General features: G+C 37.4%; 1 long non-coding RNA gene across 2 annotated transcripts; it reads left to right on the plus strand.

Annotated features, from left to right (window-relative positions):
• Positions 1–7,309: 7,309 nt before the first annotated feature.
• Positions 7,310–46,507, plus strand: LOC140697716 (uncharacterized). 2 transcript variants are annotated; one of them, XR_012074974.1, is made up of 4 exons: positions 7,310–7,413; positions 15,223–15,320; positions 19,896–19,983; positions 46,282–46,507. It is a non-coding gene; the product is annotated as an uncharacterized lncRNA (long non-coding RNA). The 2 variants fall into 2 exon arrangements; XR_012074975.1 differs by lacking the exon at positions 7,310–7,413 and adding an exon at positions 9,852–9,940.
• Positions 46,508–72,089: the final 25,582 nt, after the last annotated feature.

A 72,089-nucleotide genomic window follows, 5' to 3' on the forward strand; every position in this document is an offset into this window, starting at 1 on the left:
GTGACTGCAGATCACACCATGTTAACCCTATGTTGTGAAGAGAGAAGCTGCAAGAAAGAAAGGGAGGGAAGGAAACCCACGAGAACGTGACATGTGCTTCCATGGATACCTCGTGGCATGTGGGCAGTGTTGATGGAAGGAGGCCAGGAAGCACTCACGATCTCCCATACTGACCCCAAATCAGAGATTTCATTTAGTGTTTCTTGAAGGCATTGTGGCTTGTACTAGTCACAAACTAAAATACACACGCCTGTGGGGAGGGGAGGGGAGCGCCCCTTGGGTGGAGTCTTCATGACCATGGAAAATGAGACTGCAAGAGGGAGACAGAAAGGAGGCTCCTGGATTGATGCAGAGGGGGAGAAAGAAGTGTGAGAACTCCATAAGATACCATTTTCTGATTTTTGCCCAGGAAAGCTATGTCCAGATGTAGCAGAGCAGCAAGCTGTCAATAGGCTACAAGGGGTTGAGCTATCCACCTTCCAGACCAGGTTTCACTCACTCAAGTGAAAGACAGAATGAGTCATATGGGAAACATTGCACTGAAACTGGAAGGAAGCAAAACAAAACAAAATGCTGCACTGAGAGAGGGTATAATATTTCACATTTTCATTAACTTGGAACTATGGAGGCTAATAATGTTACTTTATGGTCTAGAAATAAAAGAGCTCTGAAAAACACTTCAACAGAGATTTCTGTTTAAACAGTCAACGTGATAGATCTAAATATCAACTGTGAGAGAGCTGATGGAGTCAGATTGCTCTTTTTTTGGTTGTTTTTTTTTTCTTTTTGAAAATAATTTCAGTTTTTTTGAATTGTGATTGATTTACAGTGTTAATTTCAGGTGAACAAGCAAAGCAATTCAGCTATGCATATATATACATATATATATTTTTTTTTTTCAGATTCTTTTCCATTACAGCTTATTACAAGGTCAGATTGCTCTGAATAGCACCTGCTGGTAGGAGGAAGCAGGCTGATTCACTACAAAACCAGGGACACATCCTTTACTTAATCCTATAGTAGACACTTGACCCCTTCTGTTTCTATGTGAATTATAATGTGAAAATAATGCAAATAGGAACTTTAATCCTGTATATAAAGGCCAGGTCCAGGACTTCCTCATCCTTCATGCTGCCGCCTACGTTCTCACCTGGGCTGAGTAACTGCCACCTCTGCACTTCCCGGCCCTCGGCTGTGCCTCCGTTGTAGCACTTGCTGAATCTGTCTTCCAGTCAGATGCTTGTATATTGCCTTTCTCCATCAGACCACAAGCTCTCTGAGGGCAGAGAACTTATTTTATTCCTCTCTCTCTATTCTCATTGTCCTCAACCTTATGCTTTGCACCCAATAAGTGCTCTATAAGTAGTTGTCAAGTTGAATTTGCATGTTGAATTTCATTACCTAAATTTGATAGCATTTTAAATCATCTAAAATATTTCTTAAATTATAATCTCTTGGGTTTATACAGTATGTCTTCCCTAATTCCTAACTTGGATTATCTCATCTAATTTCATTGCATCTCCATAAGAAAAAATAGACTTTGTTCTTCTCAAGCTTGGCTATAGAAACTAAGATAGAAAGGGAAAAACAAGTCTTTTAGAGTGGGTTAGTGACAGAAGGGTCAAATATATTTCAGAAACAGCACCCTGAATTCCTTCTCAATGCTGTGCACAAAAGCCCAAGAACTGAGATTTACCAAATGCCTTTAAACGTCCCAGATCTCACGTTCTCTAAATTGTGAAGTAGTAACTATGCTACTTGAGTAATATCTCACTGATAATAGGTGTTCAACACATGTAATAGTAGAATAAAAAGGTATACAAGTGCCACCTGCCTCTGACTCCTCAAAGGGGCTGTAGGTTACAACCATTAGATCTTAATGGCTAAAGTTCAAGGAGTTACTAGCAAATTTGCGCTCAATTAAATAGGAAGAAGAGATGGCCAAAAGGAAGGTGATTAATGGACAACTTTCCTCATTTTTTTCTTCTAATTCTGTTTTCTGAAAATCTTTTATTGCTTTCCTGAATAATTCTTGTTTTTGAAAAGTAGATGAAAAAGGATAATATAAAATGCAACACACTGAACGTGACTATCAAAACAGTAATTGAATACTGCCAATGCTGGTGCACAACAGCTTTAGTTTTTGAGAAAGAAGAAACTTTATAAGAGGTCTAAGGACTGCTTATTTTTGTGGAATCAACTCCATTCCTCACCTTTTCCTGGTCTCATACACTGCTGCTTTATTCCTGGGGTTAGGGTTTTATTTATTTTACTTTGTTTAACTATAGTGCTCCATATGAGTGTCAGGTGCTGTTCTAAACACTTTACAAAATGAATTCAATGTCTGTAACAGACCTCCAAGATGGATGGTATTTTATCTCAGTTTCAGAAAGAATCGAGGCATAGAGGGATTACATAATTTACCCAAGGTTACACATCTCAAGAATAGAGCTAGGAAATGCGGCATTATTAGTAACTGTGTTTTGTCCTATGAGGCCTCAACGCCTTCGAGAAGTGTGCTTAACAGGAGCTGATGATTTCTCTAATTCATCCTGCTGTCTCTCCACTTAAACACTTAGCGTTTTCAGCAACCCACGAAAATATATTTGCTATTAATACTTCTAACTTTCAGTCCAACTGCTTAGTTCTTTGTCCTTTTTGATACATATCAACTGAATTGGATGGATACTTCCTAGAAGAAAAGGACTATTTCTGTGTAACTTTCACTCCATCCTGTTGACAAAAATAACTTTTCCATCAACTCATCTGGAGATAAAAAAACAACTCAGTAAGCACTTATCAAGCACCTATTAGCTGTGATGCAGTAGGAGAAGCAGGGAAAGGATGGCAGAGTCCCTGCCCTTCCGGTGAGCACAGGTTAATAGACATGAACACAAGCCAACAAAACAGATTGCTGCATCTTTGCTGTGAAGCCTGCGAGCACTCCCCTTCTCTAGCCCAGCATGAGCACTCACTCCTGCCAGGAGCCAGCCGATGAATGAATGATGGTGTTTCAGGCTTGCGAGGCCTGGAACATGTTGCTTAGTGGGAGGCAGGCTTCTTGTCTTCTGCTCCCATTTGGCAAGGACACCTCATTATGTAAGGCCGCCACTGTTTATTTGCACCATATTTATGGTTTCTACAAGGGTTATTCTAAGGTTTGGCAGATATGAAGGAATATTTTATAAAGCCAGGCTTGCAGTGGGCAAGACCTCAAATGAAATTTCTGGAGTATATCTAAAGTACCTTTGAATTGTTCATTCTCACCCATCCTTCCCACAGTAGGTCATATTTATCTGATTTAGATGAGAAGTAAACTCTTTAGTCCAGGGCACTTTTAACACATTGTCATTCCTAAGTTAAAAAAAATCCAAGTACATTTAGTTGCCCCGTGAAACCTAAACAGCCTAAAAAACATTCAAGTTGATCTCATCTTTAGCAGGTATTTCTCAAACATTGGAGTCACAGCAGCACCCAGTCTTTGGAAGTCCTCTCTTCACTGCCCAGCCTGAATCCTATAAGATTGTTTTTAATGGCTTGCAGTTAACACCCTGATGCTTATGAATGGGAGATTGCATCAGGGTACATTTGGGGAGACGCAGTGAAGTGCCAAGTGTCTACTAAGAATTAGTTCTTTATTCAAACATTATTATTTTATTGTTCGCTTCATTGGACATTTATATCCAACAGTCGCTACATAAACCAGGAAATTAATAAAACAGAACCTCAGCATGAAAGAGTGATCACTTTATTTGCCTTTATTCTAAGGCTGATTTAACGTCCCTGGATGTATAAGGACCATTTTATGAGCAGACAACTTCTTCTATGGTCTATTTCCAGTGCCACCTAGTGTATTTTGTACTTTAACCTACATCTGATTTAGATTGTCTCCACCTGATTAAACAGCTTAAAAAAAAAAAGTGCAGTTTGGAATTGCTTTTCAGTCCCAGTCTAGAAAAGCAAGTATTTCCATTTAAAAGAATTGTAGCATGTGAAAATAAGTAAGTTTTAGAAGTACAATCAATTTTGTGGGACTCTCTGCAAGCTTGTCATTAAAAATAGGTCAGTCTTTCAGAATTTATTAGAAATTGCCAAGCCCTTTAAATCTGTGATAAAATATTAGAGATAAAAAAGCTGACTTTACTATACACATATGTGTTCCTGGAAACTGTACAATAAATCTTACACTTTATAACTAAAATCACAATTTAAATATTTCCAAAAAGCTTCCCTATTTGGCAGAACAATGAGGTCAATACCATGTAAAGAATCAGCTTTTGAAGTATCTGCTTTATAAGATTATTTTTTCGCAAAGCAGATTAAACTTGTAGTGCACAGTTTTATTAATTTTCAATCACTTAAAACTAAGCAATAAGCAATAAATGATATGAGATAACAACACAAGTTATTACTACAAACTGAATTATTTTCCCTGATGAAAGAAATAGGGGAAAATAGGGCCTGGTGAACATTTACTATTGAGTCTTCAAGGCACAGTTATCAATCAGCTGCGAAGGCTTGAAGAGTGTTTTAAGTGGTGTAAGCAGAATCTTGGTTCAGGAGATTGCTTTAGTCTGCTAATACTATGGGCTTGAAATACTGACAGTTTTTGTCTCCCCATATAAAATTATAAATGCACTTCTCATGTGTGGTATCTCATGAAAACACTTTCCAACACTTAATGGAATTGAAACCTCTTATCACCATGATTTCCTTTTCTTTAAAAAATTGTTCCTTTCCGCTCTCAATTTTTCCTCTTATTACATTTGTGGTTTTCTTTTTGTAGGTAAATAAATGTGAGACATACATAGTATCTTAAAATAAAAGCAATTCTCAAGAACTAATGAGCTAGACTAACCTAATTGTAGATGGAACAAAATCTAGTGTTTGATTTTTTTGTTCTTGCAAAATGTACACTATTTATACCATAATACATCTAACTACCTTTCTATCTATATCTGCTTTCTAAAAGAATTGCTTTGTCAGTGATTTTTTTTTTCACAAACAATCTTAAGTCTGATGCAATTCTGTCAAATTCTAAGGTCCCAGCCCAACAAGATGTAGAACCATTTATTCAACTGATAAACATCCGTGTTGCATTATATATACTTTATTTTCTCTTGCCAAGCATTGTACTTATGACTGGAGATACCAAATCAATATGACATGGTTTTCACACCTGTGGAGCTCAATCTAATGGGATGTAAAAGTAGGGGTAAGAATGAAAATTATAAATAAACAACTATATCACAACATAGGAATTACACACACAAACATTAATAAAAGGCATTATTGGGGACATAAGTCAAAATGACAACATACAGATGTACAACTAATTGAGACATAATAATTAATATTACATTGTCAAGATGGAAGGAGAGGAATTGTGTCTTATGAAAACCCAAAAGCTATAGTGTGTTACAAAGCAAGCATGAGATAACAATATAGCATAATGGTAAAAAAGAATTATGGTTCAGGAATATAAATGGAAATAGAACAGTTAGAAACCATGAGGTAATCCTTCCATGAGATAAATTTTTTATCATACAGTTGGCTCTTTTGTCCATTTCTGTGGTTGGTTAAACACACAGATATGGAAAGCAGACTGTATTCGTTGTATGACTTTGTATATAAGGAACTTGAACATCTGCGGATTTTGGTAACTGCAGGAGTCCTGGAACCAACCCCCTCACAGACACAGAAGGACGACTGTATTCAGTGTAGGTGAGGCCCTCATTATGCAGTTCAGGGTCTAACACCTTAGTGAGATTTAGAGAAGTTGAATGAGACAAAGAGAAAACAAGTATAGGTACGTTCAAATATGAGAGAAGCCATTTGGTCAGAAATGCTGATATAAATTGCAATTATTGTACCAGAGAAAGGACTAGTGGAATGAATATATGTAACTTAAAAATACATGAAAACTCACATTGTAGAAAATAGCAGTTAGTTCTTTTTAATACAATTGGAACAGAGAAGAGAAGAGACCTTTTCAGATGCATGCAGAGGAAGTTAATGCTAGTCATTGGGAGCACTGTTACCGGGTGTGAGAGTTGAGGGTGACTGGAGAAGCCCAATTAGAATAATTAAAGGTGAGAAATTGTCCTGGGAGAAAAGGCTAAAATAACAACACTGTTTCCGCTGGAGGAAGCTCTGGTTCACAGGACTAAAGAGACCAGAGGACTCTGCTGCCCTGTCCCTTTCTCCCAGCCAATTTCAACATTACAATAATATAAATATAATGAAGAATTTCATACTGGGTCCAGATGTATCCCATTTAGACAGAATGACTTAAGGACTCCAGGTTCCATATTTTCCCCAATGACAGAAAAGTCGGAGTTGGGGGTGAGAAGAGCAGTTTCATTTTAGCTTTAGTAAGACATTCAACATGTCTCAGTGATGGTGAAGTTATAGTTCTGTCCATATGGTTTCTCTTTTTATGTCAGACCTGGGAGGGATGGGACAGACTGGGGAGGCCTGACAGTGGTTGAACAGGAGAGGGGGTTAGTCCTGATATTGCTGAATTCTTTCTGTTCCTCATTGGCCCTTTTCCCAGCAGGAAGGGGTTAGCAGGTCTCAAAAGATGTGTCCTTGAAACTGACTCAATACAAGTTTTCTGGACTTAACAAAAAAATGAAATATTTTGGTAAGGGGTAGTTGTTTTCCACATATCAAGAGACAGAAAATACCAAGTCTATGGAAAAAAGTTATGGAACATCTGATGAGGACTTTCTATGTCTAAGGACTGTGAGAAAACAGGAATGATTTTATGAGATACTGTAAAAATCTATTTTTCAAGAAACGTTAATGATTTAAAAAAAGAAAAATCGACAAGATGCTTTAAACTTGTCTTCATACAAATTACTTACAAATGACTGGCGCTTGCTGAGTAGTGGCAGTGTTCTGTGTGGGGCTGGGTCCAAGATTGCAGCTGACTGGAGCCCTTCTGCCCCATCATACAGAGTCAGATGGAGAACCCCCAGCATCAGAGTTTAGGCCCTGAAGGAATGCTGGCTTAGGAAACTGAAGCCTGAAACCTGGAAATCTGAGTTCTGATTTGAAATTTGGATTAAGAAATTAAAATTAAAATAAAATCCCAATGTAGGCCAAACTAAAGATGTTTGCTGGGGTAAAGTCTGGTTCATGAGAGTACCCATTTGTGATTTCTGGTGAAAATTGAGTACACAGTCCCTCACAGGCTTTGGCATCAGATGTGTTTGCACAATCAACAACTCTCTAAAGTTGTCGATAGCTTTACAAGTCATCAGCACCAGGTTTCTTCCCCCCTCGCATGACAGCTCTGCTGGGAGAGAAAGGGCAGAGAAGTTCGAGATCGGCTTTCTTGGAGCTGGACCAGTTCCCCTTCACAAGTGCATCAGGCCGTGGCATCAGAGCAGAAATCCTGGGGGCAAGGTGAGTAGCTGGGGTCCTAACACCAGAGAATGAATTGGGTGCATCTTTAGAAAAATGCTTGGAGAAAGTCCTGTCTGCAGTCAGGAGGTTGGAGTAAATGGCTCCTGGGGTCTCCTTCCAGGCTATGATCTTATGGCTCTGGGTCATTTCTGGTGATATGCCTTATTTGCCCTCAAAAAATATTCTCTCCTACCTTTAAAAAAGCTACTCCTCTGTCTCAAAAAAAAAAAAAGAAAAGAAAACAGAAAGGAGAATTACTCCTTCCACTCCTCAAAGTCTTAAAATGTGAATACAATGAAACTTTACAACTCTTCCTAAACACACAATGAACCTGGAGTGTTTTGTCTACAGATTTTTAAAATCATTGGATTGACTAACATTCCCGAATGATGCAAGTCTCCACCACTAAAGGTTTAATTTATTCCTAAAATGTGGCCATTATTTGGGGTAATGACATATAATTAAGCCTGCCGACTGTGTTCTCATGCTTTTCTATCAGTGATTCATGGCTGTTGTCAAAAAGCAGCTGCATATCAGTGCTCTTTTTGGGCTAAAGCCCCTGTTTGAAATACCCAACAAACAGGATTTTCTTGATTCATCAGATTATCCAGGTAGTTTATGTGCTTTTATAAAAACTTGAGTCGATGCCAGGTTCCATTTATATCTACCACAACTTTTTTTTTTTGCTAGAAATGCTTATGATGTTACCACAAAATATATGTAATAAGAAGGTAAGGCTGGTTTACACGAAACACATTCATTACTGTATGTTCCACAGTGCAACACTGCAGAAGAATACAGGTTATAAATCTAAGGGCTCTCTCCCCCGCAGATTCCTGTGGGTACCCTGATAGGCGCTCTCTTTTTTTGAAGAGGATGGTTTGCAGGTAGAGTGACTTGCTCCAGAGGAGCTGATCTTCCCAGCACTTTTGTTGCTGGAGATTCTGATAGCACATGTCCGTTTTTCCTCACGTAAACAGCTAGAGTAACAATGTCTATTGCTTGGGTAGCAAGCCAACGCATTACGTTAGCAGAAGACAAAAAACCAAAGCCGAACTCTGGTGTCGTTTCCTTTCTGTGGCAGCAGCTGGACTCCTAGAGAGGACAGGAAACTAGAAGACGTGTTCTTTAGAGAAAGGGTTAACTAGCTTCGATCCTCAGTGTTCAGTGGAAAAAAGAAAACAACAAAAAAAACCTAGTGAGAGTTCAGGTAACATAAACACTTTGAAAAGAGTAATTTGACTCTTCACAATTTAATGTAATGGCATACAGAAAAAAAGAAAAAGAAAATAACTTCGCTCTCTTCAAAAGGAATTTTTCGACTTCTTTCTGACTGTTCAATATGTATTTCACAAAACACAGCTGCTTTCAAAATTACTGTCAGGCGCAAGGCAGAGGTGTTTGTTTTCCTAGATCTGAAAGTAGAAAGTAAAAAGGGAAAAAGTAGGGACTCACGTGGTTTTCCACTTGAGGAGGGGAAAAAAGAGAGTTTGATCATGAAAGAGAGATCTGTTTTCCCTAGACCCTGGATAATTTCTCTCAGCTTTGGCTTGATTTTTATAATGAATAGTTTAAACTCAAATTACAAGTTTAAATTGAGAGCTCTTAATCTAAAATCCTTTTAGTCGCAGCAAGAAATAATTTCAGGGATTCATGGACTGTTGAAATTACTAGTCATATATTTTATTATGGTTAATCATAGCCACTTTTGAAAGAGAGGTAATAATATATGTTTTCTCTGCTAAGATCAGCTGGTGAAACTGTAGTTCTCACACAGTTGCAATGTTCCCGCTAATTATCTAATCATCAGGACAGAGATGTGCAGAACCAGGCAGGTTGAGACGGCTCCTGCTGCCAGGTTCCCAGTCAAAGTAAGAGTTTTGTAGACAGCGTGGCCTATTTATGATTAAATATGCTGAGTTATTCTAACTGCTGCCAGTTTTGAGAGTCAGTGCTATTATTTCTCTGTTTGAATAACTGCTGTTAATTGAAATACAGGCAACAGCATTCTTGGGGATGGGAAATGATGCTTATGAGCTTTCCTCCCATAATCCTTTCTTTTATTACCCTCTAGTTGCATATATCAACACATTTATTACTGTCACCGAGTTAATCCTCGCATTTCGTGAACACTCAAGTGTTATTTTCCTTTTATAGATAAATAAAACAAGATGGTACTAAATCATGTGAACATGCGAACACATTCATTCAGTGGCAAAAACTAACTCCTTTGTTTCTAATTGACCTCATTTTAGGAATGAGTAGTTCACATTGCATCCTAGTAGTGAATGTATCTCTGAACAGGTCTCTGAATCGCTCATAGTCTTGGTGTTACTTTAATAGCTTCTTTTTTGTCTCACGGGAGCGAAACGTGGTCAGTGAAGTGATTCTCAAACAGCAGTGTACATATGGATAGTCTAAGAAGTGTGTCAACGTGCAGATTCCAAGGCCCTATGCTGATTCCACAGATTTCTGTCTTGGGACTCAGGAACAGGTCATTTTCACACACATCCCAGGGAATGCTGATGTAAGTAGCTCACAGACAGTCTGTTGATTAACCTTGATCTAGTGTCAGTCCTAGGTAAAGAATTATTGGGCTTATTTCTTTACTATTTGGTTTCCTGGAGTTTATTACACCATTTTAAGATGTGACTTATTTTTTGCCCTATAAGAAAGGAATTAAATGAAACTCCTGTCTCAGAAGAGACTTCTGAATTTACTGCTTATAAAATACTTAAAGATCCTGAATTTGAATAGATTGTGAAATTTTTCTTAGTGCTGCAGATTTACACTGTGGTCAGTATCTGTTTTGTACCCTTGAAAACTTTTAGTTTGATTGTCATTTATGGAAGATAGTTTCCTCCTGATGAGAGCAACATGGTATCAGGAAGAACACTGGAACAGGAATTGGAAGATCTGGCTGTGTTTCTATTGTGACTTTAGCTATAGCTAGCTTGTTATTGCATTTAGAAATAAGGAAAATATAAATCTACTCTGACTAAGGGATCCTTGAAAATACGAAGAAGATTTTGTACATGCATGTAATTTATAAACTCAAACTTGCTATATGGTTATAATAACAACACATGAATTCTGAACACAGGCAGAACCATCTCCTTAAAGACTTTATTGAGAGAAGTCTATACTTTTCAAGGTCCTGTTGAACAGAGAGAATTCTTACAGGGAACATGTGGGAACTCTTGGTTTGGAAAAAGCTTCTTATAAACAATCAGAAAGTAATTGAATGTGTGGGAGATTGGGGAGTGTATTCCTCCAAGTATTTCCAGGAATAAACTCATATAGTGTTTATACACTTAGTGGGAGTGTGTTATTGGGTAGCTGGACTGTGATATGTGATCGTGACCTTCAGTTAGGAGAAACAAGCAGTAAGTTGAAATCTATGATTTTCCTTTTCCTTTCCTGGGCCTCAGCACGATGTAACTCCAGTTGCACCCTTCTTCTCCTTCTTTTCTTCTTCCTCTCCTTATTCATCTTCTCTCTAGTCTACCTAGTTTGTGTACCCCCAAATTCACATATTTAAACCTAACCCTCAGTGTGATGGAATTGGGAGGTGGGGCCCCTGGGAGGTGATCAGGTCACTAGGGTAGAGCCATCATGAATGGGACATGGGCCCTTAGAAGAGAGCCCAGAGAGCTCCCTTCCCTCACTTCTGTCCTTGAGGACATAGCAAAAGGACAGCTGCCTATGAACCAGGAGGGGAGTCCTCACCAGACACTGAATCTGTTGGTGACTCGATCTTGGACTGCCCAGAGTCCAGAACTATGAGAAATAAATGTGTTGTTTATAAGCCAGTCAATCTGTGGTATTCTGTTCTAGCAGTCAGAACAGACTAGGACAACCTTCCTGATAGTGATGTATGTTCCTGACGAGAATGGTTTCTGGAACAGCACATAATTCATATATCACTGTGAATTGCCAGCCATACCACAATTTTGACATATAGAACCTTTTGGCAGAAGTATCAGTAGCCGTGACTGTGATTGAGTACACATGGAAACAGCATCTTTCGATAATTTCAAGTTACTCAAATAAGCCTTGAAAGTAATAACCAGAAATGTAAAACCTGTTGAGGATAAATTTTCATTCCTGGAAAGAAGAGAAATAAAAATATGAGGGGTAAATCTTTATCAATTTTGCTTTTGCCTTCAAGAACTAAAACTTGTGGTACTTTGTACTGTTATGATGGTTTTTTAATCATCCAAAACCTTGAAGTCTTTGCTTTTGGTGAACATTTTGAAAAGGGATGTTGATTCTACTTCAATATTTTGGTGTAGACTGATGTTATATTAACTAAAATGCTAAATTTTAGTTGAATTCAAGTGTAGCAGGTATACACACCAAGTGATGAGCTTGCACAAGGAATTCACTTGGATTTTTCTTTTAAGAAATAAACATGGCAGTTAGCCAAAAGACATGCAGAACTATCAAATAAGACAGAGGGCCTCTGATGCAGTTTTCTCTGGATGAGACCTAACCACCATGACAGCCAGTAGTGTGTGATGAGACAGTCTGGGATGTGCGGTCCAACCACATGTGGAAATAAGGACTGACATCACAGACACAGAGATTCTTTTTGTTTTTTTAACTGAAATACTCTCTGTCCTGTAGAGCTGCTGCCTAAATCTTGCCATCTTGTCTTTATTAGCTTGAAAATAACTTGAGGTTTAATTTTCAACCGATCTTTGATTACTCCTCAGTATTCCATTTCTGGACTAGGCTAGAAGGTGTATCATGGGGCGGGGCCGGTATAGCTCCAGCAGTAGAGCACATGCTTAACATGCATGACGCCCTAGGTTCAATCCTCAGTATCTCCTCTAGAAATAAATAAACCTGTCTACCTACCCATGCCAAGAAAAAAAAATGTGTATCATGGGATGAAAGTGCTCCATTATTGTAAATCGAGCTACTAGCTTCCTAAAACTGCCTGACTTTATTTTTCTGCACTTAATTTTTAAAGAGAAAAGGCAGATAATGACAATGCAATCTCAGGTGGTGAGGATTCTTAAAAAAGTAATTTCCAAGGCGTATTCTTGGCTCACTTGCAGATCCAACCCACCAACTCACCTCCTTCAACTAAGAAAGCTGCGTTAAAATTACTGCAAGAGATTATCGTCAGAGTTGTTGAGAAAAGTTTGTGTTTAATTGTTAGACCTTTGAAAGCAAGGACCTTGTCTCCCATATTCTCCTGTCTTTCCTAAAGGCTTTCAGGGTGCTGTACATAAAAGGGAACACCCTGATTATCTGGCAACCAGGCTTTTGATCTTCAGGAGTTTCAATCAGAGAAGTAGGACCACTAGGAAATTAAACACATCAAATACAAGATTTATTGCAAGTATTTGATCTTAGAAAATAATTACGGGAGCTGCTGTTTCTGTGTCTCGTGCTGGAGTCTGAAGTTCATATGGCAGGCAGTAGGGAAGACTGGATGGACATAAAGTGGGAAAAGCCAGGAGATGTCAGATCTTGTGAAGCTGAGCCAGAAACCACAAGGAAGGTCTGGAATGCCTGTCAGTCTGTCCTGGCCTCCAAACTTACAACTTCTAAGATGGGGCCATTTTGCAAGAGAAACCGGAGACCTTCTCCTGGGAGCTAAACATGCACTTGGCTCAGAAATGAGAGAAGCTGAATCAGAAGATCTAGCAGGAGCTAAAAGTGTTGATGGTCCAGCTGCTGCCTCCTGCCAATGGTGCAAGTCAGCAGATAAGCAGTGATGCATGTGAGATGCAACAGACAGTGGTGATGGTGTTCCCTGCACCAACTTCTCGAGGAGCGTGCTTGCTCTTTCATTTCCACCTTGCAGATCTTGTGCAAGGTGTTCCTGGTGGCCCGTGTTAACCATGAACTATGCAGGGAAGGAACTTCTAAGTGCTGAAGTTCCAGCTTAATTAAACTGGCATAATACAAGTCCACCATAGTTTAATGTTGGTTAACTCAGTATACAGATAAACCCTTTGAGCCATACTTAACTTCCAAATAAAGACAATAGGAGAATCTGAGTGACAGCTAACATAAAACAACTATCCCTTATGCAACTGGTAATATACTAACACTCTCCCCTAATAAAGATATAAAATCCTTTAACTCTGGGTGATTTTCATTCCTCTTCTAACTGAATCACATTTCCTCTTTGATATAAAGTATCGTAAATATTGAGCTATAATGTTAACGACTATTTATTCCCAAAGGTTCTTGGCCCTAAGCAGTCCTGCTCGTATCAGACAATTGTTTCTTTATCTCCTTAGTATCTCTAAGAGACCTCTCAGGAGATCTACATTCCAGACATGCTACTCCCTCCCCTCATTGCGTAAGAGGAACTCATTTTCCCCTGGATTTTAGGATCAGTCATCTTACCTCTTACCTGTTGATTCTTTGATTTAAGAAGTATAAAGAGGCCTGGCGAAAGTCTCATTTTCCAGTTTAATGGAACCATTGCCAGTCCCACTGGTAGAAGCCTCCTCCCTTGGCAACTTCCTCTGGACTAACGGCTCAGAGTCAAGGACAGGAAGCGACCCTTGTGTTAGTGGGTCACTAGTGGTAATCATTAGAACCCCACTCCCTTGTATGCTGCTTGATTCCCAGGGCCCCAGATCCCGGCTAGGGGAGAAACGGTGTCATACACTTGTCTCTGAGTGAAGGTATATACTCCGTTCCAGAGGCCACTGCAGTCCTACAGGATGTTGCCCCCACTATTGCGCCACAATCGGGTCATCAAAAGTCCATTCCACTACTTGCTCAGCCAACCATTTCAGGATGACAGGGAAGATGGTAAAACCAGTGAATTCCCTGAGCATGAGCCCATCTGTACATTTCATAGGTTGTAAAATGAGTTTCTCAGTTAGAACAATGCTGAGAATGAGGTAGTTCATATGTTTAAAGGTGATAGTAATGGCAGAAGAATTGTGGGAAAGGAAAGTAAATTTATACACAGTGTAAGTGTTTATTCCAGTGAGAACAAAGCACTGTCCTTTCCATGACAGAAGTGGTTTGAGGCAATTATTCTGCCACTGGGTGGCTAGCTGATTTCCCCTCTTCTCCATCCTGCCAGTGAATGATGCCATGTTGGAGACTCTGTGTGAGTCCCTGCTGTTGTCAAATTGAACACTCAGCAGTGGCTGGAGTCAGATCAGCATTCTTGAGGGGAAATTCACGTTGCTGCAGCTATGTGTACCTCCATCCTTGTTGCCTTCATACTTTTTCATGAGCTTATTGGTCAAGTGCAGGGATGACTGGGGAAAGAGGCTGACTATTGTACACATGATGGGTCATCTTATCCACTACTTACTAAGATTCTCCTCCACTAAACTTTCTCGTTGGTGAGCACACAGATACATATTTTCACATCCTGTGCACATCCGGAGAGGTCTAAACATATATCTCTTCCCCAAGCTTCCATATTGCCAATTTTTCAGTTATGTTCTCTCCAGCTGCCTGACCATTGAGCCCAAGCCTTAGCTGCTGCAGATGGGGTGGTACAGATCCATATTTCTGGCCATCTCCTTTTCCAGGTAAGATGAACAACCAGCTGTATTACTCAAAGTTCTGCCCACTGAGAGGATTTTTGTTCCCCACTGTCTTTCAAAGGACCTCAGATTGGAGCTGTTGAGGTTGCCCACTTGCCAGTCAGCCTATCACATAGAACCATCTGCAACCCAGGCCCCGATACTTTCTTCCCCAGTTAGCTAATCATAGGAAACTCTCCTTAAGGTGGAGAGGGAAGAGGCTCTGTGGCAGAAATATGGGTCATGAGTGTCTCTTCCACTTACTCATGTACCTTCTTTGTGTTTTCAGGACCTGATCAAGTCGGATCTTGCACACTGCTTTCATGTAATGATGGAGTGCTGCTGTGCATGCCCAGCTTTATGGCTTAGTAGGACAGGAAAGCCAGGGTAAGCACTCAGGTCACGCGGCAACTTGGTGGCTCATGTTCAAGGGTTCAGCCTCTATTAAGGTTCAGTGGCAAGTGAGAATCTGGTTTTCTAAAGCACAATAGTAGTAGTTTTCTACTGAAGAAGCCATAGCTTTTTACCCCCTAAAATCTGAATGGTTTGTGCTGTAATTCACCTATAGGGGACTGTCAAAAGCCCCATACGACATCCCTGTCTACCACTGATGCTTTAAGCACCTTCAGATCTGTAGGTCCTTATGGTCCAAGTGGCACTGTGACTTACATGGAAGCCTGGGCCTGCTGCAAAGCCTTCTTCTGTTCTGAGCTCCCACTAAAACTGGCAGCTTTTCAGGTTGCTCTGTAAATGGGTTGGAGTGGCACTTTCAAGTGACAAGTATGTATGTTACCTTCAAAATTCCAAGAGGTCTAGTGGCATTATGTGTCTTTCTTAATGGTGGGGGATCAAGACATGGCAACTTGTAATTCATTTTGGAAGACTGACTTCCAGAAATTTCACCGAATTCCTGTAGGATTTATTTCTCACTTGCTGGCACACAGTTGTCTCATCTGTGTGTCTGGCGTCATCACTATTTCCTGCTCACTTAAACCAATCAGTATGACATCATCACTGTAATGGACTGGAGGAAAATGGGAGGTGATCGAGTTTCTTGACATCTGGCTGAGAAGTTGCTACATCTCCGAGCTGGGACACTGAAGGTGCATGGCTGATCCTGTCATGACCTCCAAGATTCCAACTTCCATTAACAGAGCGACCTGCAGGAGAAACTAGCGCCCTTCCATGCCCCTGGCCCAGGATTCAGAGATGCTTTAGCAGGAGATCTAGGGGGAGCTGCAAATGCTCTCAGCCTGGTTGCTGCCCCTGCCAACCCACAAACCAGCAGATAAGGCAACAGTGCCTGAGGCCCTGCACTGACCTTCTAGTGTAAAAGGATAAGGTTAGTCTTCTGGCTTCCTGTGCAAATGCTTCCTGTGGCCCAGGCTAACCAGGAATAGGCAGGAAAGGAAATTCCAGGAAATGTAGTTCCAGGTAAGCCAGGTTGCTACAACTCAAACTCATCATATCAGAATAGCTTTGATCTCAAATGAAGATATCACAAAAACCTCTGAGAGCAGGACGCTTCCCCTAAATCCCTAAAGCAATGAAAATGTCGGCAAAGGGCAGAAACCTCAAACGAGGATTACTTCTTTCATCACTGGAAAAGAGATTTACTATGGTGAGCTGGGGAAGTTCACAAAATATTACATTTGTGGGTTGAAAGCCAAGAAGGACAGAGGAAAAAGGAAAAGAGAGAAAGTATGTGATGAAGATCAGAAGCAGGGGGCAGTGCTGGGCAGAAGTGAGCAAGGGCAGGGACAACAAACAACAAGGAACACCTGCTGACAGAGAAAAGCAGCAGTGACCAGAGCAGCCTCCCTCTCCGAGTGGGAAATGTGTATCTGGGCCTCACTTGGTTACTGCTGAAGGAACAGGCATATGGACGCTCCACTCTTACAGTTATAACCGACAGAAGTCAGACGACAAGTGGCTCCCAAGGAGCAGTATGTAGGATCTTTTGAAAACACTTGGCATCACTTAAAATAGCTAATCTAAACTTACAAAATTTACTTATATAAAACAGTTCCTTCCTCAATAATTTCAGTTTAAATGTACTTATTAAATTTTGTCTAATTTCAATCTTTTTTTCATATTTGCTATTTATAATAGCTACCATTAGTTTTTTATCATTATCGGAAATTAGGACATAATTATACATGAAACATTATAAATGATATTTTAAGTGATGGACAGAAGGGCTTTTACTTAATCTTTTGGCCCCATTAAAGCCAAATTGTCTCAGAAACTTAAGTAGATTTGCATATCATGCAACAAACTTAGAGTATCTCCTTCAAAGAATCCAAGGAACTCAATGAAACTTAAAAAAAAATTACGTGATATATGGGTAGTAGTTCTTACTACTTTGCTTTATTAGATGTAGGATAATTTAAAGATGATTCTGAAGTCCTTTCATTCGAAGGAAAATCTTGCCAAAACTGTCAACAACATCATCATCTGTTTATAGAAAATTATCACTATATTTTCCTTAGAAACTGGATTTGGTTTAGGCTCAGAGAAAAGAATGATTTTTAACTGAAAAAGCATGAGTCAGCTAGATCACAGTTCTGATTCCAGGTACCTAGGAGCCGTGGGACTTTTGGAAACTTAACTTCTCTTAAGCTTACTTTCTTTATCTGTTAAATAAAGAATCCTAATACTTATAGGGTTGTTATGAGGATTAAATTAAGTATGTATCTAGCCCATAGATATGCAATAAATATACACGATTGTTATTTGCAACAGATAATTGAGAAAATCTATAAAGCATAATGAATTAATGTTGATAATAATTTTTACTCCAGTGTGCAATACTTAAATGAGAGGAGATATTTGAAGTTTTTTTTTGCCTTAGGATAGCTAATGATTTAAAACCATTTTTCATTTCAATTTGAGCCCTTTTCAAATATTATTAAAATATGTTTTATTGTATGTGGTTGAGAGTTTTAATTCTCCTGTTTTGTTAATAAACAAAACATGATTGGCCATTACTTTCAGGCAGAAGAGAGTATAAACATAATTAAAAGAAAAAAAGTTCTAATAATTTTAACTGAGGTTTTTGATACCGTGTAGAAATTGCTTTCTTCTTTGCTAAATTTATAAGGAGCCTCCAACAATATAGTTTGGAGCTAGAAGAAGATTTAGGAAAGAATAATAGAAGGTTGAGGGTGGAGAGGAAGCTAGATATGAACAGTTGTATTTTTTTTTTTATGTCATTGATGACTAATCTTCTTAATAATGCTGTTTTTGTTATTAGTCCTTCACAGGCCCCTGGACTCATATAAATTATTCCAAAGTTTATTAATCACCATAGAGATTCAGTTATATTTATTTTATTAAAAATTCATACCATTTTCAAAAGAAAATGATTACCCAACATTTTAAAATGTGTTTTAAAAATCTTAAAAATAAATAAATAAATAAAAAATAAAAATGTTCACTCATTGAGCAACCAAAGTAACATAACTGTATTTACCAATAGATATTTGTTCTTTGGCAATAATTTTTCATGAAACAAAAATAAACTGTTATACAAGTAAAAATCTTATCTCTATAGTATTCCCTTAACTCAAATTTTCTTCTAATTCCTAAGTAGGTACGGATCAGGGGCAGTTCAAGGGTGTATTCCTAGCAATTAATAAATTCACAAAAACAACAGATTGTGTTCTGCAGAATGCTGATGTTTTTGACCCTGAACCAGACCTCCATGTTTAATTCTGATTAAGCACAGTTTATCATGACCTTGTTTATAACGTGTACCATGAATAGTTTCATAAAAATGATATTTTCTTTGCCCTTGTTTCTACATTAATGTTGTTACTGCCACAGATCTGGGGAATTTATGAAAAAGTTATCTATCTGGTGTGTTCTTGGGGCCCCTGCCAGAATCAGTCACATTTATACTTATTTCAAGGGTATCTGGGAGAATTTATGCAGCTTAATCCAAGGTCCGGATGTGTCACTGATCCTGCCCTGCGTTTCTTCTAGTCGTACAAGTGAGAGAAAGAAGAAATCTTTTGATAAATTCTTGTTACCCACGACAATGGAGATTTTTTTGTACTTATTTGACTTTTTGTTCATTTCTTTCTGATTTAATACATTTATGTTGAGAGAATTAAAAATTCATGAAAAATCAGTATCAAGGGAATGATGTAATGCATTTCAGTGAGATAAGATTATTGGAATAGATTATGAATGAGGGTGTGGCCCTTGAACAAAACCCAAAGTGCTTCTAAGTTAAAAAAAAGAAAAGAAAAGAAAAGAAAAGAAAAGAAAAGAAAAGAAAAGAAACAACTGATTAACTCAAGGCTTAGATACACAAGTCCACAAATCGCCTGGTTTTCAGTTGGACTTCCCTACATGTACAATAAACCTGCAGTCATCTGGTAAAATGGGGTATTCTATTTTTGTGGGTAGCTGTTTCTTCTGGATATCTCAGAGTTAGCTGTTAGAAGATTTTTGTTTCAAAAAGTCATCATTCTACAATATATTTTAATTGCATCTGCTTTGGTTAACAGAGTATACTGAAGGTAATTTAATTTTTTATTAAAGATATGGGATAATTATTCTATGTGTAGGAGAGACATTATCTTAATAATTTTCTACTATAGGAGAACCCCACCTGATTGCTAATGAGTGAGGATGAAAAAAAAATCAGTTGAGAAAAGAAAGACTCAACTTATTGTAAGGCTGATTGAATGATGGTGGGGGGCCTGTGCAGTTGTCTGGCTGGGAAATGGGAGCCTGGAATATGATTTCCAACTGCATTTTACGTGCAGTTTTGCACGACTGTGGGAGAGTGTAATCATGCAGTTTTATTCTACCTGCTTGATTTTTTGTTGCTGGGTTAATCATTTAGATTTTTTAAAAAGGAGTGTGGAAGATGTTATGATATTCAAAGCAGTAAAAAACAGAATTCTATATGCAAAATCTCATATAAACATTATCTTATATGATCCTCAGGACTAGATTATGGACTACAGGTGATCATCACACTTCTGAAGCTGGAAATGGGCCCAGAGAGCTAATTATTTTGCCCAAGGCCACATAGGTAAATCCAGATCTATCTGACCATGAAGTCGGTATTATGGCCACTACACCATGTTACTGCACAGGCAAAGCAGTTGTCTTCTACGCTGTCTGCTGTGCTCACATCAGATCAGTCTTAACAACTCCCTCTTTTTGTTTTCTATTATAAAATTAGCATTATTAATTACTATGTTTTATGCATCACCTTTTATCTATTTCTAGCTCATAGTTTTTGTGTGTGTGTGTGTGTGTTGTTCTCTGTTTTTGTTGCTCTAGGAAGAAAAATGTTGTATTTGCTGTGCATGCTCTCTACTTTTTCACTTACACACCTCCCTAGTGTTGATGTGTGTGCCTTTACTTGTAAACACATAGATTACCTTTAAAAGAATATACACAAAAAAGTAATAGACCTACCATATGTTCCAGCAATCCCACTCTTGGGCATATATCCAGAGGGAACTTTAATTCAAAAAGATACATGCACTGCAATATTCATAGCAGCACTATTTACAATAGCCAAGACATGGAAGCAACCTAAATGCCCACTGACAGATGACTGGATAAAGAAGTTGTGATATATTTATACAACGGAATACTATTCAGCCATAAAAAAGAATAAAATAATGCCATTTGCAGCAACATGGATGGATCTGGAGATTGTCACTCTAAGTGAAGCCAGAAAGATAAAGAAAAATAACATATGATATCATTAATATGTGGAATTTTTAAAAAGATTAATGAACTTACTTACAAAACAGAAACAGACTCATAGAAATAAAAAACAAACTTATGGTTACCAAGGGGTGAGAAGGGATAAATTGGGAGTTGGAGATTTTCAGATACTAACTACTATATAAAATAGATAAGCAACAACTTTATACTGTATAGCACAAGGAACTATATTCAATCTCTTGTAGCAACTTATAATGAAAAAGAATATGAAAAGGAATATATGTATGCATATGCATGACTGAGCTATTTCTGTATACCAGAAATTGACACACATTGTAAACTGACCATACTTCAATACAAAAAAATATATATACACAAAATACTGGTTAAAATGACTTGTGTTTTGGGAGGCAAGCTGAGTGGCAGTGTGAGAAAGAGAACTATTTTTCTTTATATAACTTTTTGTTCCTTTTTAAACTTTGTTTATTTATATATTTATTATACAATATCATATTTACAAAATTGAAGTATAATTGATATACATGTTGCTTTTTAATATTGTACTGTATATATATGTTCTACCAATGAAAAAACGTAAAAATATCTCTTTATTGTGGACATTTGGGGTATGGTTGCTAAAGATCATGAGACTCTGCTTATGTTTTTATAAATCCAAAACAAGAACTGAAATATTTTAAATTGTGGCTATGTTTGCTTTTCATGGGTTCACTGGTGATACTAGATTTCAGAAAGTGACAGTTTAATCTAAAGGCCTTTGGTACTTGGAGCTTAGAGAGTATAAGAAGCCATGGGCAACAGTGTTTTCTGAATAAGAATGTGTATTATAGATCACTTAGTTCAATGCTCTTGTTTATTTATGAAGAAACTTCTAGTTGTTAGTGGCAAAGCCGGGGGGAAAAACCATGTCTTTGGACAGCAAATTCAACATGGCCTCTAATATGCCTTTATGCTAAGATTGACATGGTTAATTCATAGGAAAAAAGGTACCCAGGAAAATGTCTATTACAATATACTCTGACGATAAGATATCTTTTCTTGTCCACATCTTTAGGAAAAACATTTAAGTGAAGGAGGATTTGTATCAAGAAAATAATTTGCTTTATTTTTCTGAAGGTTTTGACTCTGGGAGTGCTGTGTGTAACTGTCATGACACTTAAAGGGAAGATATTAGTAGCAACAGTTTTTTATGTGATTATCATCACCATCCAGTTAAAAGTGTATATATATATGTATATTATAGAAGTTTATTATTTCACATATTGCAGCCACAGTAAGTACTACCATCAGCATAATAAATGGACAGCCTACAGCAATATTCTTGATAGCTCAGTGCACGATCTAGCAAAGCCAGTTGAATATTCATTGTTTTTAAAAGGTGCATAGAGTCAAAGAACCAGCGAGTGGAAATGATTCACTCAGATAATAATCCAGTCTCTCCATTTTACTTAGTTTAGGTATTTTCTGGTCATTTAAAAATAAAAGAAGGAAACAAAGACAACCCTGGTAAACTTCTTTGGCATGAAATTCAAAGGCGTCAAATATATGGAATAAAATATATGCAACCTTATTTCTATGTGTTCGCAATATTTCACTCTGGCCATTTTCCCCGTGGTCATCTTTAATGAATGAGGACTACTAGTGTAATAGGAATAAGCAAGAAAATCATTGATGGATTCTGATGAATAGGCCGATTCACTGACAAGGAAAAGAAAAATGGATGGGTACTATGATGATCACATTTGTAGACACACATATGAGCACCAGCAGCTTTTGTCCTCCAATAGTTTCCTATTTTTAAAATCACATATCCCTTTTCCACGCTGAAGAATACTCGTCTTTGCCCACTGTTTTCCGTTACTATGTTATATCACATCCTGGGCTGAGTCATGCCCTGGCTAAATTTTCAATCTGGTTTCTTTCTTTTTCTCCTCTCTCACTAGGGTACACGCTGACAGTTTTAACAAGGATATCGCTGAAACAATCCTCAATTCTTCTAAAACCATTTCTATGCAACTCAAGTTAACTGACTCTAGAAATTTAGAGACAAAGAGATTTCAGGAGAAATGAACAACTTTGTATTTTGCTCACTATTTCTAACGAGTAGGTTTTCATTCAGTCCAGCTCACATTTGATACTTCGAATTTTCTCTTAGGATAGCTGGGATTATAGCATATTTAGCAGACTGTTATGTTACTTTATCTACTAACATAACCTTGAGAAAATTCGCTTTGTAAGAACAAGATAACAGGACCTTAAATTCAAATAGAATTTAGATACATGCAGTTAAATCTTTTTAGCACCTAGAGTTTTCTTTTAACATTGTGGCACTTTCAACTGACTTTATCAGTTCAAAAAAGAAAGCTAATTTTGAGACGATAGCTTTGACACATCTGTGGTTTATTAAATAATGATTAATTAATGTCCAAAAGGAAAAAAAAAACACATAAACAAAATCTGGGGTTAAGTCATGATGATATTGGTTGTTTTTATTAGCCTAGGTTTTCATGTTTGTGACTGTCCTCATCAGTAGAATATTCTCATTAGCCTGGTATGTTATTACACTATCCTCAGTGGTGTCTCGGGTGGGCCTCCAGTAGGTGATGTAACTTCTCAGTTAAAGAGCTGAAATGGTCCTGGAGTTATATTACAATCTCATCTTAGAAAGTTCTTTTTCTAAGAAATTTTTCAAAAGAGTTACTGAGATTTCGTCACCTGGATCATGGCATGCCTTTTAATCTTCTTTAAGCCATAATGTTTGAAGAATTAACTAAGCCATGAATCTTTTGTGTTATGGATTAAAGCTTTATTGCAAATATTTTCCTCTATAATTTAAACTTGTTTTTGATGGTACTTACGATAATTTTAGCAACTAAAGAATCTTAGTTGATGTTTGGGCATGAATTTTTTAAAACATTAAAACTCAGTGATGGATTAATAGTACTATCCATTTCAGAATGAATTTATACCATCAAATCTAAATTATCTGCTAATTAGGAAGTTTATAGTTAGACTTTAATTGACTAGAAAATTGGCTTAATTTACCTCTTCATTTTTACAGAGCAAAATAGTACTAGAGTCTTCATTAAAAGAAGAAACTATGTATATGAATCCATATTTGTACATATATATTTGTCTATCTGTGTTCTTAGCTGTGATTTCATAAGCACCGACCATGTCCCAGGTACCTGGTGTTGGTAGCACAAATATAAAGAAAAGCTAGGTCTGCCCTCAGGGGACCCTCACTATCAGGAGGAAGGGGAGACAAAGATACAACTTTATGGTAACAGCCTTTGTTAAATTCCACAGGAGTGGTGAGAATAAGGTGCTACAGGAATATAGACGGGAACTGAGAAGGAGGGTAGCAGGGATTTACAAAGAGAATAAAACTGCTGTGAGAGTCTAAGGGCTGAATAAAAGTATCAAAAAGAGCATTTCAGGCTGGAAGGGATGCCTTGGCGGAGGGCAGAAGGTATGAAGGGAATTTCAAATGGTTCAAGATAGTGACAGCATAGAGAAAATAGGGTGATACAGCCAAAGATTCATGAAAAATGGATGGAGACCCATTATAGGTAATACAGCGTCGTACTAAAGAATCCAAACCTCATGCAGTAGAAAATGGGACCCTACAGGTCTTTGGGAAGGTTTGCTTCTTTGTTTTAGAATGGTAACTTGAAAATTGCTTCTGAACTTAAAGGAGCACTAATCCTACAAATTAGGATTTGTGATAAAACAAAAATGGGGTCCGCTGTAGTCCCCAATTCCTTCTTAGAGATTCACTGTGCTCATCAACAGATTGAAGGTATGGAAATATTTTGCATGAAATCAGCCTGTTAATATACTTAGCCTACTGTGTCCTAAGTGCATATCTGATCATGGAACTCCCTTTTCTGCCTTTTTTCCATCTCTCTTCTGTAGCATACTTTAGGAAATTTTATTTTATAAGGGAAATTCTTATAGTTATGTGGTATATGGATAAAATGGAGAAATATTTGAGGCTGAGGGCCAATATGGAGAGATATAGATGAGACATGATTGCACTACTGACAAACAACATGGATTTTGAAATTCATGTTATTTTGAAATTATGGAATTTTTGATGCTCTTGTTTCAAACTTTTATACAAATTTTAATTTTTATCTGAATTGAACCAGCAAATTCAGCTTCTGTGAAACTTTCTTAGAATACCCATTATAAGACCATCATGAAAGATTGTTTAAATGATGTATAACTGATTTTCTTTAAGAACGTGCGCTTTAAAAGAAATTGCAATCCCTTTTTAAAAAATCCTGGCAAAATATAGCTATGTTGGTTTCTACTGTCAGTTTTTTAAACAGTCATAGCTGGGAATAACATCAGTGAACAAAATCCATTTGCTGTCTGTGGCTGGAAATTCTACAGTTTCTGAAAGCTGAAATTACTTGGGAGTGGCCATTCAATGTGTCATAGAGGAGGTAAAAATCTCACTGTTTCCCCTTAAAATCTGGCCCATACAAAATGCTAAAACACTTATGCTCAAAAGAAGTCTGATTTTGTAACTGTTTCTAAAATTGGAAAAGTAACGGCATATTGTAAAATTTACACAAAACTTCTTCTCAATTAGATGAAACATTTGTAGTAAATACTAAAAACTCCATCACTTTCTTCATGAATTCTGGAGTAACATACTGTAGGCATAGAGATTTCTTTTCCTTTAGCTTAAGGAAATACCATTTTCCCTTGTTTCTCAAAACTGTCAGTTTGCAAGTGACTGCAATATCAGGCCCAATTTCTCTCCAAAACACAGAAAATATTTTCATGTTTCCACATGCTAAAAATAGGAAGATTTTTTTTGGCTTATAACCACTGAAAATTATAACATTTAAAGAAAGGAGTGAGTTAAATTGCTATGTTAGTTAAAATTTTACCTTGCCTCTATAAATCTGTTATATTTAACCTATAAGGATCTGTTTTTAATCTTTCTTTAAATGAATTAAAAAGAAAGTGCTATTTTTTCTAACCCTTTGCATCATTTAGCATTAATATTTCTTTCTTACGTTATTTAAGACAGATTTTCCTATGACTTAGTTATGATGCATCTTCGATTTCAGTTCTTACTTTCTCAAGAGTCTTTTTGTTATTTACGTGTCCTCGAGTTTTTGACGTGTAGTTCATTCATGCTTTCTTTTTATACACTTTTTATTGCTTATATTTTGATCATACAAGGTTGTGATGAGAAATTTGCTTGTTGTAACTCTGGGCATATTTCTCTCTCTTGTCTTCATTCCTAGTCCATTAGGAAGATTTCCTTGATTTACAAGAATAACTACTTGCAAAATGTCAAAACGGACGTCCAGTAGTCTTAGAAATAATGCACACCTATAAGTTCTGTCTTTAATGGGGACCACTTTTCACACCCCATAAGTATACTTAGGAGGTAATCGTCAGACTGGCAACCTGACATACTTGCATATAATATAATTTTGGAAATCCTTAGCCCAAGAAGCAGCTCAGTGAGAGTTCTTTACAGGGGGCCTTCTCCTTATGCAGGGGACAGAGATCCTCTAAAATAGAACAGCCTTGGAAAAATACACATTTGTCCCTTGGGGCCATTTAAAAAGATCTGTAGATGAATGTCAAATTGGGATGTGAGAAAATAAGTTGACTAAAATTGTTGATACTGGAATTCAGAACAACACACATTATTTGGCTCAGAATCTCAGATAAATGCTAGACTGAGGAAAAGCCCTAGCTCCTATCTATTTAGTATCTATGTGGGAAGAGAAATTTGGACACAACAAAAAACAAGTTGAACAAGATTTAAGGAGCCAAAGATGTAACTATTGTGTGACTCACTTGCTCTGAGGAACTCCAATTTGAACGTGTCGTGTCCTGAAGCACACATCAGCTAAGTCCCTAGTGGGTCAGCTTGCTGCAGACAAAACTGACACAGAGGAGCATATGGAATAGTGTTGAGATAGATTCTAACTTATTTGTTTTATGTACACTAGGGACTAGTACAATGTATTAGTGAGGAAATTAACAGCTGCAATAAAACAAAGAAGTAAATGGTCAATGTGTCGACAATTTAAACAGTTCCTCATTTGTCAATATTTTCAAACAGAACCAAAGGGCCGTTTTATGAAAATGTGCTTCAGGATTTTTATTAGATTCTGTTTTGATACAAAACAATCTTTGATGCTTATTAAAACTTAAGCCATTTTGGAAGCCATTAAAATGAAATGGAAAACATTTAATGAAAAACATTCTTTTCAACAATTTCATGCAAAATCAATGATTCTATGATTTTTTAATGCAGACCTCTTTTTATGTGAGATTGCCTAAGAACCAGACCTGATATGTTTGAGAAACTTCATGTATAGAAAAATAGCAACATGCCACATGTCTAATAATCCCTAACAGTTTTAAGTTTATATCCACGAAGAGTTAAAATATTCCTGTATTTTTGGCATCCCCAACAGGTAGCAGTCTGGCAAAATCCAGATGAGAGATTTGTTAGAATTCCTGTACCTCTAATTATTATAGAAGCAGTTGAATTATCTTTGAATTTTCTTCCCCATTCTCCTATTCTCACCATGTTTTAAAAAGCAGATGTGGTACATCTATGTTGTTAGCACATGTAAGCCATTACTAAGTGTATTCCTTCCTTTTTACCCCTTATTTATTCTTTGTGTCCAGTCATTTGGTTGCCTGGAACATATTCTCTAGTAGATTCCCCAGGACAAGCTCATGGGAACACTATTCTCTGAGATCTTGTCTGTTAACAATAGCTACCATCGGTCTTTCAAACATCCAGGTCAGTTTTGCAAGATATAAAATCCTTGACTGACATTTGTTTTCCATGAGTATTTAAAATACTTGCTCTGTTTTCTCCCAGCATTAAAGTCTGATGAGCATCTAATTTTCTTTCTCTTACAAATCATTAATTACTATTGCTTGGATACCCAAAAGTCCAGTAACTTTACTGAATTTTGTCTTAGTGTGAGTTATTCTAGGTAGATAGTCTTAGTATAAAATATGCCCTTTAAATTTAATGTTCCATTTTTTTCCAGGAAAGTTTTCTTGTATTAGTTTCATATATACATGTATATATATATTTTTTCTTTTTTCTAATTTTGGTTTTCTTATCTAGGGACTCCTGTTATTTATATGTCAGATGTTCTTTATCTTCAATATTTGTCACTTAAGTCCATTTTATTTAGTTTATTTTTTATTTTCAATATTGTCTACCTTTTAAACTTCTGTTTCTTTTATTCACTTGCTTTTATTCAGTTGCTTTGATGTTGTTTTAGTTTAGGCTGTATTTTTGAAATTATTTTTATTTTTAATTCTGTCCTTAGTTTTATCATACCATTTTTGAGTTTTACAAACAAATCAGAACGTTATTCTTTTGCGTCTTATATTATTTGCTTAATGTCTTTTAGTTTGTTTTGAAATAGAAAGTTATAATTTTGATACACTTTGTACGCATGTCTTTTTTGGGGGTGCTTTTGTTTCCTGTAGACATATTATTTTGCTCTTTATTATCTTTTTTCTTTTATTAGTTTTCTGTGGCATTTCATTTTGACGATCATGTTGGGTTGAATAGTGTCTCCTCTGAATTCATAACTATATGGAAACTCAGGATATGACTTTGCTTAAAAATAAGATCTCTGAAGATGTAACTAGTTTGTAATTAGCTAAGGATCTCAAGAGGAAATCATCCTGGATTTAGAGTTAGTCCTAAATCCAGTGATTGACATTCTTATAAGAGGAGAGGACAAAGAGAGACACACAGGAAGAAGAAAGCAATGCAAAGATGGAGGCAGAGATTGGAGTGATGCGTTTGCAAGCTGAGGAACACAAAAGACTGCTAGCAACCACCGCACGCTGGGAGAAGGGCGTGGGATGCTTTCTCCTTCAGAGCCTCCAGAAATGAACCAACCCTGCTGACATTTTGATTTCAGATTTGTGGTCTCCTGAGCTGTGAGAGAACACACTTCTGCTTTCAGTCACCAAGTTTGTGATAACTTCTCATGGGAGTCCTAGGAAGAGACTACAATCCTTTCCCATTGTTTCTTTTTATGTGAAATCTGTGTTCCTGAAATTTTAGAAGTAACTGTGATTCAGAATGGCTTTTCTAACTTCACAGAACTCCTGCTTCTGCTGTGTGTGTGTGTGTGTGTGTGTGTGTGTGTGTGTGTGTGTGTGTGTTCCAAAAGGTGGCAGCTTAATTTCTGAGATTTCCTGGCCTTTACTTTGCTCTGTCCTTCCCATCATACTCTATTCCATTTTGACTGACCCCTAGCTGCTCAGTTTTGAGAGTTCATGGAACTAGCCTGTTCTGCTCTCACTCTGGGTCTCTAGGACTCACTCGCTTTTGGATTGGGCAAAATTACCAGTTTTAGCAACTGCACTTTAAGGGGCATGTGACATTTTCCAATGAATACATTTTGGCTATGTCGGCAACTTAATTTCTCCTTTACAGATCCCAATAGTGTGCAGATCTTGTGGCTGTTGGCTTTTTGTCCCCACCCTCATGTTCTGGAGTTTGTGGGGATACCTTGTCACATGGTTTTATATCAAATTCTGTCTGTGAGTTTTTGTTTTGAAGCCAAGATTCTGTCAAGTTGTCAGATGTGTTCAGATTCATCAGCTAGTTCATCTGTAATCTCATCCCCTTGGGGACCTCTGACCTGAAGCTCTCTGGGCTTCTCCACTTGGCATTAGTGGCCCTATATCTTAGTCCATTTGTGCTGCAATAAGCAAACACCATAGACTGGGTGGCTTATGAAGAGCAGACATTTATTGCTCACAGTTCTGGAGGCTGGAAGTCCAAGATCACAGTGTCAGCATGGTCAAGTTCGAATAAGGGTCCTTTTTCAGGTTTCAGTGTTTTATTATGTAAATGTTCAAAGTTTTTCTCTCTATCCTCGGTCTTTTGGGCCATCACCTTCCCTCCCTTCTAAACTAGTGGCTCTAACCAAGGCTGTTTTAACCCTGGGGACCTCTGGCAATGGCTGAAGACACTTTTGGTACACGTTGAGTTGTCATAACTGGGAGTGCTACTGACATCTATTGGGTAGAGACCAAGGACACTGATAAATATTCCAAAGTGTACAATGCAACTTCCCACAGCAAAGAATTATCTGTGAATAAGGCTGAGGTTGATAAATTCCCCCCTAAAATATGCATTTTCAACAAGGGTGATATTGCTTCCAAGAAGGCAAAAATTAGTTCTTGAGAATTGGGGCAGGGATGGGCTGGGGGGAAGGGGAATGGCTCAGCTATTACAATCGTTCATCATCCTTCAAAGGGCCACAATATAAAAACAGGTATGTAGTATATCTGTGGTATTAAAATTCCATGGAAGGGGTAATTGGGGTAAGGGGAAGACTAAAAAAATTCTTAAGGGGGAATTAGTGAAAAAACATTGAGAAGTACTACTGCAGACTGAAGAAGGTTTTGTTATGTCCAACCAAATTTGATGGAACTGCATGTGTGATTCAGATTCAGCAGGTAGGAAGGAAAAGCAGAAAAACAATACAGTATAGACTTAGGACTGTTGGGAGTTTTCCATATGAGGTAGAAAAGAGGGGTTACTGAAGGGACTGCAAGGGGGTGAATGGAACAGAAAAGAGCATAACATGAATTATTCTAAAATAAACTATGTGATCCTTTCATAGTATTTGGGAATAGAAAGTATGGTTCCTAGTCTTTTAATAGAAATAATCTTGCCCATTATTTCTTTAATTGACTCCATCATCATCTCCTCGTCTCCTCGTTTCTACCACAGCCAGGTAGATTTGGAAAAAACCTTCTGTAGCAGTTACCAGCTGTGTGGCCTTGGAGATATCACTTGCTATTTCTGAGCTTAAATTTATTCATTTGAGAAGAAAGGGGATAAGAATCCTATCCTGTAGGGCTGTTGAGGGGATTAGAGGTATGTACATAATGCTTAACTCAAAAAGATGAGAGCTATAATGATACTATTCTAAAATAACAATTTAAATAAAATGTTCTTTACCAAAATTATGTATAAATCTAGTAAATTCATCGGGGCCAACTCATCAATGTACCCCAGTCACCCTTGGTCAACCCACATTGCACAATACACTCTTGTTAATTATTGGAAAATTCAATCTTACCACTGGGAAATTTACATACTTTGGTGAGTTGTGCGTACCTGGCAGCAGGTGGGTGTGGCAGTGAGGTGAGCACTGGGGTGTGGTCTACAGCAATCTGTAATTGGGGTGGGTATATTTGTTGATACATATACAGATAATAATATGACAACTCCATGGCTCTGTGTGAATCTGATCTATCTCCAAGGGTAGATGTATTGTTTCCAGCTCACTTCCTCAGGAGAATTAACTCTTTTTTTTTTTTTTTTTGATGCCCTGTTGAAGGAGCTCAGATCGAAGGACACTTGTGTAAATTTCTGTTTCACTAAAAGGACAGAAACAGTGGAAATCAAACATCACAATGTATACTGTGCAACTATTTGCAAATGCTGATCTCAAGCCCTTGAAGCTGAGGTGCAGATGGATATGACCTTGATAACGTGAGCAGTTTGATTACAGCAAACCCAAGGACATTTGGGTTTTCGTCTCTTGAGAAGTTGTTAGTACAAAATGTTCTACCACATTCCGTATGTCGGTGTTAAAAGCCTAATACAGTTGCTAGCTAATTAGTGAGATTTTATGCATTGGAATGACAAAAATCATGCACAGCAGAAGCCTTATGGGACCTCTTTGTTCAGTGGTTTGGTTTGTTTTAGAAGTCACGGGATGAGTCAGCATATTTTATGACAAATTATGGAAGATATAGTGTTAGTCTCTTTGAGTGGGTATTCTGCTAAACACATCAATTTGCACTGATGGCTTAGTCAGATTTTAGTGTTTATGTAGCAGGTAAAAGAGAACGTAATTAAGGCAGAATTCTTGTTTAGTGAATAATTGTCTAGCTTACAATGTTCAGTCTTGCCAGTTTCATTTCAAAGTGTAAGAAAATACCTGTCACATGTGGTGTGGATTTATTTGTACTGAGGAGACCCCGCTTGTGCTATAGGGAAAAAAATCAGGATTTTGTATACATAACAAAGAAATACCTCGATTTTCATGACACACTTTTGCTGCAACATTATGTACTTGCCACCTGAAACTGCCTAGGAAGCAGAAGGGTGTTTACTGCAGTGAGTGTAGTAAACTTCATCAGAAACGATGCTTTAAACCATTGCCTCTTCCTCGCTTTTGGTAAACAGTAATAATGAGAATGCTGTCTGTCTTCTCCTTTGAGGTAAATCAAGCATCCATTTAATTCAATTAATATTTATTGAGTGCTAAGACATGAGAAGCATTGGGAATGCAACAATGAAACAGAGAAAATCCGGTCTTCATGAAAACTGCATTCTGGCAACAGGAGATTAACAATAAACGATATAAAATAAGGAGTCAGCTGGCTAGAATAAATGGAGGAAGGTGGGTAAACAGTGTTGGGCAATGGTGTTTGTAATTTTGGACCAAGTGGCAGGTGCTGCTTTCACTGAGAAAATGACTTTTGAGTAAAAAAGTGAAGAAGTGAAAGAGCTAGTATATGTCTGTGGAAAAAGGAACTGTTCTAAGCAGAGGTCACAGCAAATGCAAAGGCCTTGAATGAGACTGCTTGGCAATTCTAAGATAAAGGAAGAAAGCAGTGTGGCTCCAGGGTAAGGGAGTAGGTGGGCAGAGTAATAGGAGATGAGGTCAAAGACAATAGGAAATATAAATCACGGAAAGCCCTCAGGCCATAAAAGGGACTTTGGCTTTTATTATGCATATGAAACTATTCAATTTTTCCTTTTCTTTTGGACTTTTTTTTTCCTGATAGCAAAATTGTATATGTAGCAGCAGAAAGAATTCAAATTGTTACAGTAGAAATGCCAGCAAGAAGGAGACCATTTTGAGGGGGGTGGGGGGGTGGGGGGGATGTGATGTTCCAAGCTAGCAATATAGTAGGATTGCAAAGAGGAAGAAAGTTAATATGCAGGTTTTTTTCACTTTCAGAGAGACTCTAGAGTATCCAAAGGAAAGCCCCTGAGACTTATGCAACACCATGCCCCACCCCAGAAGGACAGGGTGACGCCGGGAAGAAGAGAGGGTGATTGGGTGTGTGACGGGAGGAGGGAGTGGAGGGGAAGCTGGTGCTTGTGGCGAAGTGGGAGGTGGCAGTGGAGGCAGCGGGCAGAGAGGCTGCGCACCTTTGGTGGCCGTTGCCAGGGAACACGGGAAAGCCAGTGTTTCTGGGACTCCTGGATGACAAACCTACATCCAATCTGCTGAGTCCCTGGTGGATTGTTCAGCAAAAGGGCACTCTTGTGTGACCTGAGACTTTGCTGAATAGCCCCTCCTCCCTACTGCCATGAGTATTTCTTTGCAAGGACCTATGTAATAGCTCCTCTTTATGCCCTGGACTCTCTCATAATCCTGAAAACAAAGAGATGGGGTCAGGTTGAGGCATTGGAAAGAAAGGGTGTGGCCTGATGCTCAGGAGTCGCTGGACAGTGGGGCAGGCAGCCTGGTTACAGCGCTTGGGGTGGAGTGGTTGGCTTACCTTGTCCCGGTGTTTATTCTATTTTATGAATATGAAAATAGTAAAATTTCCTTTTTCATTTTGACCTTTTCTCTGATGGGCAGAATCATCTAAGTAACCTCAAAGAGAATTAGGAGTGTTACAGTAGGAATGCAAGAAGGAAACAGTATTCATTTTTTGTGGAGGAGAAGTGTTTCAAACTAGTAATAAGAAATGCAAAGAGAAAGAAATGGCACTTTTGTTGGGCAACTAAAGTAGTAATTTAATTAGTGACTCAAACTATACATAGTATCCTTTGGCTATTATACATGACAAATGTATTTAGACAGAACATTTATTTAAATATGCAGGTAGAACAAATGTGGTATCTTCTAGAAACTTTATTAGGAAAATTCCATTTCAGATATAGACTCCTTGGAAGAAAAGTTTTATTAGCTTTCATTTTGTGTAGAAAATAAATTTATTTATTTATTACTGAACATACATGTATAGCACCTATGATGTGCCAGGGACTTCTCTAGGTGCTAAAACATTAATGGTGAATGAAAAAATGTCTTTGCTCTCATAAAGCTTATATTTCAATAAATTAGTAGTGCTGAAGTAAATTTCTAGGGCCAAGAAGTGTTACCTGAAAACTGAGTTTGCCTCTTGGTGGGTGTCAAGCCAAAAGACACAACCAAGCCACAGAGCAGAAGAAGGAAGGATTTATTACTTGCAGCAAGTGAGGAGCACACCAGGGTTCTTTCCCAAAGCAGTGTCTCCCCAGCACAAAATCAGGGAAGTTTTAGGCTAAGGATACATGCATATTAATAAAGAGGCTTGAGCAGAGGAGAATTCAGCATTAAACTGGGGCAAATGTTGACAGAGTCCAAGCTGTAGTTGATTGAAGTCACGAGGGTCAACATGCCTTCCTTCGGTCAGAACTCAAACTATCAGATCGTTACGTATATTCCTTGAGGAGGAACTAGGGCTCTGTTATATTGCTGTACTGTTTTTTGACTGCTTTCCCTTTGTCCCTGTATTCCCACACTTCTCTTAAAATCGTTAATTACTGAGACCCGGTCAAGGGCAAGCATTGTGGCCAAGCTTAGATCACACAATGGCTTCTCTTCTGTCTGTCAAGGAAGCCATGACTTGTTCTCTTTCTCCAGGGACCCCCCCCCCCATCTGCTTACACAAGGTGCCACGTGAACAAACTGAAACTTAGACAAAGTTTATGCCCCCATAAATATTTCACTTGACCAGAAACACAGTTTCTGTATATCTGGTCAGCCATTAACCAAACACCAAGCCATCTTTGGATTCTATACTTAATTTCCTGGTTGCTTTGCAACCCAAATATGGTTGACCTTGTGGCCCTAGCCAATCAGGTATTTCCTATTTTTCTCTTCCTGATTCTTTATTCTTAGTCGAGTGAAAAATTTCTTCTTTCCTCCCCGTTTTGCAATTCTCTGAAAGAAGACTGTCTGCTTCATGAAGTAGTAAACAGTTTGTTTATATCACATAAATTATCTTCTTTAGTCATTTTTTAACAATGGATAAATATCTAAATAAAATAATTATAGATTGAATCATGTTCTATAAACTTTTAGTTAAAAAATAAACCTAGATTATATAAACAATAGTATTTAGAATTTAATCAATTTATAAATTCACAGACTAATCCAGGGGTCTGCAAATTACAGCCCATGGCAGATCTGGCCTTCAACTTGTTTTAGTAAATAAAGTTTTATTGAAACACAGCCATGGCCACTTGTTTACATATTGTCTACTGATGTTTTTGAGCTGCAACAATGAGGTTGAGTGGTTACAACAAATACCCAGGGCCCACAAAGCCTGAAGAATTTACTGTCTGGACTGTTCCAGAAAATATTTGCTGACCTCTGGATTAATCCAAATATAATTTGAAGCAATGAAGTTTGAAAAATTTTGGACAAGCACAAGCAGCATGCTTTCCAAAGCTGTTTAAGACAACATGGGGGACGAAATCACATGTGTAAGATAATGTTTTCATCACTTTTATCATCAAAGCAGCAAAAGCTCAAAAGGCACATGAATGTATACAATGCCAGTATATTCAAAGATTTGATTTTCTCAACATTATTAAATAAAAGCTACAGCCAAGCAGTCACTGTGTCAGCGACATTGAAAATTATGTAATTATTTCTGTTCTTAAGTTACTTCTGGTTCATTCTCTCTCATTGGCTAATCATGACAAATCTTAGTTTTGGCAATTGCTGAAAACGTATTTTGAGAGCAGTAGTGGAGCATACAGTGTTTAGGGGCCAGTGCTCTGACTGCTGCTCACCTGCCCCTCCAGCAGCCCCGCCTGGTTTCCCAGATGCTCGTGCTGCTCCCTTTGGTGCCTCCTCCCCACCTTCTGCAGCTGCTTCTTGTCGAATGCTAGGCTTGACTCCCATTGGTTACACTTCTTTCCTTTTCTTCATCTATCCCAGATACTTCTTCCTGTTTCCCACATTCCTGCATTATACCTTACATACTTATATTATTTTATAGCTGAAGAAAACTCAGAAAGACTACTAGCACTTCTACATCCTTTAACCTCTTCACTCTGTTTTTATTCACATATGAAATTTTCCTCTGGAACTTTTTGAACTTCTGACCTCTCTTTCACTTTGGGTCTATTGTCTATTCTGTGTTCCTCTTTCTTTTCATTATGATGTATTTGCTCATGGTCACAGCACATCCTCAGTTCCCATGGAGTAGTTACAGCACCCATCATTTTGGTGATACCACACAAATGCCCCAAGTGTATGATTAGGGAATAGCGGGTGGACAGTGAGCTCTTCTAAGATTACAAAGCTTTATTTTGTAATCTGCCTGACTCTGCAACCCTTCAGTCCACATAGCTGAGACCATCTCATTCCTAACTGTAAATTCAACTCAAACTCTCCGACCAGTTTCCCTTAAGTAGTCAAATGCAGAAAAACTTGGCTAATAGTGTCCTATCAAGTTAGCATAGCTCTTTGTTCTCCGACTTTGTGCAACAAATTAAATAGATGATCATTCTTAGGACCAAATTAGCTCTAAGAACTGGCTCCTCTTTTTCTACAACTGATGTTGAACTCTGTATGTACTCTATTCTATCTTGGTTCCCCTAAAATTGGGAGGGGTGTCTAACTTGGTCATTCAGGTCCTGTCCATTCATTCAACTTGGTAGCTGAGACCACCTTTTTGACCTATGTGCCCTAACCCTGTCTTCAAGGAGGGGCAACATGATTAAATTGAGTGAGGTCTTTCAAAACAGCAGAATGTATTTACCCTGTTGGAATAAATTAATTACTCTTGAGGATGGCTTTAGAATTGGTCTTGTTGAAATAAGCCAGACTACCTTTTCGCACCTACTTCTTACATTGGAGAAAATAATGAACCTACATTCTTCACATTACTTTCTGAGCTTCTAAGCACTGCTATAGAAAATTAAAACAAAACAAAACAAAAAAACTCAGGATGACTAACACTCATTAAACTCATAGTAACCACTTCTACTGGCCCATGAACACTAATGGGCAATTTTTTTTATTTCCTGAGAAAATTTGTCCTTCCACTTTTTATTATGGTGATTTCAAATCTAATTAATTCCCCTAAAACATCTTGACTCCAGTCATTTTTTTCCCTCCACTTCTCACCTCATTTTTTGCAGTGGATCCTGGTGGAGAAAATAGATGCCATTAGACGGAAACTCTCTCAATGTTCCAGCATTACACCTACAAACCACTGTGCTCCCCCCAACTTCCTTTCCTCCTTTCCTGTTTTAGTGGGAAAGATCTGCCCTTTCTCTCGTAGGCTACTCCCCCATCCTTGCACTGGATCTGAAAATTATTCTCCCTTCTTTTCTGTCTCCCATTTTGCTTGCACTCTTTTACTTACTGGATTCAAGTCATGATATTAAACAAACAAACAAATAAGTGAACAGAAAGAAGGCAAGTACACTGGACAAACAGTTCTTCTCCCTGGCTCTCACATCTCTTTAGCTACTGACCTCTCTCTTGCTTTTTACAGCTCAAATGCTTCAACAAATTACCCATAGTTTGTCTCTGATTCCTAACCTCCTGCTGCTTTCTCAATGCCCCACAGTTGGCTTCTTATTCTACCACCGCCTGAAATTGCTTTCAAGATCACAAATAGCACCTGTGTCCTTAGATCTGCACCTTGTCTTGATCTCTCAAAAGGTCTGACACCTTTGATTACTTCTTCCTTCAGAAAACACCCTCATTTATTGGTTTCTAAGAAAATGCCCTTTTGATTGTTTGTGACTTCTCAGGTCCCTTGTTTCCAGTCCTCTTTGGTGGCTCTCCTCTTCTGTCCACTCACAGAAGGACTGGTTTCTCTCAGGGCTATGGTGTTGGTCCCCTTTATTCCATATTCTACCCATTGTCCCCTCTCATAGCTGCTATTAGTATTTATACTCTAAAAATTACTCCCCCCAGATTTCTTGTTCAAATCTCTCTCCTGATCTCTAGATCTATAAACCTAAGAGAAAGCTTTACACAGCCAGTTTGCTGGCTTGCAAGGCACAACTTTGTCCAAATCTGATTTTATGAAGTTCTGTTCCCAACTGCCACAAAAAATTCTCTTCCTCTCCTCAGGTTTCCTATCAGCTTACACCCTGACTTGTTCAAAACAGTGACATCAGGTAACTTTCTTGACTGCTTCTGCTTATCCCCACCCTCCACCATGGGAATCTTGAGGGGACATCTCACTTGATCACTCAGATCTTGTCCCATCACCCAGTTTGGTAGCTGAGATCCTATTCCTTAGAGCAAGACCTCTGTGACCTGATCCTGTCTTCATGGAGAAGCAACTTTATTAAATCAAGATAAATCTTTAAAAGCAACTAAACTGTTCTTACCCTGTAGGAATAAATCCATTATTCATGAGGGTGGCTTTAGAACTGATCTTGTTGAAACAAGCCAGACAGACATTATCTCTTCACCTTGGGGTCTTAGTTTCAAGAAAGTAACGAATCTACTTGCTTTACATTTCTCTCTAAGCTCTGAGCACTGCTTCAGAAATTTAAAACAATTCTTCTTTTTTAATTGGAGTATAGTTGATTTACAATATTATATAAATTTCAGGTGTACAACATAATGATTTAATATTTTTATAGATTATACTTCACTTAGAGTTATTATAAAATATTGGCCATTTTCCCTGTGCTGTACAATTAAACTTAAAACATTTCTTAAATGTCTTAAGACAATGGAAGAAGCAAAATTGACAGAATTTTCTTTCTGGGTCACTGCCACCAACTTAGTTCCTGCCACTTCCCCAATTCCAAAAGTAGTATGTCTACTTTTTCACTTTGATTTCCAACTTCTAGTGGAGGTGTCTGTTTTCTGCCATTGGTCTGTGAGCTTCATTGTTTAGAAAGCGTAATTTATGCATTTTTGTATTTCTAGCTAGTTGTCTGTTTTAGTACCTGAAACTCAGAAGGGAGTGACTAAACAAAGAAGTAAATGACACCTCTAATATTCAGTCACCTGCTGGCCCTGAAGTGTACCTATTGTTTGCTTTTTATTTATTTATTTATTTATTTTTTATTTATTTTTTAAATTGAAGAGCAGTCAGTTACACTGTGTCAGTTTCTGGTGGACAGCAGAAGACCTAGGACTGCCTGCTCACCTTATCTCTAAGCCCCAAAGGTACTTGTTCTAAATTATCTGGATGCCTGGTAAAACTAAGACTGACAGTTATTGCAGATTATAGTCAATCTCAGCTTGATTTTGCTAACAGGTACCTTTTGTATTTCCAGACTTTCAAACTGGGTGCCCATGACCCATGTCACTTTGTTTGGAAAGTGTCTTCTTGGAATATCAGTTTTGGTCACTTAGTTCTTTGAGACATAATATTTATATTAAAACAGGAACATATGATGCAGTCAGATGCAAAATTTATAGTAATTTTAAAAATAAAACATAAGATTTCAAGACATGAAACTTCAAAGAAGTTTCGTGATGAGGTGGGCCAGTCTCTCTTCCTCATATCCTTGGGAATACGCCTTTTCCTCTTTTATTTTGGGATACTGATCTTCAGATGTTGAGTTTGAAGCATTGTAGGCATGTGGTGTATAAGTGTGTGTGTGTGTGTGTGTGTGTTGGAGGAAGATTTGTCTATGAAGATTCTACAGAAAGAATTTTTGATGCAAAAAAAATTACATTAAATAAAACTTGAAATCTGTCCACAGTGTCATATACCAGAACTAGCACTGAACAGCCGTGCTAATATCTGAATTCCAGGCTCTCTAATATCAAGATCAAACAGGTTTAATAAAGGAAGATGAAGTTCCTTAAATTGTCCTTCCTTGAAGCCAGTGTGCAGGCAAGTGCCTCACCGCCTTACTTACGGAACTGCTTGTAATGATTGGAATATAGGAGTAATCTGTCACACATGGAGTTAGAAATTTCTCTTGGTATGTCTAGATTTAAGACAATAGGACTTAAGTATTATTGTATTCATGAACAAGTAAAGCCAACAGAGGATCACATAGTTAGCATTTAGTAATTCAGCTTAAGGAATTTTCGTGGGGGTTTAAAAATTCCTGTAGAGAAGCTAAAAGGCACCCTTATGTGTTTTCTGTCATGGCTAACCACAACAACGAGGGCATGTGCTTCTTAATTTTTACCAAAAGGGACAGAAGGAAACCTGAATTTTTAGGGCTTTGCTTTTTAAAGAGTCTCTACTAGGCAAACTATTTAGATACATACATATTAAATGTAATAGTTTTTCTTCCATGTAAAACTAACTCATCATGAATTAATCTGCTCTTTCAATCCCAGGACAGAAGTCTTTTAGGTCTACTCAGTTTTTTTTAAGGAAGAGGTCTGGAAGGGGTCAGCAGTGTCCATAGAACACCGATTAGCTGAGTGATTCTGGAAAATGCCTTTGATCTATCTGTGATTTCTGTGTCCATAAAAGCAGGAGGCCATATGCAAATCTCCAAGCTCTTTCTCCCTGGAATAGGCTGTGATATTACTGTGATACACAAGCATCTAGACTGACACTTTCCAAATGCAGGACAGGGAAGCAGGTAACATCTCTAGCTTCTAGACTTGTTAGGCAAAGTTTACAGTATGTATTGTATGTAAATCTATCCAATGAGAACGTATCAATGTAAGATAATTTGGGCCAAGCTCTACATTTTTCCGGCAGTGTCTCTTTTTAAAAATCTATTCATAGACTGGAGAAGATAGAAGAGAAAATAAGAAATGAATGTGGTCCTTGGATCCTAGATTCCTTCAAGGGCACAGAGCAAAAGTATCAGGGAAATCTTTCTGCTTATTGTTCGTTAACACGAGTTTGTGATTTACTTGATGTATGCCTTGTATTCTTACTTTGTTGTGTCTAGACAGTTAAATGCTTTGGTGCAATTCAAAGAATGTTCAGCCAGTGCTGATGACATAATAAAGGAAGGAAGACAAATGTAATAAATTTCCAACTTACGCTTTTTAAACTCATTGGAAAAATGAGGCAAAGAATGATTTTTGTGAGTAGTATACAACTTCTTCAGCAAAATGTCCAGAGTGTTTTAAGATACAAAAAACAATTGTGAGCTATAATCTAATAGCCCTGGAGGATTTTATTTTACATAATTTTGAAATGAATGTGTGCTCAGAAAATATTTCTGTGATTGAATAATGACTTTAGCACTGGCAGTGGACTTGGGTAGTCAATTTGAGTTTTGCGGATTAAACCAAAGATTCTTGGTAAGAAACATCAGTGTATTATAAATAGCAAGATGGAAATAGAGAACCATTAACTCAGCAGGAGCTGTATATTTGAGAGAGAAGAAAGATTTGAAGTTGCATAAACACAACAGCTGTCCTTAAAAATCTAGCTTATTTAAGAAAATAATTGTTGCTGAAAAAATGTTATTTGAAAAATTTTAATGGTATAGATGTGAGTTTTTTTTTTTGCAATGATCCAATTATTATATTATCTGTGACTTAACATCAAATAGAACAAGGCAATTTGAGGGCCTTGCAATGAGAAGACTTCAGTTCAAGCTCTGAGAAAGCAGTCCATTAAATTAATTTTTATGTTGACAAATCTATTCCTGAGAAATCAGGGGTCTTTACATAGTAGTTTACACAAGGTGACCTATGGCTTTTTTGCCTAAAATCATTGTTCATAGAGGAAGTGACTCAAGGAAGTTCACTCTCCCTTAACCTTAATTAGAGACAAAGACTTTTTTTTTTCTTTTGTACATTTTGCAAGGTTCCTTGAGGCCACAGTGGAGGACTGGGCTAAGATCAGTTATGCATAAGGCCATGGCAAGTGTTAAAATATTGGTAGTAATCCTTCCCAAATCCTAGAATATCTCCCAATAAGTGACAGCATTTCAGTAATCCTCATAGTAAAATTTTAAGTACTGTTGAAAATTATTTATGAGGAATGGTTCATTGAATTTTTCCTTCCAGATACTTGTTGAGCTTCAAAGATTAAAAATTTGTGTTTCTGTTGAAAATGCCTCCCTCTTCCCTAAAGGGAGCAGCTTGGGTACTAATAGAGGTAAGCACATGTGTAGAGAAAAACGCAGAATTAAAGACTCTAGTTACATAATTTAACATATAAACTGACATGCACTGATTGTAGCTTTAAGGAACAGGTGCCTGCAAAACATATTTACCTGTATCATTTTAAAAAGTACTAGAAAAATATCAGCATGCCACGTAGAAATCTTTTTAATAACTTTTTACTATGAAATTTTCAAACTCATACAAAAGTAGAGAATAGTAAGGAGTCCCTATATACTCATAAGCAAATTTCAACCATTATCTCAGATGTTTTACCATCTTTCTCAGTATTTCAACCTCTAGCTCTGAAATATAAAAACTTTTAAAAATAATTATTATTAAACTGAAAACTTAAAAAATAATTCAAGTGGAAATATATGAAGTGTCAAATTTAGGTACTTCATTTGGCATAGAGAAATTGTATCTATAATTTAGAAAAAAAAAAAAAAGCATGAACTCAATTCTCTCATTTCTTTCCAGAGGTTCCTCTCAACTGCGTAGAGGAACAAACTGGGTCAATCCAGCAAAACAGTCATTTCATTTTCTGTCTACTTTGGGGTTCCAGGTGTATGAATGCAGAAGTCAAAGACAAAATGATAGAGTTTATACATTATTTGGCTTTTCTTTTTCTTTTCCTTTTTTTTCTTTTTTATTGAACTATAGTCAGTTTACAGTGTTGTGTCAGTTTCTGGTGTACAGCCCTGTGCTTCAGTCATACATAAATATACATATATTCATTTTCATTATTCCTTTTCACCGTAAGCTACTACAAATTGAAGCTACTACTATATTGAATATAGTTCCCTGTGCTATACAGTATACACTTATTTATCTATTTTATATATAAAGATCAAGCTCATTGGTCATTCACAGTTTTCTGGAGGGATGAATGGTGGTACACAGCACTGGAAAATGAAGCATTGACTGTGGTCAATGACAAAAGGAAATATAGCAGCTTTAACCATTTCAAATCATATTACTAATCCCAGAGATCATCTTAGGAAAAGAGAATAGAAAGTGAAATACATTTAGATAGTGAGAGACATTGTAGATTTGATCAGTGAAAATGATGACTTTCCTAGAAAGGAAATCTTTAGTGTTTCAGAGTGCAAGCGGAGAGGCAATATAATACCAATAGGAAGATACCATCATCTGACACCAGTGTCTCTCACTTTAGGGGACGGTGAGGATTTTAACAGTTAATTTTAGCTGGCAGTGTGGCCTGGCTTTGGTTCCCACATATTTGATCAAAACCAGTTTTAGGTATGATTAACATAAATCAGTAGACTTTGAGTAAAGACAGTCATTCTGCATAATGTGAGTAGGTCTGATAAAATCAGCTGAAGCCCTTAAGAGAAAAAGACTGAGATACCCTCAGAAAAAAAGGGATTCTGCCTCCAAACTGTCTTCAAACTCAGTACTGCAACATCACGTCTTCCCTGGATCTCCTGATGCCAGTCTTACCTGCAGATCTGGGACTTATTGGCCTCCGCAAGAGACAGTTCCCGAAAATAAATCTATCTGTCTCTGTGTCTATCATTTGTACTTACACACACACACACACACACTTTTGTTTCTCTGGAGAACTCTTAATACAAGGATAAAAGAACTCTTTGTGACACAGAAAAGCAAAAACACTTTAACAGTGTTATATATTCTCACTGGGCTCTCAGAAAACCTGGAATCACAAGAGCTTAGTATTGGAAAGGAACTTTGGGCTAATTTAGTCAAATTTTTCACCCACAGATTGCTTAAAATTAAAATAATAAAGGTCAAATGATACACATGCATTATGTATAATTTAACATCAATCCAAGCTAATATTTAATTTTATATATGAGAAGATGAGGCTCAGAGAGAAAAACAACTTCTCTAGGAAGATCAAGGTGGCAGTTACTAAGCCAGCACACAAATTCAATACTACACAAAGGCCATTATCCTTCTATTGGGTTTGGTAGTTTTTCTTCAACACATCTCCTAAATGCTTGGACATTTCTGGTGATGTGGAATTTTGGTGATGCACACACCATTATATGGCAACTGTATTTATTTTTAAACATCTCTGTTAGAAAGGGCTTCTGTATTTTGAGTCAGAGCTTACCATGTGTTTTGCCCTAACTGCATCTTCACACATATGCTTTTCAAACACTTAAAGTTAGCCACTTGATCCAAAGTATTTCCTTTTTAAATCTTTAAAAATGTTTTATCATAGGAAACAATTGCCAGACTCCCTTCCTCTTGGTTGTTTTTCTGCTGTTCTTTGGCTAGCTGTCCCTTGGTAAGCTCCAGCAGCTATTTCAAAAGTTGGGCTCTAGTGTTACCTACTTGAACAATGGAGAGCCTTTTCCTCTTGTTCTAGATACTACACTATCTTAAAGTAGTCTAAGATTTACTAGCTTTTTCAGATGATTTACAATATTGTGTTAGTTCTAGGTGTAAGATATACTAGATTTTTAATGTAATTTTATGTCTCTCTGTTTTTAAAGTATAGTTGATTTATAGTATTGTGTTAGTTTCAGGTGTACAGCAAAGTGATTCAGTTATATATCTATATATATCTGTATTCTTTTTCTCCAATTCTTTCCATTATAGTTTATTACAAGTTATTGACTATAGTTCCTTGTGCTATACAGTAAATCCTTATTGTTTATCTATTTTATATATAGTAGTGTTTATCTGTTAATCCCATACTCCTAAGTTTTTCCTCCTACTCCCCTCTCTTTGGTAATCATATCTTTGTTTTCTATGTCTGTGAGTCTGCTTCTATTTTGTAAATAAGTTCAATTGTATCATTTTTTAAGTTTCCACACATAAGTGATATCATATAATATTTGTTTTTCTCTGTCTGACTTACTTCACTTAATATGATAATCTCTGGGTCCATCCATGTCACTGCAAATGGCATTATTTTACTCCTTTATACGACACAGTAATATTCCATTGTTCTTTATCCATTCATCTGTTGATAGACACTTCGGTTGGTTCCATGTCTTGGCTATTGTAAATAATATCACTGTGAGCACTGGGGTGTATGTATCTTTTCAAATTAGAGCTTTTGCCTTTTCCAAATACATGTCAATGAATGGATAGTTTCATGTTTCTTTTTACACGTTCCTTTATAAGAACTGGCTTCTCATCTTTTTATCTGTGTGGTCAGTATTTGTAGGACTTTGAATTAATCCATACTAAAATTCATATTAGTAGTTTCAACCTCAAATGGCCAAGTCTACTAAGGTATTTAATACTCTGTATTCTGTCTTTTTCAATGCACAGTTTTGGTTAACTTATATAAATAGTTTAGTTATAGACATATTGGATATAAAATATTAGAGCAATATGGTGGTAGAAAAGTTTAACAAAAACTTTTAGAGAAATTATTTAGAGAAATAAAGTTCAGGGCTTTATTTGCACAGAGGCCGTAGTTGGAATCATTAGGAGTGAATACATTGCTATGAGAAAGACTATAAAAAGTGAAAATACCAAGTATTGATCTTTGGGAAACAATTGCATTTAAACATGGAAAAGCCCACTTTAGATAGGGAAGAAAAAGAGCAAATTCTTTAAAATATTTAAGAGTAAGAATCAGACTATTTCTGAAACAGGGTCAGAGTGAAACAAATATTTTCAGTAGAATGTGTGAAAGAAGCAAAAAAAAAAAAGATTAAAGGGCAAGGAAAAGAAAAAAATCGTGGAGAAGGACATAGCTCAGTGGTAGAGGGCATGCTTAGCATGCACGAGGTCCTGGGTTCAATTCCCAGTTCCTCCATTACAATAGTAAACACATAAACAAATAAACCTGATTACAATCCCTTCCCACAAATAGTATGGCATAGAGAAAGCATGCATTTGATACTGTCAAAACTGCAGACAGATCAGAGAGAAGGATAATCGAGAAGACTGGCTGGCAGCCATCATAATGGTCACCAGTGATAGCAGAGGTGCCGTCCAGCTGAATATTTGGCATAGAAGTCAGACTGTGAGGTGCGAAGCAGTGGGGTGGTGATGAGGAGGCAGAGGCTGGGACTTTTCCGAGAAGTTCAGTGATTTCAGAGAACTGCAGGCTGCTGGCTCCACTGAACAGGTGGAGCCGAGTGTTTCTGCAGTTAGGGAAGGTTCACTGGCAGAGGGACTGATGATACTAGAGCGATGCTAGAGAGGGAAGGGTAGTCAAAGGCAAACACTCTTGGGAAAAGAAGCTGGGATTGGATGAAGAACTGAACTGAGTGTGTGAGTGTTATTGAATAGAATGAACATTTTTTTTTTTTTAATCTGAGTCACCAAGATGGCAAGCAGGCTGGGTTATGATTCTTTGTAACCGAGGTGGAGACTAGGTTCTTATCCGTGAGTAGAAAGGAACAAAAGTGATTCGACTCTGGTCAGGAGGACTTTGGTAGCTCAATAATGAAGCACTAATGATGAGAACGGAGCCATGGTTGTCTGAAAATATGTTGAAATTGCACTGGGGAATGTATGAGTTTGCTAGGGTTGTCATAACAAAGCACCACAGACTGGATGGCTTAAATATGAAATTTATTTTCTCACAGCCTGGAGCCTGGAAGTCCGAGATCAAGGAGTTGCTGGGCTTGGCTTCTTCTGAGGCTTCTCTTCGTACCTTGTAAGTGATGGTCTTCTCCCTTTGATGTCACTTAATTCCTTCTGCTCCGAGCCTGTCTGTATGCTAATCTGCTTCTCCTGGAAGGACACCAGTCATATTGGATTCGGGCCCTCCCCAACCCCTCCACCCCCACATAGCCTCACTTACCCCTTCCATGACCCCATTTCCAAATAAAATCACACTCTGAGATACTAGGGGGTACTGTCTTCAACATGTGAGTTTATGGGCAGGGATGGTGTAAAGGGACACAGTTCAGCCCACGACAGGAAGAACGCAGTCAACAACAGACAAATAAAAGAATCCCACTTCTTTATTTTCTTATAGATGAATACATTATGGAGAGAAGTCCTCAAAATTTAGTGTGTGTGGTAAGTAGAATAATGGCCCCCGAAGATGTCCACATCTTAATGCCTGGAGATAGCGATATGCTACTTTATATAGCAAAGAGGACTTTCAGATGCAATTTTGTTAAGGAGTTTGAAACGGCTAGATTGTCCTAGATGTCTAATCATGTTGGTTCTTGTAAGTGGAAAAGTTTTCCCTGCTGACTTCAGGGTTAGAGGGAGATGCGATTCTGGAAGAATGGTCAGGAGGATGTTAATACTTCTGTGGGAGGGTGGGAATCAGGAGACAAGGAAAGCAGATGGCTTCTAGAAGCAAGAGAATGCCAAGACATAGATTCTCCCCTAGAGCCTCAAGAAAGGGACTCACGCTTGTGAACGTCTTGATTTTAGCCCAGTGAGACATGTGTTACTCTTCTGCCCTACAGAACTGTAACATAATAAATCTGTTTTAAGTCACTAAGTTGCTGATAATTTGCTACAGCAAAATGGAAAAGTAACATGGTGTGCATTGGAGTCACCTGGGGATCTATTTAAAATGCTGATGCTGGTTCAGTAGGTCTGGGGTGGGTCCTAAAATTCTGCATTTCTAACAAACTCCTAGGTGATGTCAGTGCTGCTGGACTGGGAACCACTCTTAGAAGAGCAAGGCTGGAGAGACCGTGCATTCAAATCTCCTTATATTATACATAAAGGATTTGAGATTTAAAAAGAACTATGGATACTGGCAAAGCTGTCTTCAACTCCCAGCCCACTACTTTTCTTACTGTGCATTGCACTAGTACTTAAAAAAAAAAAAAAAAAAAAGGAAAAAATGGAGCCCATCAGGGAGGAGCAGTCAAGGAGAGGTGCCAGTGTTTGGGAGATTTGGCTCCAGAGCCTCTGTGTGGTTGTGGTGCCTGCAAGGTATCCGGGCTGACACTGAGCTGACACAAATTGTTCATTACTAACACTTAAGTACACTGACAGCTGTTTGTCGCGTGCAGCAGGCTGATAGCTCTCTTGGTTCCCAGCGGTTTCTACCTTCCTTGGTGTCAACAAGTTCAAGAAAGAGACTTCAGGGCAAAAGAGCATTTTGTTGTGACAGTTTAGTGGGGCAACTTCCAGGAAGAGGCTCAAAAGCTGTAGATCATCTGTAAACTCAGAACTGTAAATACGAAGGGAGTGTTTCCAGTGACCCGAAGGGTATGTTCTATGTTTATCTTGTTGCCTGAGGCACTCTGTAATTATGTGAGAGCAGAGTGTCAGCTGATCTCCTTGTGGATGGCACTGGCAAAAGAATTTGAGGAAAACTACCAGGCTTATTAAAGAGAAGAAAGTGTTCCCACACTGGATATAACAAACATCCAAGGGGAAAATCAGGAAGGAAAGGATTCTAAGAATGTGGAAGGGACTTGTGAGGAGACATGGGTGAGCAAAAGATCATAAAGAGGGATGAGGAGAAACTCTACGACTGAGGCCACGTGGAACCCTCCCACTCTACAGAGCAGTCAGGAAGATCCACAGGCACCAGAACAAGGGTTCTTGAACAGCTTAGTACCTGAGCATCACCTGAGGAGCCTGCTAAATGGCCTTCCTCAGACCCTACCCCAGAGGTTCCTTTAAACCTTTTATTACGGAAAATTCCAAACACAGAAGAAGAGGGCAGGATATATGGAACTCTCACATCCATCCTCAGACTCAATCACGACCATCTCACAGCCAGCCTTCCTTCATCTAGTCCACCTGCTTAATGCCTTCCTTCTCACCCTTCCTACACTGGACTGCACTGATGCACAACAACAACACGGCTGTCTATCACAGCCCCAACCCCACACCCATAAACATCAAGCAAGGCTCTAGCATCCAATAAATGGTAAAATAAAGATTCCTGTTCTTATCACTACCCAGGGGCCCCCATGGAGACAGTGACTAGTTTCTAAGTGGAAGTAAGTCCATCAGAAACTGAAAATCTTCTTGGTTTCATTCTCAGCAGCATCCTGGTTGGTTTATGCCAGTTGTCCAAATTCTTCAAACTGTGACTTGAATTTTGATAAGGAAATGTCTCCCGTGAAGATGTTAACTACAGCAAGATATTTTTGGGGGTGAAATAATCCCCTGATTCAACTGCCTCCTTTTTTATAGAATGGCACAGGGGCAAAGTTAGGCTCAAATAGGAAACTGGGTGCCACCTTGATCTGCCAGATTCTTACCTGAGTTTCCTTCTTTCCCATCTTGCATATTTAAGAATCATTTCCAATTTTTCTTTCAAACTTTATATGCCTAGCCTTCCTGAATTCTCCCCCTATTTAGGGGCACAGTCTGCACACTCTCTTTGGAGCAGGTGGCTGGCCCTCATTTGTAGCACATTTCCTACCCAGACATTCTCTACCTCACACCCTGTCTAATTTCCGTGTGTCTCCATCTACCTGCTGCCATCACCGGTTCCACCGGAAATCCTCAGACTCGTGCTGCATGTGTCCCCAGAACGGCTTCCTTGCAGCCTAGGCCAACACATGAAGTTTTTGGGTTTCTTAAGTGCCAAAGACATCCTCTATCTTTTTTTTTCTGAGTTTTTTTTTCTCTTAAATTTCAACATTTGATATTTTTTCGTAGAAACTTCATCTTACATTTGTTCCTAATGTATGAATATTATTAGATTATTAGATTAGATTTGGAGTGTTTCTAATAGCCAAAAACCTTTGGAAATGTTTGCTTATGACTTTGCTAATTCTTTTTTTGGTCTCTAGCGTAGATGATACATTTTGGCAAGGCCTTGATATTGAAATCTTATTTTGCTGGCATAGAACATGCATGACAATTTGCAACTTGTCAGGACTTGAATTTCTCCATTACTGGACCCTCTCAGCTCTGCCCTCCTGAGATACTGGCAGAGTTTAAAGCTATAAGCTCGGAATAAGAAATTGATGTCAGTTGGGGAGAACTTCTGACTATCTGATTAAATTCGTAACAGGAATTTATTGGAATTAACCCTTGCCATAGGCACATTATAGAAGAGAAGCAAATAAGAAAGGGTCAAGTGACATTTATTATAGTTAATATTTTATAGGAAAAATATTGTTTTGCTCTTTTGGCATATTTATATAAATGGAGGAGGGAAGGCATTGCAGTTAAAATAAAAGACATAGAGACTCACATAATGATTTTAATACGACACAAGTTATTTTAGCATTACATTGAAAACTACTAGTGAGACTCTCTCTCATGCTTTGGTTTATTTGACAAATTCTTGGCTTGTCCGAATATCTATGCTGTTGATCGGTGGGGGAATGTTTACTGCTAAGACAATAGACCATTTAATTCTTTCAGAAAAAAATAGGAAAATAAACTTAACACAGTTTACAGACTAATTATACCAGAACACACACACACACACACTCACACACACACACACAGACTACCGCACATCCAAAATTTTGTTAATGAGTCTTCTGCTAACCTGGTCCTGCGGTTATGTTTTGAGACTCTCTTCTAAAAACAAGAATATCTTTTTTAAAATTTTTTTTGGTGTTTGAAAAAAGTATTAAATGGAGAGAAAAATAGCTTATGAAAACCAATTATAAATGAGATATGAACTAAGACTCTTTTTTTTGCAGGCAGTGGTAAATAGGTTTGTTTGTTTGTTTGTTTGTTTGTTTACTTATTTAATGGAGATACTGGGGATTAAACCCAGGATCTCATGCATGCTAAACATGCACTCTACCCCCGAGATATACCGTCCACCCCGTGAACTAAGACTTTTGATTAGGGTTGCTAGAAGCTGCCATACCTGCTCCAACATCAGACAATGGGAAAGCACCCAGGCCTCATAGTTGGGCTCTGGAAATCAGAGGAATGACCACCAATGAATAAATGATTTATAATTTAAGCAAATTTTAAATATTTTCTCTTAATTTGATTGTTGCGACAATTATCAAGATAGATAATTTAAATGTCCTTTTATCATAAGCAGAGTGTATTTTATAGAAGATTCTGACTCATTTTATTTGCATATATTTAGATAGTGAAACATTTTAAATACTGTAGATATTGATCAAACTCATTATCTCTCTCTCTCTCTCTTCTTTTTTTTTTTTTTTTTTTTGCCCCAACTACTCCTATACATCAAAGTGTGGGTTTGTGTTTCATCTACATATGGCAAGGGTGAAGGATGGGGAAGCGTTAACAGCTATAGGGAAGTAATTCTATTAAATTTTGCATTCACAAACTAGGCTATATTTCAAAAAATCCTGATAGTAAATATCTCTCCCATGGTAAATTTATGTCCCTATTTTTCTTAGTGACATTTTAAGCATCTAACATCTGTACACTGAGTTTTATTACAAAGAGCAACATTTAGACAAATTAAACCTAACTAAAATCAACATTTATATGACTATGTCCAGTCTCAAGAATAGCAAACAAGTTAGAAGTACTAATGAGATGATATTCAAGAGCTTATTACATCACTATTCATACACGCAGACGCAGAGGAAGTGGCTGGGTCATTTCGATGGTCAAATGTTAGATGTGTTTATACTCAGCCAGATAGTGATTTTCCAACTGTGTATGGATTATAAACAAACAGCATTTAATTATCTACAGGGGTTCAGCTTTTCGTGAAGGCAAGGAGAAAGCTAACTCTGAATGAGAATGAGGAAAACCTATGTGTTTTGTTTTTAGTAAAGTCGCATTAATTAATATTTCGGATAAATATAAATTAACCTCTTATCAAACAGACCTCCTGGACAAGCAGGGTGCTTGTGGGTCTGGACGGAGATGGGGATTTATAAAAGTTTTTACTGGAAGTGAAGCTAGATTGGACCCTAAGACTCTGAAGATCTGACTAGATAGTATTCAAGAGGGAATCTGGAGTTGAAAAAATCAAGCAGTTATTCTAGCTAGCCAAAGAATCAATCTGGAGAAACGGGACACAGAAAGAAAGATTGGACATGAGGCAAATGGAGTGAACCAAAGGCAAGGAGACCAAACAAGATGTTCCTGGCAATATTCCATGAGACTTAAGTCCTAGTGTTTTATAACCTGTACTTTGTAAGTGATGACGAAGCCGGTTGTTAAGGTGCTGTGATGGTTCCTTATAAATCAGAGGGTGCAAAATGTCATATTTTGTTTGATCCATGTAATTCTTACCCATAGAGTGACTTGAAAGAAATTTGTGTTAGTTGCCAGCATTTAACATTAGAGATAGTTTACCTTGCGATTTGCAGTTTTTCTGGAGACACCAGAAGATCCGTTATCCTTGATATTGCTGTCATATGTAGGATTGATGGCTGTCAGCTGTCACTCTCCTGCCTCTTGCAATGGGCATGCACTCTCCTGTTTGCCACAGTCCCCACCAGTCTCCACTGTCCCTGACTCAATGCATGAAGACAGTTGGCCTTTTACCATCATACTCATTTTGTTGGCTCACTTGTGATAGAATTAAGGCAAAACTGAGATATTTCTTATATCCATTTGTAATTTTTTTTCAGTTTTAAAAGGCTTGTATTATAAAAAATTTCAAACATATAGAAAAGTAGATAGGATAAATAATTCCCCATGACCTGTTTTCATGGTTTAACTGTCATTACTAAAGTCTAATCTTGTTTCATCTATACCCCCACCCACTTCCTTCCATTGTATTATTTAAAACAAAATCCCTGACATTGTATCATTTTATCTGTAAATATTTTAGCATGTAATAATAAAAGACAAGGAACATTTTATAAAATAATCACATAGCTATAATATCACAATCATGCCTAAGTATTAGCAGTATTTAATATCATCAAATACCAAATTTCCAATTGTCTCATAAGCATGTGTTACAGTATAATTAAATCAGGATTAAAATAAGGTCTACACAAGGTAACTGATTGATTTTTTAAATCCCTTTTCATCTATAGCTTCTCTTTATCTCTGTGTCTCTGTGTCTCTGCCTCTCTTTCTTCCTCTCTCTTTTTCTCTCTCCTCACTCCTCTCCCTCTCTACTGGTCTCTTTCTTCTGGCTATTTGTTGAAAAAATCTGGTTGATTGTTTTGTAGAATTTTTCACAGTCCAGAATTTGCTAGTTGCCTTCCCATATTAAAATTATCATCCCACTCTATCATCTGTATTTCCTTTATATTGGCTTGAATTTTTTGGAAATAGTATTTTATATGTGGTGGTGTATTCTATCAGGAGGCACATGTTAGGGACTCTAGGTCTTTCTGTCTCCCTCCCTCCGTCCCTCCCTCTCTCTTTCTCTCTCTCTCATTAGCAGCTGTCAGTGCTCAGTGCCTAGACACATCAATTCAATAAAGGTTGCAAAATGTTGATAGTCAAATTAAACTATTATGTCTTTATTTAATACCTGGAATACTTTAATTAAGAAAAACTATCCTTGTCTATTCTTTGTTTACCTAGTGGTCCAGTTCTTGTAGAAAGGCTGAATAAATTCTTGATTCTTTTCCTCTGTTTATGAGTTTCTCAAAATAATTAGCATCCTCTATTTGGGACTAATTTTTACTTTTTCATATTATAAACTCATGTTTAAACATATTATTGTGTTTCAATGCATTGCAGTTGTTATCTGTATTGATGCTCATAGTTTTTGATTTTTTTACTCGATTTTACTCTTGAGTATTTTGACATAACCCTAGCAAATTTTGAAAATTTCTTTGTCATCTGCTGGACAAAATGTTCTAAGGTCATCTTGTACATTTATAGTTCAGATATGGAACCAGCCTTTTTTAGGAATCCTGGCTCCTTTGAGTACAAATTGGTATTTAAAGAACATAATCTGAGTGTTGGGAGCAATGCTCTGTCAAACTAAGAAAGTGAAAGATAGCTCAGAGGGCCACGTGTTAATTGCCTTTTTTTCTTAAACCTGGTCCATTTTACTTATCAGTAATGCCTTTCTGGTCCCCAGTAGCATTTCAGCTTGCACCTCCTAGTCTAAACTAATTTTAAAACATCAATATATTGTTCTAAATGCAGAAGTATTCTACAACATGGTAAAAGGTAAAGGACTGAGTTACTTTACAACAAAAGAAAAAAATAAGGAAATAGTTGAAAATTATAAATGATTTTATTTACAAATCTCAGTCTGATCTCATATTTATAAACAGCAGAATATCGTGGACACTGTTTATTCACTTGTGAAATAAACCATGCTCCTGATGTCCAGAACTAATTGCTTTATTTACTTTAAATTTCAAAGGATTCTTCTCTCGAGATTGTCCATGTGGAAACACCCTATCAAAATGGTTAAAATTAAAGTGATGCTGTGTTTAACTGACATTTTTTACTTTAGGATAGGAAGGCAGAATGAAACTAACACATTGTCTACAACATGATAGGGGTTTTCAAATATGTTATTTCACTTCATTCTCATAATAATGCTCTCTAAGGTTATATTATGCCCCTTCTTTTTTAAACTGAAGGGTATAAAGTCTAGAATTGCTGAAGTAGCAGGAAAAAAATCTCCAAATGTTTTTTGCTATAATATTTTGAGAAGTAAGGGGAGAAATGTAAGAAGAGGGAAAGATGCTTTCTTAGTCCTCAAAATGAATGCTACAGAATTTCTAGGTCCACTTTATGTGGGGATATCCAACCCAGGAAACTGATTGGATCTCATTTATTCTCAGGAAGATATATGATGCAGACAGAAAGGGTATGTTTATGGATACTGTATTAGCTCAAAGAGGCTGGGCTTTGCAGAACAACAGAATGGTTTGTTTGCTTCTCACCACTGCATATCCAGTATAGGTCAAAAGAGGGTAAGGTGGGGTTGGTTCTTTCCATGGTGTCATCCAGCCAACCAGGCCTCACCACTTGTAGTTACATCATCTGGAACAGGTGACATATGAGGTGTCAGCAGATGGAGAAGAGACTGTGAGGAACTCACACATAAGATCACACATTTTGAATTGGCAGTGGCACACATCACTTAAGCTCACAGCCCACTGGCCAGGATTAGTCAAATAGCTCCATCTAACTAGAAAAGAGATAAGAAATGTAATTCTCTCATCCAGGGCCCAGAAAGGCCAAGACAAATGCAATATCATCTTCTAGAGTCAGGTTCCCAGAAAACAAATTCTGAGGTGGACATTTTTATGCATAAAGGTTATTGGGAAGTGCTCTTAGGAACATCTGTAAGACAGTGAAGGAGGCAGGTTTGGGCAGAGGGATAGTGTGAATGGTGCTGCGATGCAGCAGAGACCGGGGGCGATGTTTTGAGGGAGCTCTGGGGCTGAGATGGCCCTTCAGAGTTGTCTGAATTAGGACAAGATGGTCAGACCTTAGTACCTTAGCAGCCAGTCATTGGATATGGACTGTTTTTATCTTCAAGTTTATTGCAGGTATGTTTGGTCCCCTAATGGATTACTGTCTATAAAGCACATTTAATACAATAAATCAAATTAATCTCAGTATATCATATTAATCTAACCTGTTTCAAGATTGATATTTGTCTTCTCATTTAGAAGAAATTTGGGAACACTAATCATATTTACTTTAAGTTACTAAGGAATTATAGGATAAGAGTTCTTTGTTAAAATTTTACTGTTAGATATGTTGCAGAAGAGTTGGAATTGACATCCACACAACTGCTATTAACATTTTAGCAGATTTTCTTCAAACCATTCTTTACTACACATTTATTTGTGATGTTACTTATGTCAAACTTTTGTTGTTGGTTATAAATTAACAATTTTTTAATTATGATGAAGAACCATAAAGAGAAGAAAAATAAGGGAAGAGACCCTGAAGAAATGGGTCAAGAGAGGGAAGAGAGAAAATTTGCTTCAGGTACTTTTCAAATTCTGAACATTGTTTTTTAATGACAGTCTGAAAAATAATACAATGAATGCACAGACACAGAAGCTATGCAATTATTGGACAATAAAGCCTGTAGACTTTAAATGCAACACAATCTTATTTAGGCTTCTTTTCCACCAGCATGAAATAAAATAAAAGAAAATGAAATTAAATAAAAGGTCCCTCTTAAAATAAAATGCACATTTGAAACACCATTGATAGATTCTACCTTACATCCAAGGTGTCATACAGACTACAAAATCCATAAATATGCATTAACCCACATATAGTGCCTGACCCAAAGTAGACTCAAAATATTTTTTGAGGAAATGAATAATGTTTTTAACAGCAATAAACTGTGAAAATAATATAATAGTTGATCTGTATTCCAAAAGGCACTATAAAAATGTTGGGAAGGTAAGTCAACACATGAAAATGTGAAATGTGAAAATGAGAATATAGAATAGTTCAGAGAAGTCAGTTAAGCAGGGCATGGAGCTATAAGAAACAATTCATAGAGAAGATTAAGATGGAACTTAAAGCTAAGTAGAAATCACATTTTTTAGCTTAATGAATTGAAGAGGTAGAAAAATCAGAGACAGGAACAATAGCAGAAGCAAAAGTTGAGAGAAGATATTGGACATGACATGTCTAAAAATAATGATATTAGAAGACTAAAGTAAGAGTAATACGCTGAGTGCTTACATCTAGGGATAAATCTACAAGACAGCTCGCATGGGATAAGCAAACATCAAATAAATAGCTATAATTGTGATGAAATTTACAAAGTCGAAGTTGTGTGCTAGGTGTCTTGGAGTATGATCGGCACACTGCACACACAGGAAAAAATGCGTGTACAGACAATGTGCCTTTATGTTGTCTCCCATTGCTCCTTTAAATTGTGGTGAGAGGTGGTTCTCTCTTGCTCCTATGAAAACACGGGTTGTGCCATTTTCCTATTATGGTCACTTTAAACTGCAAATACTTTCTGAGCACTTGTCACTTGCAACAGTCAAAGTTTCCAAGTCCATTTAACATACAAGCCACTCCATTTCCCCCAGCTGGGCTCTTTGAGGGGGAACAAGTGTGGTTATCTTCTTTTCTCTTTGTCATGCAGCTCCTACCCTTTTCTTACTTCTTGTTTCTGACTCTTCTGGGGAAGAGAGGGCAACAGAAAAATTCTTGTCTGATGGGGACTCTTCTAATCTGACCTCCTGGCTTGGTCCATCTCTGAGGCTGACTCTTCTGAGAGTGCTTTTGTGTGTTCTTACTAGGGCCTCTTTCCGGTGCTTTCCTTGCATGAAATACTATATTCTCCTCTTGCAGGTTGCACAGGCCTTCCTCATTTCCCTTAGAATGTCAGGATTTCTTCAGCTCCTCTCCACTGAGGCCTTTTTCCCCATCCTCACCTCTAAATGACTTTGTGAGACAAGACCTAAGTCAACTTCACATCTGCTTTCTGTTGTGCATGTCTCACAACTGGTCTTGGCAACGCTTTCTGGGAGTGCAGGCTGGCTCCAAAGCAGCCTCCTCTTCTTCAGCTGGTCTCTCAGTTTCTGGACGATCTCTTACCCTCTTTCTATTTTCTAGACAGTATGGAAGACCCCAGTCTTCTATGCCTCCATAACTGTAGGTGACAAATCATGAGCTCTTTAAAAGGCCTCCCTGGAACCCCTTTCACTAGATTTGAGATAGATGGAGAGACCTTCCCCTTTGATGGAAGTCATCTTCAAAATTTTTTTCTCAATCTAAATGAGAGCTTGAAGCATCACAAAACTAACTTTATTATTTTTCTCTAAAAATTTCCATCTTGGCTTCGCAGCTCACTTTGGTATGTTCTTAAGGAGTCAGCTAAAACTTCCATGTTAAATCCTCTTCCAGAAGCACATAATAGGGGACCTAACATAGTTTATGAGATCAGGAAGAAGTTTCGTGAGGAAATGAAGAGAGACATTTCATGGAATTCAAGAAAAGAGCATTTCAGGAATGGAAGATCGCTCCACAGAGCTAAGGACTTCCAGGAAAGCAACTCTGAGGACTGAGAAGAACTCACTGTCTTTGTTAGCAAAAAGTTTCCTGTGAAAAAATGGAGGGAAAAATTAAATTCTATAAGGTTGACAAAAAGAGGGAGAAGTAAGGAAGTGGAGATCACAAATTTTGAAACTTCAGAAAGCTTGAAATGAAGAAGAGGAAAGAGTTGGGAATTCATTGTAAATGGGAGAGGCAGAAGACAGTTAAGTGCTGTAGGAAGGGGTCACTAAATAAAAAGTAGTTCAGGATACCAGAGAGAGAAGTGATCATCCAAAGGAAGAAGGCTGAAGAGGCTGAAATCTAGAGTCGAGGTAATGATTAGCCTTGGGCAGGAAAAACGCCTCTTACTCAAGTACCAGGAGGAAAGAATCAATGCAGATTTAGGGCAAATTTGAAGATTTGGTATTTGAAAATGGAAGGATTTACAATGTGATGGCTTCTACTTTCTGTGCTTAATAGCCAAGTCATTGGAATAGAGGACTTTTTTGAGGAATTGAGAAAAATAAAGTGAATTTGAATAACAGAAGGTCTTAAATATGCTTTTATATCTGGATTTGACATTGTAGAAGAGAAGTGATTCAGAAGAAAATTATAAAACCTATGAAAATAGGATTATTTTGATGACTAATTCTAATTCGCACTTCCTCTGCACAAGAACCTGTGCTAAGCACTTTACAAACATACATCCAAATCCCATCTCTATTTACCTGAACTGCAACTGTCTTCCCATCCACTTTTGCTTCTGTAAATTCTTCTCTGTACAGCAGCCAAAATGGGTCTTTCAAAATACAAGCCATGTTATTCCCCATTTAGGATCTAGCATGGCTTTCAGGCCCCTAGAGAAAAGTCCTGCATGTCCTGGACCCTGTCCAGCCCTTCAACCTCACCTTTTCCTTTGTTGTTTGTTACATTGTTTTGAAGATCTGTCAATAGATCTGTTTTTATTTCATTTAAATTTTCTAACAGGTTTTTACAAGAATATATAAAAGCTATCAATTTTTATTTCAGATGATTTACAAGTAGGTAACATTTCAAAATATTATTTAGGTTAAATTTTTTTTTTTTTTTGCAATTCGTATATAGAAGGAATGAACCAAAACAAACCAGCTTCCTCTAAACGCTGAATTCCTTTGTTGTATAGCTTGAAATCTTATTTTGGTTTCAGTAAGAAAAAGAAAGCTTTATAGAGTGTGATAGTCTCACTTTTACATAGGAATAGAAGAAACCGATGCATGGCAATGAGAATTATGGGAAAATGTCAACATCTAGTTTTCCACTTTCTTATTTATTCAAATCTTTCTCTGTGATTCCATTTTGCTTTTATATAGCTCTCAACCTGAGTGAATATTTATTGAGCATAACTTCAAGATCAGGTTTCTGTTACTTGTCGAGTGGTGCTTTTTTTGTACCACTACGTTTAGCCTTATCCCATATTTAAATGAACCCATAAATTTGGGGTAGCTTTACTAAGCCATTAACATTTTCTGTGGGGATAAAGCATGGCTCATGAGGTTTTAGCATGGAATTCTTTTTTCCTTTTCTTTTTTTTTCTTAAACTAAGTTGAAAAGAATTTGTCAGGACATCTTTAAGTCTTAAAAGATGACAAAAAGCACACAAAGAAGATAATAAAGACATTGGTTTATTTTCAGTGGTTCCTTATATTCTAGCAATTCAAAAATAAGTGAGCAAAACTGAAAATAATTTCTACTTAAATGTTTTGGGAGAGGGTTATTAGAAGATGTTTATTAACTTAATGTGATCTGTATGAACTGACCACTTTGGCTATTTTGAAAATTTTGCAATGGGTGGAAAGATTTTTAATTTACATGTCTTAAAGGGAGAGTTAGAAAAAAGGACATTTCAGTAACAAAAGTATCTCAAATTATTCTGTTTGATACACTCTATGTATATTTTTCTATGATTTATGAGCTGTTGCTTATTTTTATGAGTTTTTGAGAACTTTTTATCACTAGCACCCTCTTAAAATATCCCATTAACTTGTGTAACTTTTTCAAATACTACTTATGTAGTAATTGCAAGGAACTAATTATCACTCACAGAAGCCAGAGAATAAATCTCAGTTCAACATAGTTAATAACTTTCTTCCACTTTTAGTATATACACAGAGATTAATTTTGGCTTTGTTATGGGACATTTGCATTCAAGTATATAACTTGTCCTAACCAGTTTCCTACTGTATCTTAATAGCTTTCATGACCTCTACTCACTCAATGGACTATAACAGCATATGCATTTATCTCACTGATTTTATATTTCCTTTAGGGGAGACACAAATAAATAGGAAGAACCAGAAAAGATGGTTTAATCAAATTCTAACAGAGCAAACCTGATACATGATGATGATCTGGCAGGGCTACTAATTCTGACAATCCTTTCATCTTCAGCAAGCTACTCTATGGTTTATTTACTCTGAATGCCAGAGGAGACAGGCATTTTTATGCCTCTGTCACACTCTCCAGGTAGGATTCCATGCTTTAGAACAGTGGTTCTTAAAATGTGGATGGGGTTCAGCAGCAACAGCGTTACCTAGGAACTTGTTGTAAATATAGCTTAATGGGCAGCACTCAAGATTTGCTGATTCAAACCCCCAGAGGATAGGATCCAGTAACCTGTATTTTAATGGGGCTTCCAGGCACTTCTGAGGGCCAGTGTCCAGTATGGTGCACACAGCTCTGGCACCATTACTAGGGGAGGGACTGGAGCACCATGGAGAAAAAAAAAATGATGGGTTTAATTACATGTGAATGTATTTTGCCTTTTCCTTATAAGCCATGCCCTTTCCTCTGGGTAGCATGACATGGAGGATATATGTATGCAGCCTTAGATGGGAGAAAAGAGAGTAATCCCCCATCCTATTTATGTGATCTACACAGTGTGGAAGTTTTTGGTCACATGAGGCAGAAATTCCAATAAAAACTGGCTCAAGTGAAAAAGAATATTTATTCACTCAATCACTGACTATCTAGAGATTAATAGTAGTAATAGGTAGCATCTATTGAACACTAAGTATGTGTGAGACACTGGTCTAATTGCTTTGCATGGATTAATTCGTTAATACTCACAAAAACTCTTTGAAGATGGTAGTGTATCTCCATTTCAGAGATGCAGAAACTGAAGCACAGTGAAGTTAAGTAGCCAGATTGAGATTCAAACTGAGATAGTGCAGCTGGCTTAGGGCTGGCTTGGTCAGAGTTTAAGTCATGTCATTGCAAATCTTTCTGCTCCCAAAGCTAGCTGAAGTCCTGAGTCTAACTCACATTGACTCAGGGTCATAGGCTCCTCTCTGAACCAATCCGAACTATGGCAAAGGGAACGAGATGTACTGCTTAGCTAAGGACAATCAGACCCCATCCCCAGAGCTGTGAGTGGACTAAGGAAATCAACTGTCATCACAGGGTACTGTTTTAAGAGAAGAGGGAAATGGGTAATGGGTACTACAAAGGAGCAGAGAAGATTACCAGAGGCACTGCTTTATTATCCAAGACCTCTTTGGGTCCAAGTAGCAAAAGCCCCAAGCAACCTAGCTTTGACAAAGAAGCATTTATTGGATTATATTATTGAACCAATGGAAGGGGAACGTTGGATGAGGATTTGAGGGGCAACTGTCATCATTCATGAGTTATTGCCAAGCCTCCCCCTCTTCACCTTTCCACTTGGATTTTTTTTTCGTCAGTACTATCTCTATTATCAAACAATGTCACTCTCCGGTTCTGAGTTCAAAGATCCTAGAGATAAGTCCCTATTATCTAAACTTGGATGGAGGGTCCAGCCCTGAGTGATTTAGCTGTGGCCAGAGAGCCGAAGTAAAAAGAATAAGGACTATTGTGTGGTGTGGCCATTGAATGCTTACTCAACAGCCATTCTCTTCTTTCTCCTTTCAAGTCAGACTCTAATTTTGTTCAGGTATCTACTTTTCTTAGCACAACCCGATCCTTGAGGAGTGGTGGCTCCAGCTCCAGCTCCAGCTCCAGGTGGTGAATCACAATTGACAGAAGATAATCCATCGCAGATACTGTTTTATGAGTAGATGTATAATCCAGTTCTGGCCAAAGAGATGCAGGGGGACTCCGCTGAGGGGTTTCTTACATTGATTTTCCTCACTGATAAAAAGAAATTTGTGAGGCCTTAAAAAAACCTTCCTGGGTTAGTGTAAAAGGCAAGAGCCCAAAACAGAACAAAGGTACTAACTGAAGTGACCTTGTTCACACCAGAGTTGGGTTTTGCTTTTAATCTGATGACTATTTAAAGAAATTGTTGATGTCTCTGTTTCATAAATAGTCAGTCATTTCTTTGTCTTTATCTTGAAGTGCCCATATATCATACGGGTTTCATTTTAAACTTGTATAAGAAAAATGGAATGATGGCTCTGTATGGTTGGCATAATTCATGTCTCCCTCCCCTCAACCCCAACTTTCCTATTAGTAGAGTCTGCTACTATTTGTGTGTTTTCCCATAGGCAAATGCTGGACAGTTTCATTTTGGGTTTTTATAGAACTTTGAGGCCTATGAGCAGTTGTCCTCCAAGAATGAATAGTTAGGACACACTGATTCAAGTGATCATTATGGCTGGGCTATCTTAATGTGTCCCTATTTTATTTTTGTAAATATTAGCTCTTCTATGCTTCTTCCATCATGATTTATCCAAGGAAGCTAATTGAGAATGAGCATGATAATATCAAAGAATAATTTTTCAAGAACATTAAAAAATGGGTATTATACAAATAAAGAGTAAGTATATGACAGAGGTTCATCTATCTCATGTTAGGGAAGTGGGAGGGTAAACTGATACCAAAGACACTTGAGGAACTGAGCATTGCTATGCACTGAACAAAAAATGTTGGAGTTCTAGCTTAAACACAAACTTGGATAATACCCTCAAGGGCATTAAAACCATATCATTTGGTTATAATTTCAACCAGACAGAAATTATTTTCATCTCTACCAGATTCACAAAGTAACATGTAACATTATAGAGTTTGGACTCTGGTAATAAAGAGTATGTCAAAAAAAGATTCATTGATCTAGAGATTTCAATAATTTAAAGGTGAACCTATTAAGCAATGCTCCACTGTCACACTGAACACATATGTAATCATTCTTCTACCTTGCTTTCAAGTTTTTCTTGTTGTCTCATAACAGCAGGAAAACTACAATATTGTTATAAAGATTAAATAAAATAACATATATGTTTCATACCATAAAGTTTTATGAAGTATAAAATGATGTTTTGTAAGTTATTACTACAATTACATAATATTCCAAAGGCGAGCTTGACATAAAGGAGTCTAGATAGAGTTAGACTATCGGTATTTTTTTTTTTTTTTGAGATCCTAAAACAGAGACTTTGGTGAACCCAAAGGCAAGATGAGAATGAATTTATGTCAAGTGGGACATGATATGCAGAAAAGATTAGAGGAATCACAAATCTTTTTACCACCCTGGGGAGAAACAGCGCAAAATAAAATCATGTTTGTTTTCTTGCCCCAGTCTGAGGATAATGCTCAGGAAAAACTCTGAATGTCCTACTTTACTAATTCAACAAGTTTTGTGTTGAGCAAAAAAAAAAAAAAAAAAACTAATCAGGTGCCTTGTGTAGCCTACTGTGGGGAGACGAAGGGAACTAAGATATTCTTTCTCCATAAAAATCCAGATTTAGCAGCAGAAACAACACAAAAATAACCGATTGGAACAAAGAGGGAGGGGTAATTATTTTGTTTTGAATAATGGCAACATGAAGCTTTGATTAATTTAACTTCTGTTTATTTAATCAATTGTAAGTTGGAAGCACTATTGTCTATTACTGGATACTATCCACACTGAACTGCAAATGAAACTCCTTATTGCTCTATCTTTTTCTTTTATGTTCTGTTTCGTATTTTTTCTCTTTGATCTCATATTTTCAAATATAAAGTAATTAAAGAAAAATAGTCATTGAAAAAGATTCTTTGTAGAATTTTTGATTTTTTAAAATACGAGTTTAATAAATCTAACAAAAAATGTTAGCTTGTTTAATGCCCAGTATTAAAAAGAAAAATACAGACTTGGATTTGAAGAACCAAACGGAAATAATTTTGTATCTCTAGAGTTTTCCAACAATTCTATAAAGTTTCCTGAGTATAATAGTAAAAGTTCTGGAAAAATAGTATTTTTTCCTTACCAACCAGTAAGTTATTATTAATATAGTTAAACCAAACCAGAGACATAACCCAGAAAAGAAAAGCCAGACTATTTCAATGAAAACAATGAGAAGAAAGTAAACTATTTTGAATTGCTATGATTCTTAAAGTTAAAAAGTTACCCTATCTGTCTCCTTTGTGTTTGTGAAAACCCTCTAAATATGCCCTTCCATTTTTTGGTAGAAAATTATTTAGATGAATAATTACTTGATATTCATCATAATTCACTCCAGTTTTTCACGTACAATTCTGCAAAAGCCAAGAGCTGCCCAGAGGATGGGAACATCAGTGATATTACTAAACTCCACAAACAGAAATGAAAAGAAAACTCAAATACTATATATGGTTTGCTACTGTTTATTCTAGACAGATGTTTGTGTATTATCACTGTTCATACAGAAAAATCTTTATAGCAAACATGTGGTTTTATCTTTAGAATAAGGTTCAATCTCATAGAATTCCAGATAGTTTTGGTAAAAGACTTAAGATGCTATCTGGGCTGGAATGGTAAAACTGAGACTTCCCACTCATTAATACTATAAGTTAGTTCCATATGCTAACCTGGGATGGTTGCCAAGAAATTTTATCCAGTGAAAAAATAAACCATAGGGGTCGCATATATAGTCTGATTCCATTTATATTCAAGCTATAACAGAAGAGTTTACGTGTATGTACCAGTGAGGAATGGAAACCGATGTATTCGTCTCTCATTAACTACCTGAGTGGAAGCCTCTTTTTCTATCTCTGTTTTTCAGTGCTTGAATTCATAGCACTGGAAATTAAAAAATAAATAAATAAATACATACATACATATAAAGATATTCTTTTCCGTGTGTATGTAAATGAATAAAAGGATAAAGGGACAGACGGATGAAAGAGGATTTTTACTTTGCTCCATATATATTTGTGTGGTGTTTAGTTTTTTTGTAGTGAGCATATGTAATCACTTTTAAAATAAAGTTGAAAATCAAGAACAAAAAAGAAGAGATGAGTTATAAGTACAGATATGGAAATACATATATATATTCAAAATATTTATTTTATATGAAAAAAGCAGGCTACAGAATAACTTGGTGTTACTCTATGTTAGAAAAAGAAAAGCAAACTGTCAAGAGTGACGCTGAGGAGACACCTTTTCCTCTACAAACGTCTGTGCTGAAATTCACTTTGTAAGTATGTATTTCTATGCTATTTATGCTACTTATGAAAAAAACCTTTTTTTTTGTAGAGAATCACCTGTTTGTTTTCTTTCTGCTAAAGGATGTCATAAAGAAAGATTTGAGGAACTTTATAATACAGAGTCAATGATTTAATAGTAAAAATTACTTTCATTTTCTTTAAGAATCTCGGTATTAATCAGAGGTCACTTGTGAAGTTTTCTGAAATCATTTTTGATATTTTTTCTCAATCGCTTTAAGAAATTAAGTCCTTAATTTCAATACTATATTTTTTCCTGCTTAATAATTCTAATGAGATCTTTTATACTGTTTGATGTTTAAAATATTCTCTCTTTTTTCTTGATAGGGATATTTTGTGTATTTTAATTGGGTGCGTTAATTTTGCTTTCTCAGGGTTGAATCTTTCATAGATCTTGCACTTTCCTCAGATGTCTCTTTATTTTTTCCTGTGCCTTCATATTTGTGGAACTGCCACCTTTCTCTCTGGTGACATATAACTGAAGGGAGGGATGACAGCTCCAATTTTAGCTGACACTCCTCTTGGTAAAGATAAAGTGTGTACTGAGGATGGGTGGCCACAAAAAGAGAAGAGCCCCTGCATTGTCTTTTGTAACCTGATTCCCTCAAGCTGCTCCAAGCATTGCTTTTTTCCGGGAGCTGCCTTTCCCTGTGGTTACCCAGTATGGGCTCAGTGATGGGAAGCCTTGGTCCTTCTGCACTAATTTTTCTATTCTTTCTACTCACCCTGGGGCCAGTGATGCCCTGATGAACTGCCACCTGTTGCAGGCACTGGACTGGAACTTATGTTTTCTGTCCCCCTTGACCCCACTCTGGCAGAGTAGACACTGAGCTGGCCAGTAAAATGTGATGAGAGGAAAGTAGAGAACTATAAAGCGTTCCTCCAGGTTCTGTGGGACCTGACCTATGTTCTGGTTCTCCAAACGCTTTTCATAGTCTTTGATGTAGATTCTGGGATCAATCAAAATTCCTTTTTCACTTTATGCAGCTCCAGGTTTGGGTTCAGTGGGGGATTGAACAGTTCATGCGTGTTCACGATCTGATCCTGACCACTATACCGAACTTCAGCTTGGAATGTACCTGTGCCTCAAATCTCCTCATTTATGTATGACTTTATTTTTCTTACTCTTTAGTTTCTTTCCTTAGGGAAGCTTGACTCACAAGTTAATGTATATCTCCTTGTACTTTAATATCTAATGCTGACAATTGGGATTGTATGAGGATTTCTTCAATAACTGGCCATCTCCCCAGATGTTAAGGTCCGTGAGAGCAAGGAATGCATCAGGCTTTCTTGGTTACATACAGGTCCATCTGCAACATCCATCACAGTGCCTGGATGATAGCTGAGACTCATGAGTATTTTTCAAAGGAAAAGTAAAGAGAAGAAGGAACAAAGAAAAAAATCTATATTAATTAAAGTGGAACATAATGTATATCTCTTCAAGAATGATCAGCTTCTGAATTACTCACATCTGTAGTATATAAGAAGCATGGAATCACAGATGGGCTTTATCCTGGATGATAAATAATATTTGGCCCTCTGATTTTTATTAATATACTAATATAGACCAAAAGTTGATGAGTTTTCTGGAAAAGAAATATACTATGTTTTAACATCAAAGAAAAATTAATTCTGTATTATCCAATGAGAATGAGTAATAAAGTTTTCACTGTGTATAAAACTAGTATGAATAAGAGTCTGTACAATTCTCAATTCATCTCAGGATGTAAAGAATTCCTTATTTAAAAGTCTGAAAATCTATGTGAAACATTTAGCAAAGAATTTAAACTTTCTTTACCGAAAAAAATGACCACAGAAAACCAGTGAAGATTAAATAAGAGTATAGCAATAAAGAAAAACAACAGAAAAAGAGGAAATGCTAGGCACACTTTCAAGATTCTCCTTCTAAACACTTTAACAATTAAATAAGTTCTCCTCCCTACCTGTTCTAAAATATAAATGAATTTCTCAGACCTTTGCTTGTTTCCCAAACCAGATAATTTGGTTCTAGGCACGTTTCTCAGGTTCTCAGATGCTATTAGTTCACACAGCCTTTTAAATAACAGACAATGTCAGGGTATAAAATGATGTTAACACCTCAGATTATTTTTCTCCTGCAGCACCAGGCTATGGTAGAAGCACTTGTTGCTTGCATCCTAGTCTCTTATCTAATCCACATCTCCCTTTCTGGTATAATAATTTAATCTCGGATTCGTGGATGGACAAGACATCCCCCACCCATCTGCCCATCCCATTTCTATCAAGTTCTCCAGGGTTTTCATCTTCATTTGTGATCTACAATTAGAGGACCAAGTTCAATTGGTTTACAATGAAGCAAACAAGAAACTTTATCTACAAAATCTCTGCTTTTCTCAGTATTAATGTCTTTCACAATACAGTTTCTATTCAGCGCCAATTTGTTTTGTTCTTTTTGCTTGTCTTTGAGCCAGCTTTCACTCCTTCGTGTAAAATGCACACTGTGGAAGTTATCAACTATCAATTAAGGGAGTTCCAAGTGCTGGGAAGGAAAAACAAAACAAAGCTCTCAGCAGGCAAAGCATATACTGATAACTGAAAAGTGCCAAATTAAGGCTAATTCACGTAACTTCAGAGAATGACTCAAAGGCTCAGATCATGAGTCATGAGCTTTCATTGAGATAAGGCCAGCAATACACATGGAAGGGCTCAGTCTATGCAAAGCAGGCTGAAAAACGCGTAAGTCCATCATGAACAGACCAGTGTGTTACAAAGAGGAACATTATTAGGACCGTCATATCGATAAGGGTCAAATGCACCTGTGAAGTAATCAGTGTTTCCAGTGACCCGGAACAGAGTGTACTGCAACATAGAGGCTCTGTTTATATTGAGCTTGTCACTATGACTGCATTTCCAGTATGAGGAGGAGTACTTAATGGAACAAACAAGACACCTGAAGACATGCCATGAGGAGAGAAGTAAAAGCAGGGAGCTTCATGCCAAGTCATCTGTTCTCTCGGGCGCATTCTCACCGCATTCCCTGCTGTCCGATTGGCCCACGTCTAAGGCTATCATACTCCCTCCCTCCCTCCCTTTGTGTGTTCTGCCAGCCTTTTGGCATGAAATTCTACTTCCCAGTTCCTCTCTTTGTCATGCTATGGACCATATTGCTTTTTTCCACCCTTGGATTAATTTACTACCAACACTGCTAGGGATGTTACTAGAAATCTAATTTACTCTGAAGTTTTCTCTCCAGCTTGAGTTGTTCCTTGTCTCTCACTTCCTCCACTCCTAACCATACACATGCACACAAAGATCCTTCACTATTTTCTGGGTTTTTCTTTTTAACACTTTTATTGTGGTATAATTCCTGTATAATAAACTATATATATTTCAGATGTACAATTAGATGAATTTTGATAGATGTGTACACCATGAAACCTCCACCACAATCAAGATAGCCAACATTTCCATCACTACTCAAGAGATGCAAATTTCAAAATCCTGATTTATTTCTTCCCACCCTCTTTACCCCCTGGTAACCATAATTTTTTCTCTATGTTTGTGTGTCTGTTTCTGTTCTGTAGTTAAGTTCATTTGGACCCTTCACTATTTTCTGACTCTAGGAGGTATGATAGCCTCTTAGCCAGAATTGGTGGTGGATTTATTGTAGCTTTTACAGACAGAATCTGCTGGGAGAGGAGAGGGACTGAAGGCCATTGATTCTAGGTAACAGGGAAATAACATAGAGATTCAGGGATGTGGACACTGTTGGATGTGGCAATGGGACATAGAGGTAAACAAAAGAAGTTCCTGTGTTTTCTTTCTTGTCTGACTGTTTTTTAAAGAGGAGGATCTCAGATGAGCGAGGATAATGGTTACTTAAGTAAGGTAATAACAAGGCCATACAAAGGGTGGCATTAGAAAGTTAGAGGGGAATATATGCTGTGGAAGGTTTGAAGAAAACTAGTCTGCATTCTTGGTGGTAAAACACAGACGGCAAGAGATAAATGGTCGTTTTCAGTTCATGTTTCTTCCTTCACTGAATTACTGTATCTGTGAACAGGGCAGATCCCAGATAGTATAAAACAGTGGTGAAGGGAGCAAATTCTGAATTCAAAGCCTGGTTTTTGGTCCTACCTGTATTGGATACTAATATGTGAATTTGAGCAAGTACGAACCCACTTTGGATCTTTGTAAAATAGACTTATGCTTCAATCTATTTCTTTGAAATAGTTACTTAAAATGCTCATTGCCTGTTTCTACCTGCTAAACTCCTTCCCATCAAGGTTTTGCCCCCATTCTGCCATCCATTCTTGCTGTGGTCACCAGTAGCATTCATGCTGCTAAATGCGTATGTGGTCAGTTCTCAGGACTCATTTGACTTAAGATGTCAGCTGCATTTGGCAGAGTTCCTTTTCCATATAATATTTTTCTCTTAGCTTGAGGGACACCACACTCTCCTGGTTTCCCTCCCATGCCACTGGTTGGTGCTTCTTGGTTTCCTCTTACTGGTTTGTCCTTTTCTCCCTAAACTCTCCACGTTGAGGTGCCAGAGTTAAAAGTTAGGTTCTTTTTCTTCTCCTCCATATACATTCCTTCCCTTAGTGATTTCAATCAGGCTTGTGGATCTAAATTCTATGTATATACCATGGACTCCCAAATTTTTGTCTTTAGCCCAGATCTCTCTTCTGAACTTCAGACTTGTCTACCACATTGCCTACTGAAAACCTCCACTTGGATGGCTAACGAGGACCTCAAGCTTCACATGTCCAAAATGGAGCTTCTGGACTTCTCTCCAGAGGCTCCTCTACCTGCAGCCTTCCCCCTGTCATTTGATGATGATTCCAGCCCTACATTTCTGGAGTCAACCTTTTTCTTGATTTTTATCTCATATCCCACGTCCGATCCACCAGCCTATCCTGTTGGCTCTATCTTCAGAATAAATCTGATCATTTCTTACTACGTCCTGTGGTTCTGCCCCGGCCCCAAACCCATTACCTTCACCTGGATCATTGCAAGTTTCCTGACTGGCCTCCCTTCTACTAACCTTGCCTCCCTGCAGTTTTTTCTTGATACAGAGTCAGCATAGTCTATAAGCCAGACCATATCCGTCCCCTGCTTAATGACTTCCAATGGCTTTACGCCTCACTCACAGTAAAAGCCGATTTCTCCAAGGCCACTTCTCTCACCCCTCACTCCAGGACCTCTCTGACCTCACTCCTTTCTCTGCTTTTCTCCTTCCTCTCATTTCCAGGCCCACTAACCATTCTGTGCTACCTGAACCAGACCTGTCCCCATCTTAGTGCCTTTGCACTAGTGGTTCATTTCACTAAGAATATTCTTTTCTCCAGATAGTCTTATGGCCAACTTCTTTCACACTTAAACGTTTGAGATTTGTTATATTACAAACTCAGTGTGGCTTACCATGGTCATCTCGTTTAAAATTGCACACTGTCCCTCTCCCAGCACTCTTGATCCTCTCCTTAAACTGCTCAATTTTTCCATAATAATCATCACTCTCTTAAAAAAAAAAGATAAGATTTACATATTTATAATGATTACTGTTTATTACTTGACTTTTTTCTGGTACAACATAAGCTCCAAAGGACAGGGTTTTTTGTCTGTTCGCTTTACTGCTGTAAACCAAGCCCCTAGGGAAGTGCCCAGCACTTAGCAGGGATTGAATAAATACCTATTAACTTAAATAAAACTATTTATTGGTTTTAGAGGGTTTTGAAGGTTAAACAACATGCTTTGGACATTACATCAATATAATGCTTGGTCAATAGGGCTGAAAAGCATGACAGCTATGAGCAAATAGGTGGGATAAGAAAACTTTCATGTCTTCAGTCTTCCCCTTCCCAATCCCTTTCTCTCAACATACTGCTCAATTTTTCTTTCTTAAGACTCAGATAACCAAAGACTCAATGGGAAGAGTCCAATAAATTTAATCTTCAAAGCTTTTGGTTAAAGCAGATGATCTATAAATTTGTTGATTATTTGATAATGTAAGTAATTTTCCAAAGGTTTTCCATTTTGAAAAATAAAAGTAATCTTTAGTCAAAAGAATGTATCAGATTGAACTTTGGGATTCAGTGAGCTGAACAAGAAAGTATTCTAGGGAGAGAAACTTTTTATGATAAATCTAAAATCATATGTAGCGGTGGGGTGTCGGAGCCAGCCGACAATCGATCAGGTCCAGAAACCTGTGCTGCAGGACTGAGAAAAGAAAGACAAGACTAAAAGATGGGGTTGAGAGGGTCTCACTCTAAGCCCACAAGACGCTAAGCCAAGAATGAACATTGAGTTTATTTTCAGCAGTTAATTTATACAATTTCAACTAGCTATCTTGTGCATTCCTGCACGTAGGCATAGGTATTGTTTTAGGGCTCATTAACTCGTATATTGTTCTACAGATTAACATTGTTTATAGTACTCATACACTAAAGTTAATGTTCCTGCATATCAAGATCACTAAGATAATTATTCAAGTAAACTGAGATCACTAACTTGTATGCTGATTATATCTCTCTGTTCTAAGGTCATCAGTGACTTAATAGCTCTGGATGTTCCTAGAGCTTTAGAAAACCTGATGCATTCTTCTTCAAAGGGGTGGCGGGACAGAGATTGTCTTTGCTAGATCAATCTCAGAGCCTGACGCCAGCACTTTGGGATTTTCCGTCCCGTTCTGTGCTCGGCAGTCCTCAGGTCATGAGTGGCTCCCCGCAGTGGGGAGATTGTTTCATCAATGGTTAAGAATGATCTTATTTAAAAATAAATGCCCTTGTATATTTAAAAAATCTTTAAAGAAAATTAGGCCAAAGAAAGTCTGTGATTATAAATACTTCATTTGTTGGAAAATAAGGTCTGATGAAATTCACTCCACTTTGAATAAACAGGTCCATGGTTTGACATCTTTCCTTATAATATAGAACAAATTCAGTTCCATTTTTTCAAACGTAGGAAGATATATTGGGAAGTAACTGGTCCATAACCAAAGAACTTCTCTGTGAGCAATTGTCTTCACTGTCTATTGGCTCTAATCCATTTTGCTGAATTTTAAGTTGTATAAATAGAGATTCTTGATGCGGCTTAAGATGATAGGTAAGGGAGGTAAGCACTGTACGTGCCAGTTGATGTCACAGTATTATTGATTCATTATTGAACATTTCTTGAGTTCTGTTATATTAAAAGCACTGTATTAGAGAAGTAA

This window comes from Vicugna pacos, chromosome 8, assembly GCF_048564905.1.
Source record: "Vicugna pacos chromosome 8, VicPac4, whole genome shotgun sequence".
NCBI lineage: Eukaryota > Metazoa > Chordata > Mammalia > Artiodactyla > Camelidae > Vicugna > Vicugna pacos.